The sequence below is a fragment of the Lactuca sativa genome, chromosome 5 (genome assembly GCF_002870075.4).
Source record: "Lactuca sativa cultivar Salinas chromosome 5, Lsat_Salinas_v11, whole genome shotgun sequence".
Taxonomy (NCBI): Eukaryota; Viridiplantae; Streptophyta; class Magnoliopsida; order Asterales; family Asteraceae; genus Lactuca; species Lactuca sativa.
In genome coordinates, this window is record NC_056627.2 from 49,002,601 (window position 1) to 49,073,725 (window position 71,125).

The window sequence follows — 71,125 nt, forward strand, 5'->3', positions numbered from 1 at the left end:
GTACAACTATTGAATTGAGAAAGAAATAATGAATCTTGTCCACATAAATCATATGTAATTAGGTACATATAATCACATGTGATTATATTTATTTAGTCACATATGATTTTTGTGGACAATATTCATTTTTGCATTTTTAATTCAATAGTTGGTCTCGTGTATTTAATCACATACGATTTATGTAAAAAAGATTTGTTTTCACATTCTCGATTCTATAAATCATATGTGATGAAATATATATAATCACATGTAATTATATACATGAGAACAACTATTGAATCAAGAACATTAAAACAAATTTATGTCCACATTAATCATAAGTGATTAAATAGTTATAATCACATGTGATTAAATATATGAGAAAAATTATTGAAATGAAAAATCAAAAATGAATATTGTTCATGTAAATCATATGTGATTGGATACATATAATCACATGTGATTATACGTATCTAATCACATATGATTAAAGTTGATAAAAAAATAATTATTGAATTGAGAACGCAATAATGACATATGTGATTAAATATATCTAATCACATTTGATTAAATATATCTAATCACATGTGATTATATGTATCTAATCACATGATTTATATGGACAAAAAAGAATATTTTCCATATAAATCATATGTGATTAAATACAAATAATCACATGTGATTATATACACAAAATCACAGGTGTTGGTTGTGTGTAGTGATGTTTGGTGGTGGTAGGTGGTAAGTGGTGGTGGTGGTGGCGGTGAAGGGTGGTGGGGGTGACATGTAGGTTTGTGATTATAGTGGGTGGCAGGTGGCGATGGCGAGTGGTGGTGATGGGTCGTGGACACGGGTGAAAGTGATAGGTGGTGGTGGTGGTGGGTGGGTGGGTGGCGGTTGGTAGTGATGGTGGTGATGGTGTATGTTGGTTTTGGTGGGTGATGGGTAAGATGGTGGAGGCGGGTGGTGGTTATATGTGGTGGTGGTCGGTGGTGATGGGTGGTGGTGGGGGGGGTTGGGGGAGGGGTGGTGATGGATGGTGGAGGCAGGTGGTGGGTGGTGGTAGGTGGTAATAGCAGGCGGTGATCATAATGGTCAGTAATGGGTGGGTGGTAGTGATGGTGGGTGGTGGTTTTGGTGGGTGGTGAGTGGGGGTGATGGGACAGGTGGTGGTGACGGGTGGTGGTGATGGGTGGTGGTGGTCGGTGGTGATGGATGGTGGTGGTGGGTGGTAGTGATGGGTGGTGGGTAGTGATGGTGGTGGCGGGTGTTGGTTTTTAATGGGTGGTGGTGGTGGTGATGGGTGGTGATAGGTGGCGATGGTGGTAGGTGGTGGTGGATGGTGGTGAAGGGTGATTAAGGTGGGTGAGGATGGTGGTGATGGGTTGTGGAGGTAGGTGGTAATGGTGGTGGTGGGTAGTTGTTTTTTTGGGTGATGGATGGGGGTGGTGGTGATGGGTGGTGGAGGTAAGTGGTGATGGTTGTGGTCTGTGGTGGTTTTGGTGGGTGATGGGCGGGGGTGGTGGTAGCGGGCGATGGTGGAGGTGGGTGCTAGTGATATGTGGTGGTGGTCGATAGTGACGAGTAGTGGTGTATGGTGGTGGTTGGTGGTGGTGGCAAGTGGTAGTGGAGGTGGTGATGGGTGGTGTTGGTTGGGTGGTGCGTGGTTTGGTTAGTAAGCTTTGAAATTGTTTGTAACAATTTATTGATTTTTATAAATATTATTTTATAGTTTTAATTAAAAAAATTATGTGGTCCAAATTTGTTCTCAAATGTTATCGCAATAAGAAGTGTTCTCGATTTATATATATATATATATATATATATATATATATATATATATATATATATATATATATATATGTATATATATATATATATATATATATATATATATATATATATATATATATATAGGGTTAGGCTCCTGTGATGACTCATTTTAAAGTGAGGACACCTTAAAAAAAATTGAAAAAAATCTAAAAATAAATACAAATCTTAAAATCGAGCATAGATCTATGTCTAGGAGAAAAAAAATAGATAATAAAAATTGCATCATTAAAATTGATCCATGATTCAGTTTTAATTTTTTATTTTGGATCATTATGATCCATGACTCAGTTTTAATGATCTAAATTTTTTTTCCAATTTTTTTCTCCCAGACATAGATCTATGTTCGATTTTATGATTTGTATTATTTTAGATTTTTTTCAATTTTTTAAGGTGTCCTCACGAGTCCTCACTTTAAAATAAGTCTTTTCCCGATCTTGTTTCTATATATATATATATATATATATATATATATATATATATATATATATATATATATATATATATATATATATATATATATATCTATATATATATATATATATATATATAGAGAGAGAGAGAGAGAGAGGAAGGATCATTTGAGAACCTAAAGTTTCCTAAGAACCCCGAGAACTAAAAGTGGAATGTTAGATCAAAACTTTTAATGGCCTAGATCAAATATGGCATATTTGTAATTATTAACAATTTCAATGGTAACATTGACTTTTTACAATAAATTACAAGGGTAGTTAAGGGATAAAAATTAACATACATAATGATTAATCAAAATTAATTTTGAAAATACAACTCTCTCTCATCGTCTTTCTGTCTCCCTCATGTTCATCTTCATCCCAGATTTTGAGATGAAATCACCGAATCTCACCTCTTCATCTCAGATTTTGTGATGAAATCACCGAATCTCGTCGCATTCTTATTGTCGTCTTCAATCGCCGGAGTGTTTCACCTCAACCTTTACTCCTCCATACTCCTATGAATCACCAATTGTCCGGAATCTATGGCTTTCTTCGTGCATCTGCACTCTCTAATCTCCAAATCGCAAACGTTTAATCCACGAATCAACGGATCTAGGTCGTGCTCCCCACACCGTCTCAATCATCTTCCTCATCCATTCGAAAGCGAATCCACAATCTATTGTCGTTCGAAGCCACAATCTCGACTCACCACTCTTCCTTTCTTCTCAAAACATATTTATCTGATTCATTTTCAATTTTCGATTTAGTTCATCACCGATTTTTTCGTCATCAAAACATACTCATCTGTTAATGGCGCAAATATGAGAGTTGAAGATGATGCAAACTGGGGTTGTACTTGGCCCAAATGATAGATCTTCGTCTGCAAAGTCAGGTACGTGTATTATTTGTGTAGAATTAAATCTTATTGCAATTAAATTGATGTAACCAATTCAATTCCTACTCTATGTTAACATTTTCATCTGTAATTTAGATCGATTGCTTCTCTAATATCGACCAGATCACGAATTAGGGTTTTATAAATCTGATGGTTTTTGTGGATGTTATGCTTTAGGAAACATAAATTAAGCTTCAGATGTGTGGAATTGTGTTTTCAGTAACTTTGAGTGACTAGTTTATTGAGCAATTTCTTCCTCTGCGAAAATGATGAATTCTTCAACGCGGTTTGCTCCTTTTGACTTGATTAATTTCCATTTTGGTAAGTAATCAAGAATTATTTATGATTTGTAAGAAATGTTTGTGTTGTAATGTTGGTTTTTAATTTGAAGCAGATTGTGATTGAGGAGTGTTTTGTAGAATAAAGGTAGAGATAAGCGAAGTATTTGAAGGGTACGAGCGACAGTACTGGGAGCTTTCAACAAATTTGTCAAGAAAATGTAACGCAACTGGTTCTATTCTTGATGAAGGTATTTCATTTTAGCTTTCACTACATTTAGTTTCTCCGTTCTATTTTTTGGGTTGTTATTGTGTTCTAATATGATTATATCAACAATTGATCTGATTTTTTTACTTGTTATAACATGATATGAAGAGCAAAAAAGCAAAGAGATCTCTGAACTACTATTTTGATTAGAAGAAGTTGATGTTCTGGTAAACAACTAACCCTTTATCTTTCTTTTTTCCTACAATTCTGGTTTGTAACTTACGAATCTAGGATTGCATTAGTTAGGTTTGTTGGATTTGGTGTCTAAGCCCATAACTATAACTGGTATGTACTTGACCCGATAGTAGCATGGTCCTTTTGGGTTGCCTTTACCAGTGCAATTTGATAGGATGGTTTTATGAGAATAAAGTTATTTATGATTTATTAATATATTATAAGTATAATATATTAATATGGTTATTTAATTAGTATTGTCCAAGAATTAATTTGGAATTAATTATGTGGTCAAAAGAGACTAATTAAATATGGAGAGATCGATTATGTAAATCAATGATACTTATAGTTTGGGTTAAGTGATCCATGATTATCTAAGTGGGCTAAACCAATCATATAACCCATGGATAGTCCATGGAGATTCAACCCATGGATCATAGGAATTTGGAAAGTCATGGATCATTAGGGTTTGCAAAGTGTAACCCTAGCACTTGCCACAACTATAAATAGCCCCCTCCATGCACCAAAATCGGTTGCACCAACCATAGATACAAGTAACTTATTCTCTTAGAACCTCCTCTTGCATATTGGTGTTTGTGAACCATTGGAGGCATCACACTTGAGGTGCTCAAGCTTTCAAAGGTCAAGAACTCCACCCTACTGAAAAGGTATGTATCCAAACCAAAAGTTTTATTATATAGCTTCAATTGTATGCTAGCTAGTGTGAATGCTTTCGAAAAAGTAAATGCATGTATAATTAGAGAAAACATATATCCAAAGCATTTAGGGTTGCATGTGCACTTAGGAAGTGTTATAGTGCTCAAAACCCAACAGTGGTATCAGAGCCTAAGATTGTTTTCTATTATATTTGATGCTTGCTTGTTTTCAAAGTTGAAAAAATCGAGTTTTCTGCATTCCGACTGATGAACTTGCCGAGTCCACTGGGGAACTCGACGAGGCCATGCAGAAATGAAGCTAATCGACGAGTCCAGTTCATGTACTCGTCGAGTTGGTTGTTCATAGTGAAGAAGTTCATCTTTTTGGCCAATATTGGATATGATCATTACCCCAAAATGTTTTGAATCCTAAACATATTTGTTTTAAGATATGCTAATGAACATGCTCATCAAATTGAAAGATTATTATCAAAGTTTAAAAATAGTTGTTGTTTTATATGATAAACCAAACTGTTTTAAAATTGTTGATATAGAATTGCCTTGTATATGAGTTTAGTCAGATCAAGAATTATATGATAATTTAGTTGTATGACCTCCATAACTTGTCCTCAAGTTATGGAATATGAAAGGTCTCATCATTAAAATCAAATTAAACTCATAGGCAATGTTTTAAAAACCGGTTTGAACCGGCCGGTCGAACCGGTTGGACCGGGAACCGGGAGAGGGAGCGGTTCAACCATCATCGGTTTTTACATTGATTTCTGAACCGGATTGAACCGGCCGGTTTTTAGAAAAAAAACAGTTGAACCGGTCAAAATAAACCGGTTAAACCGAATAAAAACACATGAAAAATAACCATTTACATAATAAATTTTGATGCTTTTTTCAAATCTATTTAGTTTTCTCTAAATAAAAACATATGGTAAATGTTATAAATTTTTTTGATGTGTTTGTATTCATCAAAAACTATATTTCGTTTCGGTATTATACTTTATTTTCTTTTTGACGTATATGGATTGATGTAAAAACACTAAAACTTATGGTTATGTGTTATTTTAATGTATTTGGATTCATCTACAACTTATTTTTATGTGTACTTTTAATGTTTGAACTTGTAAACATCAAATTCATAATTTCTATAAATATGTATGTGTAGGAAAATAGAAAAAAAAAAACATAAAAAATATAGAAACTGGTTCACCCGACGGTCGAACCGGTTAAACCGGTTGAACCGGGAACCGGTCATCATACCGGTTCAACTAAAAAACCGGTTTTTAAAACATTGCTCATAGGTTATGAATATGAAGGTTTTGACAAGTTTCAAAACTTTCCCTCAAGTTTTGGATCTCATTAAATGAAACTTTAATTCCAAATCCTAGAGTTTTAAAAATTAAAATTCAACCCTTATACTTTGTAATATTATAGTTTAGTTATATATATATATATATATATATATATATATATATATATATATATATGTGTGTGTGTGTGTGTGTGTGTGTGTGTGTGTATAAGAACAAGTCCTTCTTACCGTTAGTAGGTCTCATTCACGCAGCCGGTCTATAAGGGGGTATAAGGTTACTGCCTATAAAATGGTGGTTTAATGGGTGTCCACTCTCACCGACCGCTTCCTTGACTGGTAGAGGGTCGTTAGCCGAACGGGTAGGATAGGACACTAATTCTCCCTCATTAAATGTAACATCCAAAAATTTACAACCAATTTAAACTTTTCAAAAACAACCCATATTCATTAAGTTATTACAAAAAGGTTTCCAACTCATTTATTATCAGAGTATCCCAGGACATCGACATAAAACTGAGGAGTGGTACGATCACGCCTTCGCCCTGCCACAGTCTCCTGAAGTACCTGAAACAATACACTGAAACTGTAAGCCCGAAAGCTTAGTGAGTTACCCCCAAAATACCAACCACAATACCATACACATATCATATCATATCATAAACATAACAACCATGCATATCGAGTCTACAGTGTGACTGGTCCATCTGCACCAGTCCTTCAGTCCACCTGGTCCACTCTCTCTCCGATTCTACAGTGTGACTGGTCCGCCCGCACCGGGACTTCAGTCTATCTGGTCCACTCTCCGAGCCTCGGCACGTCTGGTCCGCCCGCACCGGGCCTTCAGTCTATCTGGTCCACTCTCTGAGCCTTGGCACGTGTGGTCCGCCCTCTTGGGGCCTTCAGCCTATCCGGACCGCTCGTCGGGCCTTCGGTCTAACCGGTCCGCCCTGGGTATGTTGGCCTACAGCCATGTGCACATAAACATATAATCATATAACAATTCACATCTAATCAAACCGATCTAGCAGACACATAACATAGCAACATCCTAACCAGAATACCGACCATAGATCCATTCCTCTACAGCCTAACCCTCACATAAAGTAGCAAACTTTACGTGAAGGCAATGAGATATAAGCCCAAAACACTTCTAGGGCTATGGTTTAAGATAAAGGGCTTCACCAATGACTCTAAGACAGGAACTGTGTGACCTTTTGGGCCATCACAAGTCTAGATCTGAAGTAGCAACTTCAGATCTAAGCCTCAAACTTGAGATAGCTCCCAAACAAGCTAATGAATCCCAAATCAACCACCATTCATGAATCAATAATGTAATAGCTTAAGGAGGAGGTTCCTTACCCTTGAAATGTGCCCAAACAAAAGTAGATTCAAGATCTACCCAAGCCCCTTGATGATGGTCTCCAAAACCCCAAGCTTCTTACACCAATTTTCTCTTCCAAGCTCTAATTCTTCATCAATGGAGTCACACACACGAGATGAGGGTTTATGGATCTCAAATGGGTAGTAATGAGGTTGAGGGTGGCTATAATGTGCTTTATATAGGGCACAACTCCCGGAATTAGGGTTTTCTCCCTTCAGCACCAACTCGCCGAGTTGGTCACTTAAGACATGACCAGGATCGCGACTCGACTCGCCGAGTCTATCCATCAACTCGCCGAGTCGACCTTCCTTATTTACACTAAGAACCCTGAACTTGCACTTCTGAACTCGGGGTGTTACAATTCTCCCCCACTTAAATTAGGCTTCGTCCTCTAAGCCTGCAGCAACGCATCCCAGATGATACTCCCACAATACAACTCCTGGTCTCAACCGACACTGCTATCAAACCTTATGAAGTCCAACTCTTCCCTCATAGATTCACGACAACTGTTTCAAACCAGTCACCGGTTTCTCTCTTTAATGATGTCCACATCAACTAAGTATCACCCGATGATACTTCCATCATTCCAACTTACCCACTCACTTGCCCCTTACTGAATTGGATATCACCATGAACCACCAGGTCCTGACCCGGTACCGGACTGCTATCCCTTTCCTCAACTGGTGTTACCTTCTCTTGAAATCTCCGCTAGGACTCATCCCGCTTCCTTTCTGAATCCAACTCTTTCCTTCATGTGTTGTCAAGATAATACATCCTACAGCTCTTGAGCAGCTCCCATGAGCACTCATCTACACTTCCATACTCATATTGCACCTGATCCAACACCCGCGGGCTGGAAAAACCCGACTTACTAATGATACCTCCAGACATCCCCAGGATGAATTACCGCTACATACATAACCTCCTGATCACAGCCATACTGAAAATCCAAGGCTCCATCCTTGCATCCCTTCCGGACTCCTCTGGTTCTACACCACCGGAAATTCTTCCACAACCTCAACAGACACTCAATCCGGATGTGCTTCCATACCACTGGCACAATCACAGTGCTCAACAACCATAATTGAAATACTCTCAATCATCCATTCTCACTACTGCATTCACTTCCGTGAACCAACACTCCCTCCCGGAGTTACATGCCTTTCCCTTTCCTTATCCAAGGAAGTCTACTTGAATACCTTGCCATAACAACAAGTTTCATGGTGCTCACACCCTACTCTACACTATCCCTTGTAGAGCAACCACTGTTCCATGCATCGCATATACTCTGAATCAGATCACAAGGACTATCAAAGTCCATACACCACCTTTTACTAACATAATCAATACCCGGGGCCAGACCAACTGGTTGCTATTGCATCACAACATACTCAAGCCACTTCCTCATATAGATCTATCAACACATACAGAGTCTTCAGCATGACTGGACCGCCTTACCAGGCCTTTAGCCAATCTGGACCACTCTTAGAACCTTCAGCATGTCTGGACCGCCCTCCTGGGCCTTCAGCCTGTCTGGACCGTTCTCCGAGCCTTCGGCCTGACTGGTATGCTCACCGGCCTTCAGTCTCCCCAGACCGCTCAACTATCCTACATCATCCCGAACTATCCTTCCTGGGAATCTCTCCCATACATACTGTTCTAGCTCTCTAGGGGTTCCAAACTCTAAATCCATTATGTCTACTAAGATCCCAGCCTAATCCTAGGCCTCACAACAACCAATCACCTCTTACGAAAACCGTGGCCTGTACCCTGCCCCATTTTCTGTCACTTACTCATACCAGCCCACACTCTTGACTGACTGAAAAACTGTTGAATCCCAAACAGCTAATCAACCTCAAATACTTGTCGATCCTCCTGAGAATTTTCCAATTCTCCCCACTTAGAGCACTAATTTCCAACCACTGGTGACCCAGCCGACATCACTTAAATAACCCTACTCAACATGCTCCTCTTATCCATGAACTGATTTCCTCTGAAGCGAGCAATCCTCCACAAAATCACTTCTCGGTATCGCACATCACGAACTCTAAGGGAGTTCGACTCTCCGCTGAACACTTCTCAAGTCGCAATTGCTATACCCGACAACAAGACCATACAACCAAATTCTGACCATCAATCCCTTGGATGCTAACTGCCTACAACTCCTAGTTACTAACACTCCCAACCAAACCATGAACACGCAAAACGGCGAATAAAATACAACACCACATAAATACCAAAATAACCAGGCAACAATGAAATGAAAACATACCCGCAACTGCATCCGCTCTGTCCTGACCTCCTCTGCTGTAAGCTGATAAGCACGTCCCTAAGCCCTCGGAGGCTCCGCTCCACCATGACCCCCGCCAGTGATCCTCAAAGTGGCCGGTGCTGGAGCCTACACCAATCTGGCAACCAACTGTGGACAGTTGACCCTCAAGTGACCAACCTGATGGCAATGATAACAAAGCCTCATATCTTGAGTCGGGGCTGACTGCCGACAATCCCTCGTATAATGCCCCTCTCTCCCACACTTGCGGCACGCACCACCGGACCTACAAACTCCGGTATGACCCTTCCCACACTTCTCACAAGTGTGGCTACCCTGACCTCCCAACCTGGAATCAACGGTCTTGGACCGTTTCGGCGCTGGCTACGACTGCACCGGGGCCTGCCTCTGCTCTCGTAACTGTAACTCAATCTCCAACTCACGCCGTCGAGCAGCCTCCTGCAACTCCAGCAAAGTCTCGCACCTCTGCGTAGACACAAACTGCCTGATATCACTCTTGAGCATACTCAGATATCGGGACATCTGAGCCTGCTCCAAAGCAAACTCAGGGCAAAACATCGCCCTCTCAGTGAACATCCTGGTGATCTCCATTATCGACTCTGAATCCTGCCTCAGTTCCAAGAAATCCTGAGCCAACCTCTCCCTCTCAACCCGTGGAACATAACGGGTACTGAACATCTCCCGGAACTGATCCCATGTAACCGCAGCCCGCTGCGCATCCGAATAACATCCTGTATTCAACCTCCACCAATACTTCGCCCCGAGCCTCAAAAGGTTCAGACCACACCGCACTCTCTGATCTGCAGGGCATGAACACGTGAAGAAATACCCCTCCACGTCCGACAACCATCTCATAGCAACGATCGGATCCTGAACTCCATCAAAAGTAAGGGGATTCGTATTATCGAAGTCCCAATACTTGAAATCTCGACCGGCTCCTCCACCTGTCGTTGCTATAGCTGTTGCAGCTATCGTGGCATCCGTCTTTGCAAGAGCCGCATAACGCTCATCAAAATACTCAACCATGGCGGTCTTGATCGACCCAAACATCTCCGGCATCTCCGCCCTGAACATAGCAGCAATCTCATCATGCAGGATCTCTCGAATCTTGGCATCCAACTCATCCGTACTCATTTGACCGATGACCTCGGGTGGCACTGATCCACCCTAACCGCCCTCTCCTGATCTATATCATGACCCGGATCCACCCCCTAAATGCCTAGTAACCACCATACTGAAAATACACCACAAGGAAATCAGATGCTTTCCCAATAACCCAGGAACCAACTCCCAACCCGACCCTAGGGGTTGTGACTTCCTTGATACGCGTATGGGTCCTGTGCTTTCAGTAGTACGGGCCCATACTACCTTCCACACCTACCCATATTTATATCAAGTATCACCACAACACCCTAGCGAAAAACATATACATGGCAACACTCAATCTTCACCTCTAGAGGAACTGCTAACTACCTCACATAGCAGGGAACCCAAGGCTAGCAGGCATCATATAATCAGGCAATTCTATCATGCAATTCCTGAAGATCCCTAGCCTACTACTAGCATGTTGTTCTAACATATCGCATAATCAAATAACTTGTATGTTATTTTGGGGTCTACTTACTGGCTCTGGTTGATCGTACCTCCGCATCCTCCTCTGCTTATTTGTGAAAACCGTTGAAACATAAAAGTGACCCTCTTGAACTCAGCTACCACAATCATCTACCTACCGCAACGGTTCAGCATCCGCGATCAACTCAGCACCCGGAGTCAGATCTTCTTCAGCATCCGCAGTCCATTTTCTTCACTACAGACTACTTAACTAGATTACTTTTCTTATCTTTATGTAATACACTCTATTGTCCAGCATGCCTTGCACGGCTGCTTATAGAGTTGTTTAGTTCTGAGACTCTATAAATAGAGACTCATTCCTTTGTATTAAATACTTCTCTTTACTTTTAATACTTCTAAGACTTCTTTTACTTCATTTACTCTTGCAATTCTCTCTATTACCTCTGTAATACTCATCTCTGATGACTTATGAATTATTCTGAATATATTTCTAAGTTATCTTCTTCATTTTCTTTATCTTTATACTCTTATTACTCTAAATTATTACTAAAATATATCTATCTGTAAACTCTCTTCGGAGCAAGTCTCTAAGACTTAATCACTAAGTTTGATCTTCCTTATTAACTCGGAGTGAATGCATTCCTTGTTACGAATCAGCTTAAGTGTATTCTTGATATAACAATTGTTGTCATTTATAGTTCTTTACTTTCCGCAACTAACTATCTAACTTACTAACTATATTATTGTTGAGCTTTTAGATCCTTTGAGATTAACTATTCCGCAATATACTTGTTCTAACGTTTGTTCAAGTGTGTCTCCAAGTTTTTCTCTCAACAAAAACCATTTCAATTTCACTTAAAAAAAACTCTCATTGATTTGAGACTGGATTCACATGAATGTTCCTCCAATTCACTTAAACCAAGGCTCTGATACCAACTTGTAAAATCCAACCAATTTAAACTTTTCAAAAACAACCCATATTCATTAAGTTATCACAAAAAGGTTTCCAACTCATTTATTATCAGAGTATCCCAGGACATCAACATAAAACTGAGGAGCGGTACGATCACGCATTCGCCTTGCCACGGTCTCCTGAAGTACCTGAAACAATACACTGAAACTATAATCCCGAAAGCTTAGTGAGTTACCCCCAAAATACCAACCACAATACCATACACATATCATATCATATCATAAACATAAAATCCATGCATATCGAGTCTATAGTGTGACTAGTCCGCCTGCACCAGGCCTTCAGTCCACCCGGTCCACTCTCTCTCCAAGTCTACAGTGTGACTGGTCTGTCCGCACCGGGACTTTAGTCAACCTGGTCCACTCTCCGAGTCTACAATATGACTGGTCCACCCACACCGGGCCTTCAGTCTATCTGGTCCACTCTCCGAGCCTCGGCACGTCTGGTCCGCCCGCACCGGGCCTTCAGTCTATCTGGTCCACTCTCCGAGCCTCGGCACATCTAGTCCGTCCTCTTGGGGCCTTCAGCCTATCCGGACCGCTCGTCGGGCCTTCGGTCTAACCGGTCCACCTGGGTATGTTGGCCTACAGCACAAAGCAGGACCCGCCTCAACCCAACCCCAGTCCAAACAACCATGTGCACATAAACATATAATCAAATAACAATTCACATCTAATCAAACCAATCTAGAAGATCAGATAACATAGCAACATCCTAACCAGGATACCGACCTTAACCAGGTCTCTAACATATACCATCCTAACTACCAAGATGCTGACATAGCAAAGCAATAACATAACAAACAACTACCCAGATTCCCATACGATAAAGGGCCGGCCTTGGTGCCTTAGAACCTGTCGATATAGTGAGGATAACTCACCTGCAACTGCCGACTTGAAGAAATAAGACCACGCTGCTCCGACCACCAGCACGAACTCCACCATTGATCATTACCAAATAACCAAAACTAATAAACACCAATAATTACCAAAATACCCTTGGAGGTCAAACTGTTCAATCCTACTCGCCAAGTCAACCTGTTGACTCGTCGAGTTCCTATGCTCAGAAACTCCCATGCCACGACTCAACTCGCCGAGTCGCCCCAAGACTCGTCGAGCCCAACAAGCTCTGGGTCCCTTCCTGCTCAACTCACTGAGTCATCCCTCGACTCACTGATTCACAGCTTAACCAGAAAAGGTTAGGACTTCACAACCAGACTCGCCGAGTCCAAGAACAAACTCGCCGAGTTGTTCTTCCAACTCGCTGAGTCCATGTACATATTCATACAACTCGTTGAGCACACCCATGTGACTCATCGAGTCTCTTCAGTTCACATTCCATACAGAGGCTTTTTAAGCCAAGCAGGGGCTCCAATCCATAGATCCATTCCTCTACAACCTAACCCTCACATAAAGTTGCAAACTTTACGTGAAGGCAAGGAGATATAAGCCCAAAACACTTCTAAGGCTAGGGTTTAAGACAAAGGTCTTCACCAATGACTCTAAGACAGGAACTTTGTGACCTTTTGGGCCATCACAAGTCTAGATCTGAAGTAGCAACTTCAGATCTAAGCCTCAAACTCGAGATAGCTCCCAAACAAGCTAATGAATCCCAAATCAACCATCATTCATGAATCGATAATGTAATAGCTTAAGGAGGAGGTTCCTTACCCCTGAAATGTACCCAAACAGAAGTAGATTCCAGATCTACCCAAGCCCCTTGATGATGGTCTCCAAAACCCCAAGCTTCTTACACCAATTTTCTCTTCCAAGCTCTAATTGTTCATCAACGGAGTCACACACACGAGATGAGGGTTTCTGGATCTCAAATGGGTAGTAAAGAGGCTGAGGGTGGCTATAATGTGCTTTATATAGGGAACAACTCCCGGAATTAGGGTTTTCTCCCTTCAGCACCAACTCGTCGAGTCCACTTCCGACTCGCCGGGTTGGTCACTTAACACATGACCAGAATCGTGACTCGACTCGCCGAGTCTATCCATCGACTCGCCGAGTCGAACTTCCTTATTTACACTAAGAACCATGAACTTGCACTTCTAAACTCGGGGTGTTACATTAAAAGTATAATGATAAATATAAAGTAACTAAACCTTTTATTTAATTTCCAATCTTATTTACTTTAGGAAAAATTTGAAAATGGTGCTAATCCATGAAATTACACTTTGCACCTTGTTAAGTTGTTAGTGGTGCGTGTGTGGTTAACTGACACAATAATTTGGGACTGATAATGTGTGATAAAGGGTAGCTTGATGTTAATCATAGATCAATGGAGCGCGTTTGGTTAACCGACACATTGATTAGGTGATTTGTAACATTGGGTGTACCATGTTAATTTGCATGGTTATTCACACCTTGTTTGTGATCCTCGGCATCCCAGTCACAAACTTGAAGGGCACAATCGAGATTTAAACATGCCTTTGAAAAGTTCAATGAATCTCAAAGATCTAGGAATTTCAAACCAATTAAAACCTAATAATCTATTTCGTTTTTCATGGTGGAAATTGGTAAATCGTCATTTACCTACCTTCAAATATTCTGCAATTGGATTACGGCATCTGTAACGCCCGTAGATCCAGGCTAGTCAATTTAGAGACGATAGGCGTCAAAAATGACTTTTTGATGGAATATTATTTATAAGGATTAATCTTAACCAAGTTGTAGTATATGTCACAAGGTTTCCGTGCATATAAAGAACGCCAAAATCCGAGTTATAACGAAGAAGTTATGACCTGTCGAAGTTTCGCAACAGAACCGGCACGACACAACGTGACGTAAATAGTGAATTTACGTTAGAGCGATATTTATCCAAAACAATCTAAGTGAGAATTGAATATCTCATCGATAGTAGTCCAACGATAAAAAGACAGGCGAAAATGGAGTTCAGATGAAGGAGTTATGAGTCTATAACGGAGTTTTCCTGTCTCGGCCTACTAAAAATAATATATAAGTAATATAATTATAATATATTAAAAATAAAGTCAAAATTAGCCAATGGAGTATAAACGAGAGTTGTGGAGCATAATCTCACCTTCGCGTCGATATAAAGAACGTTGAAAACGGAGTTCGTATGCGGAAGTTAAGAATTTCTGAAGTTCGGGGCGCGAAACCCCAAAACTGTCAGAGACCACAACGTGGCAAGCAGTGCAACGACGTGGAAAGTCTCCTGACACCTCCGGGAGTCCCCCAGATGCAACTTGGGATGACGCATGCAGTGAAGGCCAGTTTTGCCCTATAAATAGATTTGAAGGGCCAACCGAGTTTTGGTTGCTCATTCTCTCATCTCTCTCCCATATTACATCGATTTACATGCAAAGAAGTACCCCCGAAGCCCCGGTATCAACCCCGAGACCCGAAGCAAGTCCCAAAGCCTGAAGTTCCCGAGAAGAAAAGAGTTTCCGAGCCGAAGCTCTGCCCGCGAGAAACCCGGTGTGTGAAGTGATCCCGGTTTCACCGAAGAATACTACTTCTACAAGCCGTAGTGTTGTCCGATCATCTTCTGATCAAGTGAGTGTATAGTCCCTTTCATAAACACGATAATAATACAAGTATTGTTTGAATGTATTTAGTATATTGTAGTTTATATGTGTGAGTGTGTGTGGTTACTTTCTTCTACCACATAGATATGAAGTATTTGCTAAGAAATACGTGCTATGTGTTTATATGTTGTTGGTTTACTTGAGATGGTTGTTGGATGATTGTTTTATACAGGTTTTTAAATGATCTAACTTGTATATGTATGTTATATCTACAAATATGTTGGGTAGAACATGGGTAGACGAATTAGTTGGTGTGTGATGACGGATGAGCTTGAGGACGAGACGTATACACAAGCTTCGGTAGCTATGGATTTAGTACCGTATAGACAAACCTTGGTAGCTATGGATTTAGTACCGTATAGACAAACCCTGGTAGCTATGGATTTAGTACCCGATGAATGAACCATAGCAGCTATGGAATTAGTGCTTTACGAAGGAACCTTAGCAGCTATTGTCTTATTGCCTAATAAAGAATCTTGGCAGCTATTGTCTTAGTGCCTAATACGGAGTAAACAAATAGATAACTCTTAGGGTAAACCCTTAAGAGTAAGGAAGATAATGGGGATGGGAAATTGGGTTGATCATTTGATAATTAATTATAATAATTATATTATTGTGGGTTGAAAACCCTATATGCTCACCAAGCTCCCAAGCATGACCCACTCAGTTTTCTTTGCATTACAGGTAATGGCACAAGAGTATAAGTTGGTGGACTTAACGAGAGATTTTGGATTATAGGCCAGTAGTTATGAATAACTGTTGTAAGGTCTATTTTGTTCTGTTTATGCTTTTGGTCTGTATTGAACATGACATCCCAATATTTTGTTATAAAATGAAAATACATTTCATTAAAGAAATGCTTTGATAATTTTTATCATATTATGTTTTGGGAACAAATTCCGCAACTGTTTTCTTTAAAAGATTACTCTGATTTTAAAAACAAAGCATAAATAAATCGGTCTTTTCTAGCCGTAAAATTGGGGATGTCACAACGTCCCTCTCTGCAATTGTAGAATATTGTGTTGGATCATAGCCTTAATATTTCATATTGGGTGTAATATTAAGGATTCTCATCTAATCTAAACTTTCTTCTTCTTCTTTTTCAGATGTCTACCCCAAACAATGCTTCCACACCAATTCCTTCAGACTCTTTCTCCCTACCGAAAAGGTATGTATCCAAACCAAAAGTTTTGTTATATAGCTTCAATTGTATGCTAGCTAGGGTGAATGCTTTCGAAAAAGAAAATGCATGTATAATTATAGAAAACATAGATCCAAAGAATTTAGGGTTGCATGTGCACTTAGGAAGTGTTATAGTGCTCAAAACCCAACAAGGTTGTAGAGCATCTTATCGGTAATATAAGGTTTTTGCTTCTCAAAGATGTGAGCATCTGCTTCTTGTCTTGTAACTATTTTTCCTAAAATGTATAAAGAACAAAAAGTGATTCCAGTCTTTCACAATTATGCTTCTGGTAGTTAAATTTGATTAATGTAGGTAAGATGAAGAAAGCTTCAAATTCACTTTTATATGTTTGTGGCTTTTGTTAACATTCACAAAAATTAGCAATTCGTATGCTTAGATAACAATATAGATGAGATGTGTCACTTTCAGTAGGATATATCATATATGCCCATTTTCCTAGTTTAATCTTTAGTATTTGAATCTAGTTGTGGATACAACATAATAGAGTAGACATGAAGAAACTTGCACATGTTTTTGTTTTCTTATTCTCATAGTTGGTGAGTGGGTGTATTTAAACATTGTATTCATTGTTTCTAATAGGCTTACAAGATGATTGGATCTTTTCTTACTAGAGGACTATTGTAAGTTAATCAAAACTTTTTCTGTTTTCAATTGTCACAAAATTTCAATTCACTTTCAGTTTCTCTAATGAAAAAAAGTACTAAATTACATAATGGTGTTTGTTTATCCATATCCAACCTATGAATGCTTCAAATCAGTTGAAAAAAAAATCGATCAACTCCGCTTTTGGTGACAATACAGAGGTGGCTCTCAGGTATTTTTTATTTTCATATTTTTGTCCCCTTTATACAACTTTTTTTTCTTACTTACTACAATATCAAGTATGTAGTGATTCACATGTAAATCACAAGTTAATCACATATGAATTGCATGTGATTTACATGTAATTCACATATGAATTACAGGTAATTTACATGTAAATCACAAATGAATCACGTATGAATTACATGTGATTTACATATGAATTAAATGTGATTCACATGTAATCACAAGTGAATCACATATGAATTAAATGTGATTCATATATGAATCACATGTGAATTACATATGATTCACATGTAAATCACATGTAATTCCCATATGAATCACATGTAATTCACATGTGAATCACATTTTATTCACATGTAAATCACAAATGAATCACGTATCAATTGAATGTGATTAACATGTGAATTAAATGTGATTCGCATGTAAATCATAAGTGAATCAAATATGAATTACATGTGATTCACATGTAAATCACATGTGATTCACATGTAAATCACAAGTGAATCACATATGAATTACATGTGATTCACATGTATTCACATATGAATCACATGTAATTCACATATGAATTACATGTGATTCACATGTAATTCACGTATGAGTCTTAAAAGAAACAATAACATGTGAATATCATATTATATAATTATATGTGAATCTTACATGATTTATACGCATGTATTTTTGTGAAAGTTCTTGCATAAATCAATTTTTTTTTTAATTTTATTCTAGATTTGGAAGAATTTTGGAAAAATATTGAAATGGTGAAAATTGATAAATTGAAAAATGAAGACATGAAAGCGATTTGAAATTTTGTATCATTTTTAGTTTTTTATATTTTATTTTGTACCGAATAAAATAAATGTACTATTGTGTTTATAGATTAGTAAGTAAAAATGTGTTTTTTTATGATTTACTTACGAATATTATAGTATAAGAAATATGTATACATACACTGGAAAAAATATGCATATATGCTCCAACTTTTTTTCTTCTAGATTCGGAAAATTTTTGGGAAAATATTGAAGTAGTGAAAAGTGATAAATTGAAGAAAATATAGAAATGTTGACACGAAGACATGAAAGTGATTTGAAATTTTGTAGCATTTTTAGTTTTTTATATTTTATTTTGTATCGAATAAATTACATGTACTATTGTGTTTATAGATTAGTAAGTTAAAATGTGTTGTTTTTATGATTTACTTATGAATATTATAATATAAGAAATATGTATACATACACTTGAAAAAATATGCATATATGATCCTAAATTGTTTGATTTTTTGGTTAAAAAATTATAGGTTTTTTTTTTAAATATTCCAGATTTTTTTTAAAGATTTACTAAGTTTATAAAAATTATTGTTTTTCTAAAAAAATGTAGTTTTTGAAAAAAAAATGTTTTTTTCAACGTTTTTAAAAATTTATGTTTTCTGGAAAAATTAAACAAAATCTCCAATTTAAAAAAAACGAAAATTATTTTTTTTATAAAAAAAATCCGAAAATTTGATTTATAATGTTAATTTGAGAATTTTTTATTAATATTTCCAATAATACAAAAAAGTTAAATGAGATTGGTAAGATGATGATTATGCCCTTAATGAGTTAATTTTAATCTAACGCTCCACTTTAGTTCTCGGATTTTCAGAAAATTATGAGTTTTCAACCCATCTCACCTTTTATATATATATATATATATATATATATATATATATATATATATATATATATATATATATATATATATATATATATATATATATATATATATATATATATATATATATATATATATATATATAGTTTTTGACCATATAGGTGTTTTTAAAAAACTTATTTACCATATAGGTATACTTTTAAACATATTTACCATAAGGTTATTTAGTATTTTATTTTATTTTTTAAAACATGTGATGCTCTTTTCTTTTTCTTTCTTTCATTAGTGCATAGACCATAGACCACAAAGTAAAGTTTTTTATGCACTCTAAAGTCTAAAGCTTCACTGTAACCAATTCTTTATTCATTTAATATAATAATTTTTTTTTAGTTTTTCTTTGCCTTTACTGTTTATTAATTGTTTTTTTTACAAATATCATTATATTTAACAAATATTCAAAAAACAAAAAACAAATATCTTTTAAAATTTAAACCAACCAACAATTTTTTAAATTTAAACTAACAAACATCATCTTAAACTAAACAAAAATCATAAGTAAAATATTTTAAGTACAAACCCAACAATCGTTTGTTACAAAAGACAAAAGAAAATAAGAAACATTCCAAATAACTTTGATTCGATAAACACTATCTGCAAAAAATAAATAAATAATAATAATAATAATAATAATAATAATAATAATAATAATAATAATAATAATAATAATAATAATAATAATAAGATATAAAGTTATACGAATGAACTAAAAAAATATTGAATGTCTTAATTTACCTTGGTCTAGACGGACATTTTTTTTCGATTGTGACCACTTTGCTTACAAATTCCACAATGGTTTGCTTTTCTTCCTTCTTTAATGTCAATTCCATTTTGAAGTCTTGTCGAACGAGGACGACCTTTTTTATTCCGTAAAAGCTCTAAATTCGGAAGCAATTCTTTAAACAAAGATTGTGGCCAATACGCTTCATGAGGAAGTGGGGAAAATTCAGAAGCCCAAGTATCACGATATTTTACAATTGAATAACATTTATCAATATATTGCCAACTATTCAAAGAAAGTGTGGCACGTGCACTTAAGACATGAGAACAAGGATATTTAAACACTTCCCACTTACCACATGTGCAAGTTTTTTGCTCCAAATTAACTACTTGCACATTTCTTCCTCTTTGAGTTATCAACTCAAATAATATACCTTTCTCTCGATTAAAAGATCTCAAGGAATGTGCACTTGCTTTTGACATCAAAGCTACTTGTTTGAGAAGAACATGAGGGGTATATGCATCTCCATTAGCTCGTGAACTATTTCCTAAAGGGCGTCTCACCTCAAAGTAATGCACCAATCTATAAAAAGTAAGTTGGACACAAGTCGTGATTGGTAAAAAACGGGCACCTTTAAGGACACTCTTAAAAATCTCCGACAAATTTGTTGTGAGCAACCCATATCTCCTCCCACCATCATGTGCAAGTGTTCATCTATCAAGTGGATGAATCTCTAGCCATTGTCTAGCTTGTGGATTTAGCTTCCCAATTTCTTCCATGGTTGAGTTGAATTTTCGAATTTGATTTTGACTCCCGGCACGATAAGCTAGAGCTTTCAATTCTAAATTACGAAACTTCTCATAAAAGTTGTTGATAAAATGACGTAAACAATACCTATAAAATAAAAAACAATAATGTGAGTTATAAAGATAAAAAAAAAAATAAACATAATGTGTGTTATAAACAATACCTATGAAAACCACGTGGCTCTAACCATGACGATCCATGTTGATTGACTGCCTTTAGGATTCCAAGATGAGGATCAGAAATTAAACAAATACATTCACGTTCTTTTACCACATGAATCTTGATATAAGAAAGAAACCAATTCCAACTATCATATGATTCGTTTTCTACAATTGCAAATGCTAGTGGCAAAATTTGATTATTACCATCAACTCCCATTGCAATCATCATCATTCCCTTGTATTTACCATACAAATGTGTTCCATCAATGCTAATAACCGGTCGGCAATGTACAAACCCCCTAATAGAAGGGGAAAAATCCCAAAAAACACGTCTAAATTCCATGGGTTCTTCATCAGTTGAGCTCAAAACTAACCACTCGACTATAGTCCCCGGATTGAACTTTTGAACTGCGCTTAGAAATTTGGGTAAAGCAGAATAAGATTATTCCCAATTGCCAAACACTTGTTCAATTGCCTTCTGTTTTCCGGTCCAAACCTTTTTGTATGAAGGAATATAACCTAATTTATCGACTATTTCGGCTCTCAAAGTAGGAATACTAATTGAAGGTTGCTCTTTAATAAGATGTTTGGTTTCCTGGGCTATCAAGTTTCCATCTAGATTTGGATGGTCTTGAGAAATATTATCATGTAAACAAGTATGTGGACCGGTATACTTTGTAATTTCAAAATATTCACTTTGTTTTCGTTTGATTGCACGAACTTGCCATTTGCAACTGGATTGTAAATGTAACTTGCATCTTATGGTCCATAGAGTTGGACGTGTCTCAACAACCTCAAACTGTTTATGTGTCCTAATACTATAAAGCTTGATAGCTCTAATAAGTTCTTCTTTATCCTTGAAAGAATCTTTTCCCAACTCTTGTGTAAAATCATTCTTGCTCGCTGATTGTGACACAATCCAATTGCCATCCGTAGTCATATTTGTTTCCTCCATAGTAGTAAAAGTTGAAGGAGCTTCAAAAGATTCTTCATCATCTTTTTCTCCAATTTCATCTTCTTCTAACACATCATTTGCACCAACTTCATTATCAATTGCTATTGCATTGTTTGCAACAGCAACTTGAGAGATTAAGTGGAAATCCTCATTCTGAACAATGTCTAATATGACATCCATCTACAATCAAATACATAAAATCAGGAAAAAAAACAAAATTTGAGAAGTTTAATTGAACATATTGAAATCAGAAATCAAACAGCATCCTATCAAAGAAAAAAAAACTATGATTAAACATACTTAATCAATTACAGCCTAAAAAATCGAATTTCACATAATCAAATCAAACCAATCAAACCGATTTCACAAATATAGAAATCAAAAATCAAATTTCAAACGAATCTAAATTAAAAATCGAAACAATTACAGTCTAACAAACACATGATTGAAGCAATTACAGCCTAAAAATTGAATTTCACAAAATCGAATCAAACAAAAATCGATTTCACAAATATATAAATCAAAAATCGAATTTCAAATGAATCTAAACTAACAACCGAAGCAATTACAGCCTAACAAACACGTGACTGAAGCAATCACAGCCTAAAAATCGAAGTTATAATTCGAAACCTACCTGGAATGATATTGACGGCGAATTCGTTGATTGTTGGTCGTCATTGGGGTCGCCACCGGAGTCGCCGACAGTGGTGTGTCGGGGATGATGTTCTTGCCGCCGAAGTCGCTGAAATCGATTGTGATATTTCGAGTTGTACAGTCGACGCTAGAAGAAGACGAAGGGTAAGAATCGGTTCAGTAACAAAGTAAATTAGGGCACAGTTGTTTTTTTTAATTAAATTGCTAAATAACCTTATATGGTAAATAAGTTTAAAAGTATACCCATTGGGTAAATAAGTTTTTTAAAAACACCTATATGGTCAAAAACTATATATATATATATATATATATATATATATATATATATATATATATATATATATATATATATATATATATATATATATATATATATATATATATATATATTTAGGTTCATGTGAGACGGCCTAATTTTGTGAGACCGTGAGACGCATTTTTTTATTTTTTTTATTTTCTTTTAGTTAATTCAAGTTTCGAAAATAATATTTAAAAAAAGAATTTTTGGATTTTTCCATTTATTTTGCATTTTAAAATTATTTTTTAGAATATGTACAATGTAATATTCTATTAGAATATTTCACGTATTTTTCAAAAAAAACGAGATTTTTTTTTTATATTTTTTTAGTTAATTCAAATTCCGCAAATAATATTTTAAAAAAGAATTTTTAGATTTTTCCATTTATTTTGCATTTTAAAATTATTTTCTAGAATATGTACAGTGTAATATTCTATTAGAATATTTCACGTATTTTTAAAAAAAAACAAGATTTTTTTTTATATTTTTTTAGTTAATTCAAATTCCGAAAATAATATTTAAAAAAAGAATTTTTAGATTTTTCCATTTATTTTGCATTTTAAAATTATTTTCTAGAATATGTACAGTGTAATATTCTATTAGAATATTTCAAGTATTTAAATAAAAACAGGATTTTTTAATTATTTTTTTAGTTAATTCAAGTTCCGAAAATAATATTTAAAAAAAGAATTTTTAGATTTTTCCATTTATTTTGCATTTTAAAATTATTTTCTAGAATATGTACAGTGTAATATTCTATTAGAATATTTCAAGTATTTAAATAAAAACATGATTTTTTTATTATTTTTTTAGTTAATTCAAGTTCCGAAAATAATATTTAAAAAAGAATATTTGGATTTTTCCATTTATTTTATATTTTAAAATTATTTTTAGATTTTGTCTCACAAAATTTGAATGATATCAAATGTGCCTCAAGCTATATATATATATATATATATATATATATATATATATATATATATATATATATATATATATATATATATATATATATATATATATATATATATATATATATATATATATATATATATATATATATATATATATTATTTTTGTGCACATAACTTTCAAAAGAAAAAATAAATAAATAATCCAAACATCTTAAAAGAAAACAGAATCTTCTTTCTTCACTGCAACAATCCAACTCCTTGCTCAGCCTCCAATGGCGACGACTTCGGAGAATCCAAAAGCGACGATCCCGGAGATTCCAAAGGCGAAATCGGGATCTTTGCCGTCGATTGTTAAGGCATATTGGCTGCCGGCGATCCTGTTCTCCGCCTCCATGTTCTTCCAGCTTGTAGCTCTCCCTCGTTCTTTCCCGCCTTCTCATTACGACGGTTTGTGGCTCCTTACTTTCCAAACAATGTTAATCTACTTAGCTTCTACCCATTACAAATTCACAGCTTAACTATTCGTTTTCTATTTGATTTTACAGTTCTTGGGATCAAAACTTACAGTTCAATTGAACAAGTGAATGAAGCCTACCAACACCTCTCTTCTAATTGGTAACTTCTAAATTATCCTTGCGTTAATTGTTCCTTGCAGTTGTATAGTTTCACCTCCCCAGTTATTTACCAAGGCAAAGAAAGACGTCGAGTTCTATTTGTCTAAACCCTAATAATGATGAATAACTTACAAAGCATTACTAATTGAAAATTTCGACATTCCAGGAAAACCGATAGCGAACCTTCTTCAACTCCTGATATGATTAAGGTTGGTGTGATTCTTTACTGTACTCTTCGTTTTCTTGTTCTTAATGCTCAATACTTGAACAATTGATGGTGACATTGTTGCATTGCAGATTCAGTATGCTTTTGAACTTCTTAGCAATCCCATATGGAAAAGAGATTATGACATATTTAGCGTTGATGAATATCTTGTGAGTAGCTTCTGACATGGTCACAATATCCAATTTTCATTTTCAGTTTTCTACATAATTATTCAATATTAAAAATGCTTGCTTTGTTGACTACAGCATGTAATGGAAAAGGTCAAGGAGAAATATTCCAGTGCATCATTTTCTGATATTAATCTTCCATTATTGAAGCCCACTTCATTTGGTTCGTTAAATTATCCGCTTCTTTAAATTTACCTTTGTAAAACTATAATCTTTATTCATGCAGTTTATTCATTATATTTTGTAACAGAATCAGATCATGTTTTTGATGCCATTTCATCGGATAATTTTATTTCTAAGCTACAAAACAGCAGTGCACTGCTTGTTCAAGTTTATTCAATTGGTAGCAGCCGATGTGCCCAATTTTCTAGTCTTTGGAAAAGAATCGGTAGATATATATTTTTTATTTTATTTTTATTTGTGTTTATTTTTAATAAATACTCTATAACTTATTTAGCATTTGGTTTCTTGTATATATTTCAGCTAGTTTATTGGATGGTATAGCAAATACTGGGATGATTGATATTAGTGATCTTAAGCTTGCAACATATTTATCTGAGAAGAAATATACAGGAGCTCCTTTCTATCGAAATGGTTGGTTATAATTAAACAATAATAATTAACCATATTATTTTTTTATTAAAATATTGGACAATTTTATAATTCTCCAAGCTATTTATATGATACAGGTGTTCCTTCACTTTTGGCTTTTCCCCCTGGCTGTAAAACCTCAGATTGCATTGTGAGGTGAGTTTATGCGGATAATAAATAAGTTAATAACCATATTATTATTGTTATTAAAACATAAAAAATAAATAATTAATCTTCCAAATAATTGTTTATAAATTATACTTTTACAATTTGTTAGGTACACCGGTGAGTTGTCTGTTGATGCTGTTACTGATTGGTTTGCAACAACCATACTAAGCTTACCTCGTATTTCATACTACTCCAGGGACACTTTGGTAATTTCCATAATCTCTCTCCTCAAGTAGACATACATAATGTTTTTTTTTAATTACATTGTTATAAAATGTAACATCTGTTTAATTACAGGCACAAAGTTTTCTAGGAAAAGGGAGTCGGCATAAGGTACAAATACATTTTAACTTTCAACACTTTCTTCACATTCAAATGTTCAATATTTTCTTAACTTTTTTTTTTTTAAATATTTTTTTACTAGGTCAAAGTCATTTATGTTTCAAAAACAGGACAACGCGCCACACCATTCGTGCGCCAAGTGGCAAAAGCTTATTGGTCGTATGCCTCCTTCGCATTCACGGTTTACAGAGAAGAAGAATCTATCTTTTGGTCAAACACGTAATTTTCCACTTTGACTTTTTTTATAAACACCGGTTTAAATTAGCGATTAATTTTGTTAAACATATATTATAATAATAATAATAATAATAATAATAATAATAATAATAATAATAATTCCAGATTTGGTGTGGAAGAAGCTCCTGCCATTGTTATTCTAAGAGACCCTGGAGTCAAACCTGTAGTCTACCATGGGTCAATCAACAACTCAAGACTTATTGATATCATGGAACAAAATAAACATCAAGGTGCATAAATCATTTTTGTCACAATCTTTTTTTAATAAAATTATATTTAATTATTTATTTTTTCAGTGCTTCCCCAATTAAGAAGTGTTACATCCATGGAGCTTGGTTGTGATCCAAAAGGCTACTCACGTGCTGGAAATGACACCACTGTTTGGTATTGTGCTGTTCTTATTGGAAGACAAAGCACAGAACTCCATAAAATGCGTGAAGTAAGATTCTTATCTTAATTCATAAAACAATACTCTTTTTTTTATTTGAAAGAATAATATTATATATTATATTGTTAAAGACCATGCGTAGGGTCCAAGATATACTATCAGATGGTGAAAATGTAAATCAGGTTGACCAATACCAAGCCGCCATGTCAGCATTGAAGGAAAAAAGACTCACATTTGCTTGGGTGGATGGTGAAGCACAAAAGGTATACATACATGAATTATGAATACATACAACAATTTTTTATTCTGGGATAATATTTGAATTAATTATTTTTTTTGTTGTTACAGAGGTTTTGTTTGTTTTATGTAAATGTGGAGGAGAGTTTTGACACGTGTGGACCAAGGAGGGATGTAACAGATGTCCCAAGGTTATTTCTTGTACGTTACAAAAGAAATGATACAGAAGCTAATAAAATTAATGAAAAAAACTCAATGAACATGTTTGCTACAATTGCTTCTAAGGATGTGGACCCCACATCCCAATTAGTGGCACTTTACAAAGGTTTAGATGAAGCCCCACAGGTTTGAATTCGAACATCTCTCCATGAAAAATATTTTTTAGATAAGTTTTTCTTCGAGTCTTGATATTTTTATATGTATGAATTTGTGGCAGATAATACAATGGATCTCTGAAACAGTCAAAGATGGTGATTCCAGAGATCTTCCCTTTCATGTGAGTTTTTTTTTTTTTTTTTTTTTTTAATTTTATAATCAAAAGGTATATATACTTATTTTGTGACACATGTGTTTGTATAAAATTTGATTAAATGCAGAGAACATCAACTCCTGAGCTAGTGGCTGAGGATGTGGATCCTATTTGGTCAAAGGGTAGAGAACAAATTATTTCTTCAAGCAGGGGGATGAAACAGAGGCTTGAAAACATCCCTGAAAGAATTCATGATGTTATGGAAGATCCAAGGTTTGGTCCCATGTTGCTTTTGGGGGCATTGATGTCATTTGGTTTCATTTATTTGAGGAGAAATCAGTCCATTAAGTCAAGTCAAACAAATACCGAGGTAAACATTGGGTAACCTCTCTTTCTTCTTGTATTAATTCCAATGTATTTTTTTTTTCTATAATAAACAAACAAATAAAAGTATGTTGCTATTTCTTGCATTTTTATCTGACGATTGTATGTGTTTGACAGGGTGATGAGCGACCAAAAATGAGAAGGAGAAGGCCAAATAGCCATAAAAAGCAGGATGCAGCGCCTTCTGTTACTGACATGCAACCACCTAATGCTTTCCAGATGCCGTTTACAGATTCTGATTCTGATTAAAGAAACTATGCATAAAAAAAATTGAAAGCTGCTTTTACATAAACTACATGAAACAAGAGGTCTTAAATTAATATATGGTAGGTACTTCGGATGTGACTTTATAGTTATATGTTCATAATGTATGAGCATCCAAATCTTGAATCATTTTTACCTAATTTGTAATTTAGTCCCAGTTTTCATAACTTTGTTAACAACTTAATGTCTTAATCAATCAATGTAATGATGATCAGGAATTGTTTTTGTTTTGTTGGGATGATGGTGTTTAATCACTAAAGAAGTTTTCGTAAATTTCGGTTTAAATCAATTTATCTTTTTAAGACTTGTAATTTTATTTCATGCTTTTTTTTTTCAGAATGTATGATCATCCAAATCTTGAATTAATTTTACTTAATTTCTAATTCATGTGTTTTTTTTTCTAAGTTTTCCTTTATATCAAGAAAAGGTTTTCTCCATGTCTTCTTGTATGAATCTTTAACTTCAAATTTAAATTAAAAATAAATCAAAAGATGTATGTTTTTAGTTGTTTTTTTTTCAATGACTTTTGACAGGGTTGACATACATGAACTGCTTTTGAAAACCGGTGACAATCTTTGATATTTATATAATTGAGTTGTTTGTTTGAAAGCTTTCACAAACTTTGATAACCCTCTCATATATTATCCCCAAACAAATTTACTTCACCTAGAAAGAAAATACAATACATGTACGAGTTTAACATGACTAGAGATGTCGAGGACCAAAATGAACACAATAAATAAAATTTTGTAAACAAAGAAAAAAAACATGACTACAAACCATTAAATCTTTTACGAGTATTTTTGGCCCTTGGAAAGCCCTGAAATCTGTTACGAGCTTTAGTATCCTTGTATATCTATTATCTCCCCTACAAAAAGCTGTGTATTTAGGACCAAAATGAACATGACAACAAACCCCGAGGAGCTGAGTGTAAACTGAAACCATAAAAAAAATATCCAGTTTTGGTCCATCCTTTTAAAAACTTCAAAAAACTATCTTGCTTTCATTGAGAGTCGAACTCAAGACCTCCCGCTTACTAAACGGGTGCTCTAACCAACTGAGCTATGAAAGCTTTTGTTCATTGCCCGAAGTAATTTACTTAAATCAATTATGTGTGAATTTATGATCTTTTTATCATACGAATTTATCAACATTGATGGATTTTAGAAGATTAAATATAAAATAATAATATCAGGTGTTCATATAAATTGTAATTTTTCTATTTTTTTGTGCTAGCATGAAAAGAAATTAAATTGTTTTTATCTTTCATTACACATGGTTATTAATGACATGTATTCTAATAATCGGGCTTTATTTAATTACAGAAATGGAGTATATCTCTAAAGTTTAAAAGTTAAATTTTAAAATATAGTTTTTAATTAAAATTTAAAAGTGTTTTTAAGTGCAACTGCACATACGGTTTAAAACAACGTGATGCATGAATATGTTGATAATTGCATCATATTGTGACTATGTTACGTCTTTTTTTTACTTGAAAATTTAAAGCAAATTAATAAGAAAATATTATGGGTAAATAATATGTTATGTCTTTTTATTCTTTTTATCGAAATTTCAAGAATAATATTAGTGGCTTTGTGGTTTTCCAATTTTGGGTTTTCATTCAATTCTTGAGTTTCTGCTTTGTGTTTTCTTGTGACACAAGTATATTTCAATAAACCTCAAACAAATTATAAATTTTTACAGGTTAGTGCTACCTAACCAAAATAAATGTACATAATAACATCCAAAAAGAAAAGCATGTCTGAAACGAGTAGAGATTCCTCCATCTTTAATTTACCATTTGTAGCTTCCCTTTTTACAAAACAAATGCAAGAATGTTGGCTTCCTTTCCTCAGATTCACAATCATTAATAAATACCAGAAGCTGACTGACATATACATATATTCCAATCAAGAATAGTTGCTGAAACAGTCATCACCACAAATTTCCAGTGGTGATCTTCGTTTTGTTACCAGAGTCATTGAGGAGAATCATCATCATCATCATCATCATCATCATCATCATGATTCATGAAAATGAGTAGTGGATGTGGGATGCCCATTCAGATCCACATCTATCCCATTAGCCTTCCTCACAAACTGTCCCCTGACACGAGGCCTTCTCTCAGCTAATTTTTTCCTATTTACATACCTTATTTTCTTATCATAGAAACGTTCTTTCCTCTTCTGCCTGAACTTCACCAAAGCTGCTTCTCTTCTATCCATTTTCCCCTCATTCTGCCCCTGCCCGGGTGCTGCTGCTTGTACACAAAGATTAACCGGGTAGTACGGATATGATGTCATCCCAGGCATCTGATGATGATGATGATGATGATACATTGCTGCTTCTGCTGATGATGATGGTGGCATCATAACCTGATTCATCGCATTTGCACCATGAAGGTAATACGGATAACCAGAATGACGATTATACCCTTCTTCTATTTGAGGTTTGGGATACTCTAGAGGAGGTGTAGATGACTCGTCCAGTGACACAAAATCAGGGAAGCTGCTACTGCCATGAAAATCTTCTATCTGAGAAACGTTTCCTCCATCACATGGCCTAACATTTTGATCCACTTCTCCACTAGATACTTTCTCAATTCTTGATACCACTGGAGCAGTTTTTGTAAATATGCTTGATTTGACATATGTAAGGAATGCTGAAGGCTGACCTGTCTTTAGTTCACTCTTCTTTGGACCACACATAAGTTTCCCTGAAAACAATCCAGATATTTGATATTACACTTGGTTTACTATGCTTTCAATGTATTTATACAACTAGTTAGAAGAAAAGAGAATTTAGATTGGATGATCTATTCACCTTGTTGATAGCCTTTGGTTTCTGGTAGAATAGACTGATTATTTAATAAGCTAACAAATTGTTTATCTACATGGCCAGGAGCTAATATCACATTAATCTGAAAAGAAACAAGTCAAATCTTATCAAAACTGAATCCATGTAACTTGGCAATCTTTACTTATAGATGATTTTCACCTCGTTTGCACTCTTTCGTGGCTTTTCATCTGTATCATCAGAAAATACAGTACTGTTTGTGTTAACATCACTATGGTCTGAAGGTACGACATCAAATTCACAGTTCATGAGCTTCTTCTCAGACAAACCAAGCTGCCGATTGCAAAAAGTAAAGGTTAGAATTTAGAAATGCAATGATCACTCACTCTATAAGATGATAATAACAGGCATACATACCATTCGCCTTCTTCTCCACATGTGTGTCCACAAATTCAAGAGCTCATTTGTCCTTAAAGGCTTCACAAGATAATCAGCTGCTCCAAGTCTCAAACATTTGACAACAAGGGTAACTTCGTCCAGTGCAGACATCACTGCGAGAAGGAAAAAGGATGAACTACTGGAAAATGAAAACAAGAAATGAATCCATGAGCAACAAAGCTTACTGATCACAGGAATGCGTTGCAACTCTTTGCTCATGATGTATTTTAACATCTTCAAGCCTTTGGCCATAGGAAGATCGACTTCAGAAAGAATGAGATCGATGTTGGGTCCTTCAGCATTCAGAGCATCAATCACTTGCCTCGGTGATTTCACTGAAATCACTGTAAACCACAAAACATGCTCACATAACAGCACAGGAAAATATCAATGATAAACTAATTAGATCCGGTCTAACGCCTCAAATGAGCTCCCATATTTACAAGTTAGAGTACGATACCTTGATAGGAACATTTACGAAGAAGAGTAAAAACCTCTCCTGAACCCATCGAATCATTGTCACAAAGTAAAATTGTCACTTTACTGCGATCAATAAACCCATCCCCAGTCTTCCCAAAGTTACCTCCTCCAACTCCACCTCTGCCCAACGAGATTCCCTTTGGTTCCATCTCCCACATCAGTCAAATCAGACTCGCTCTATCCTTATACTTTCAACCACAGAAGCCTCGACAATCCCCCAAATTAAACAAGTATCAGAACGGAGTCAACACTAGAGAACTTCCATTACAGCACAAAATTTCGTGGACTTCAAATATAAAGGATTTGCCATCTAGGGTTATCGCTTCTAATTCTATTAACTCTATCAACATGAGATTACCACAGTTCTCACAAAACTAAAATGGAAAAAGGAAAATGAATCAGAAGTTCAGAAATGGAGCGATTAAACAATCAAATCCTCCTGATGTTCGGAAAACTCAACCGAACCAAAAACGAAAAGTCTGTCACAATCTAAAATACCTAAATCAACTACTCAAATCTATCCCGAATCCCGCCGATCAAACGTCAGAAATTAGCATCGCCGAATTCGACAGGGAAGTTTCGGTTTTTAGCGTAAGTGTGTGAGAGAGAGAACGAGATCTTTGATTGGTGTTGGATCTTGTAGTGGATACTTCGCAAATTCACTTTCCACAGTGGTGGATGCTACCATGCGCCATGGTTAGGCGAATATCCTGAGACGTTAGATCTGATAGGATCGGAGTTGGGATGGGCGTATCGTAGGGTATCCGCGTACGTTAGACATAAGGCGGACGTGGAGAAAAGTGCACAAAAAAATGATTTGTGGAGCGCGTGAGGATAGTTTATTTAGGGAAAGAAAAGAGGCCACGTCAAGAAAAAAGAGATCTTTCCACGTCAGAAAAGAGCAGATATGATCATATTGATAGAGGGGACAGGGGGTCTAGGCCTAATTGGACACCAAAGTCCAGAGGATAGGGGACCCATAATTTGTCATTTATTATGTAGGAAGGTATGAGTTATTTTCATAATTTCTTTTTCTCTAACATTATTTTTTACATCGGCGCTACATCAAAACGAATTAAACGATCAAGTATTCTTTTTATCCAACTACTAAAGAAAGATTGTATTACACATTTATGCATAGAGATATAACTCGATTTGTATAGGTATCTTGTGTTTGAAGGAATCTTGAGTTATCTAAAAGGCAAGGGTGGACCTAAAACAAAATATAAAGGTAGCATACATTTTTTCAGGGGTATCGCTTCAAAAAAAAAAAAAAAAAAAAAAAAAAAAAAAAAAAAAAAAAGAAAAGCGTGCCTATAAATTTCTCTAAATATTTTACATTACCGTTGAAAAATTAAAGAGTAGCACGTCTAGGGTGTCAAAAAAACCCGAACCCGATTAACCCGACCCGACCCTAACCCGAATAAGGTAATTAGGGTCGGGTTTAATAGGGTTAGAATTCCAAATCGGGTTATTCGGGTTAACCCGACAAACCAGATTTGTAGTTAGGGTCGGGTTTATTGTTGATTTTTATAAAAAAAATCGGGTTGCGGGTCAACCCGAATAACTCGGTTAGAAATTCACAACCTTTACATATTCCACTGCTCTCTACTTGAACAGTACAAAAAGACTACAAACCCTTTGAAAATGTAAAATTTTGTGACTCTAGAAGCATATGAGGGTCAAGTAATTCCCATTTGTGAAGTTGAAGTCCAAAAAGATATAAAACCTCCACATCTCAAAAGTACTAGAGCAGTTGAGAAAGCAAATATTTTATTTTGATAGTTATTTCTACTTTAAACTAACTATAAACATGAATAAACTACATGGTGTTGATCGTTAACTAGAGATTGAAAGTTCATTTATTTAATATTTATAATGGAATAACTCTTTTAGCTATTGTGGTATGCATGATTTCTCGTATGCTGTAATAACCATGAGCTCCATGATCTTTTATTTTTAATTTATTTCAATTTGTATGCATTCTTGATGTTAAGAAAAGAGTAAAAAATGATTTCACTCTTGAAAGAACTATATATATTATGTTTAAATTAAGTGTTTAGTGAATTAACCCGACTAACCCGGCTAACCCGGCCTTATTAACCCGAACCCGACCAACCCATACCTTAATAGGGTCGGGTGTCGGGTTAAATTATTTTTTGTGAAAACCCGATTAACCCGACGTGTTTAACCCGAAACCCGATCGGGTTGACCCGATTAACAACCCTAAGCACGTCCCTTGGTTCCATTGCAAGACTGTCTCCACATGGTTTCCATCCCGCTAAATTCTTTTGGGCATACCGATCTCCCTTAAAGGTGAATATTCAGACCAATTTGAATCAAGTGTATATAGTAGATCGATCAAAACCTATTTAGAACCAAACGGTCTCAGATTGGTTGCTATTTCAGACCGATCGTAGGTCAATTTTGTTAGTCCTACATTGGTCTTTAGAAAATAAATGTTGAATTGGTCTCGTTTCGGTCTTAATTGGTATAGACTAGGCTTTGACATGCCCCGTCAGCCATTAAAAAAAATCCAAGATTTTGTTTCCACCGAAGACATTATTTCTTTTTTATATTTTCATTCTAAAATTTCTATTTTTCAATTCGAATTAGTATTCTTTTTTATATTCATGATAATGGAATATCGTAAAAATTAAAAGTTCAATATTTTTGGTGATCTAACAACTACAAATGGCTTGTTCGGCAAAAATAGCCGATAACAGTTAACATTTTGTTAAATGCTACGTGAAGTAACATTTAGATTTAGATAGTTTTGTTTAAACTAAATACTAGAAGCTTATAGTGTCAAATGAGGTTTTCTGTTCAAAACTGAACATTTTGTCAAACACTAGAAGGTCAAAAATAGCCGGTAGCAGTTAACATTTTGTTAAATGCTACGTGAAGTAACATTTAGATTTAGATAGTTTTGTTTAAACTAAACACTAGAAGCTTATAGTGTCAAACGAGGTTTTCTGTTCAAAACGAAGCATTTTGTCAAACACTAAAAGCTAAAAGCTTTCAAACGCTATTTGCCGAAACGCTCCGTTGTAAAGTCAGAAAAGGATTGGCTAGGTGTATTTGTGCCTTGTTACAAGAGCTTTTCAAGTAACATTTTTTTTTCCTATTACACATTAGACCATTGAGTTTTTGTTAACTTTTTATAACATTAGACCATTGAGTTTTTGTTAATTTTTTATATTAGGTGTGGATATAAAACTTTTAAAAACTTGATATATTTAATATAAATCTAGAGTTATATGTTTTCTTTTTATGTATAAACATCCCATGCCTTTTTGAAACCTTTCACATAATCAATCCCTTGGGACCCAAAAATGTTATAAACTTATAACTGATTGTACATTCGTACCCTGTTTGGCTTTCCATAACTGGTATGGGCTTTCTTTATAACTGGGTCGAACCCGGTGGCAAAAGCACTTACCAATCTTTTGCTCACTATGCCCACTTATTTCAAGACATTTTGGTCATCTCTACAGCTCTACTTATCAAATAGAAAAAAGAACAAAGAATAACAACATTTTGCATTGATGAATTCGAAACCCTAGGATCAGTCCTTCACCTTCTACATCAACAATAAAACAAATTACATCCCAAATCTTTACAAACATTAAACCAAGATTCTTTTCTAGAAGTCAGCCATTAGTGTGTGATCTATACACCAAAACCCTTCAATTAGAATCAACAATCAGTTTTTTAGCCACTAATCGAATTCCAGCACTCTGTCTATAGTCATACGGATCCAAAAGAAAACAAGCATCCACCAAGGAACCCTGACGAATCAAAGCCTCAAGTTCTGCCACGTCATACCTACTAAACATAACCCTTTCCACAGACAACGAAGATGATTCTTTCTGGTATATCTCTGTAATCCATCTTGCACTATCTCCTTCAGCTACAGTAGGTAACCTGTAAAATTCCAATAACAATATTTAACATTTATTTAAAAAAAAAAAAAAAACAAACCACATATAAAAATGGGGGAAAAGACCTACTGTAATCTAACAGTAGGTGAGTTGTAAAACCCGGGCTTTCTGCTAACAACAGGTCTCCATTCCGAGTTACTATCGGAATCCACAAACCTCTTGGCAATATTATCACATGCATCAAGAACACCACAAAGATTTGGGGGCGCATCAACCACAAAACTTAGTCTAGGCCTTCCTGCTTGATCAACAAACTTTGTGCTTATTCCAAAACGTATCTTCAAGGCATTACATCGGATTTGCAATTGGGTGTTTCTGTGAAGGATTTGTATCTTTTGGGGTCCACGAAAAAAGGGGACAAGAGATATAGTAACAGAGGGTATGGAAACTTGATCAGGGTCGAGAAATTCAATGGTGTCAGTGTCACTGATGGCGGCAGTTTCAACAGCGGCTGTCGGTGGTTCTTCCTCCATGGCTTCGTTTTCAATTTTGTCTATAAGTGGGCCCAAGTCAAACGGGTCGTGTTGAGCTTGTTGACCAACACCAGAAGCTGATTGATTTGGAGGGGAATTGGAAGATGATGGGCTAATGCTTGGGCCAGTTGCATTTGCATTACTACGGGTTCTTGTGGTGGAATTTGGGGAAACCCAACTGTTTTCTGTAAATATATCTGGAAGACTTGATTCCTACATGAAGAGCATATCATAGTTTTGTTATAAAGAAACGCTCATCTTCTTCATAAATGATAACGAATGAACATTGCTTAAAGCTTACCAAGAAAAGAACAGTTGCACAATACTTGAGAACCTCAAGATTCATTCGCACATCATCTAAACTTCTGAAAATGTTATTAAAAATGTTAAAATTTGCATTTATGGTATGTGATACACGTTTGTGTTGTTAAAATGCCAGACTTACCGGTGTGATTGCTTTCCAAGCCCAAAATAATCTGCGAGGGTAGCCATCTGAACAAAAGAGAAGGAGGAGGATGAGCATATCAATAGTTGAGAATCGATTTAAAGGACGAACGATTATATTTATACCTTCATGTTTCCAGCTCTCCTACCAAATCTCTGTGTCAACAAAGCCAATGAATCAATGGTTCCTTTGGGCTCCGGTGGTGGTCTATTAATCTGCGCAAACGCCTCCCTTAACCTCACGCAATCAAACCTAATTATATTGTGACCTGCCCATATCCTCCCTACCAAACGATACAACAAACGCCCAATTCAATTAGTTAAACGTTTACAGAGAAACTTACTAGCGTAGGAAGATACTGAAGCTCAAATTACCATGTAAGATGTCGTAAACCTTATCCGCGATGTCAGAGAAGGTCGGGGCGGAAACGACAGCATCGGCGGTGATGCCGTTGGCGCGAACGGACAAGGTGGAAATGAGTGAGAGGTCATGTGGTCTTACCAGCGTCTCGTAGCTTTCGAGCTCAACGAGCTTCCTAGGGCAAACCAGTATCGAACCGAATTCCAAGATGGCAAACCCCTGACCATGTCGGGTCGGGACAGTTGTTTCCAGGTCAAAGAAAGCTATCTCCGATCGATCTATGCTCGACACCATATCGCCAATCTGTGTGAAGAAGTTGGAAATTCGCAGAAAAGATTGAAGATTTAGGGCGCGAACTTGGAGTTGGTGTTGTGCAGGATTTTGGGTTTTGTTTTTATAGGGGAATGGGCATCAAGCAAAGCACATGGGGTTTGGCTTTGAAGAGAAGTTTAGAAGAAACGTCTGGTATTACCTTTCTACCCTTTCACAAGAAAACGGTGTTCCCAGAAGGCAAGAACCTTCTCATTAAACTTGATCATAATAATAATTATTTATCTTTTTCATGAAAATGACATTCTATTTCTACTCATATGAGAAACAACTATCAGAAATCAGAATAATTTATTTAAGTATTATATTGTGTATTTCTTAAATAGAATAACATTTAGAAAAAGTCTTTATACGAATTTTGTAGCTTAAGAGAACATTGTTAAAACTACAATAGCTAATAAGTAATATCATTGTATAATTGTGTGTTTTATCCGACCTTATGCCTCATCCACATGAAAAAGAACTCAACATCTTTCATGGCATAAATAAGTCAAATTTCTTCAACATGTTTATATTGTCAGCATACATGTGTTGAATGTGTATTATATGTGTTATTTGTGTATATTATGATAAATGTGAGACATAATAGAGAAATGGTGAGATGCAATAGGAAAAATGTTAGATGTTATATGGAGAGAGAAGCTAGATAAAAGAGACATCAATTCAGGAGTGATAAGTTGTTATATTTTAGGCAGAATAACATTGTTTTGCTTTTAAAAGCTGCTAAACCACTTGATAGTTTGGAGAAAGTAAGGTTTTTTAACCATTTAGAGGCTTTTAATTCATCTTGTATCAAACAAGTTAAGTGCTAACCAGATTCAGTGACCTCTGAATGGTTACATTCGATTGTTGTCAAACAACTCCTGAAAGTCCGAAACGTCAATGTTATGCTACTAAAAGTTGCTAAAATACTTTCTAATTTAGGAAGGCCATGTCACATTATAAAAAATAAAAATAAAATCATTTCATTGTTTTATAAACAGATTTATATATTAAACAACACTAAATATCATTAAAGCTAATAAAAATTATACATTTTGATTACTTAATATCATCAATAGTCTAACAATTATATTTTATTATATATTTTGATTACCAATAAGTTAACAATGAAATAACTTTATATTGTAAATTTTTGCTATTACTAAAAATGCAGTTATACATAAATTATTTTTATAATTACTATTTTATTAATTAATTGAATAATATACTTAAGTTGATGCGACACAAATGAAAAAATTGGTGTGGATAGTCTATCACATGTAACAGCGCCAATGATTATCCAAGAAATCCTGAGAAAAAAAATAATAAGTACAAAAATAAATAAATAAAAAGATCCCAAGAAGATATCCAATTGAAAGAGAAACTTCTCAAAGTTACCTAAGCACGAAGTAAAATGCAACATGTTGAACAAAAAGCAATATGCAAAGATACTTTATCAAAACAATCAAGTTTTCACATAAACCATTACCACAAGCAAACACCATCTTCCATGTCTTCCTATATACCACCTTCTAAACAATTTCTTTCCCAATTTACCCCATTAACAAGTCATAACTCATAACACTAGTTTCCATTGTGCATATCTTAAACTATTAAACATATAACCCCCATTTAAGGCGTTTCAATTTTCAACAAACAATGGTATATAAATGTGACCATAAATTGTAAAATTTCAAGAACATAATAATATAATGTAACTTAACTATTGAGTGATATAAGATTGAGCTGACTCATAAACATCAGGCTTGTATCCAGTTAACCCTGCTTCCATGGTGACTAAAAGAAGCATCTCATAAATCAAAGACACATCATGCTTATGCTTATGACTCCTATCACCTGCCAAAAACTCATGAACTGATCCACCAATTTGTATCCAACTTCTTCCAGGAGGCTTCTTAAGTGCCATTTTAACCATATACTCTCTCACATTTGCAACATCTTTCCACCTCTTAGCACCAGCATATACATTTGACAATAGTACTAAATAAGCAACAGCTTTATCATCTTCAAGATTCAAATCACCAATCTTTTCACCAATTTTGGAAGCAAGATCCACATTCTTGTGAATTCTACAACCACCAAGTAAAGCACCCCAGATTGCATCATTTGGCTCCATGGGCATGGATTCCACAAGCTTATGTGCTTCATCCAAAAATCCAGCACGACTTAACAGATCAACCATGCAACCATAATGCTCGATTTTTGGCTCAATTCCCCAAATGGGTTTCATGTTTTTGAAGATATAACGACCTTCTTCAACAAAACCTGAATGGCTGCAAGCGTGTAAGACAGCTAGCATTGTTATGGCATCAGGTTGTGAACTATGATCATGATCATGATCATCTTTTGTGTCTTGAGAGTCTTGCATCCATTGGAAGACACTTAAAGCGTCTTTGCCACGACCTTGTTTTGCAAAACCTGAGATCATTGTTGTCCATGAGACAATAGTTCTTGTTGGCATTTGAGCGAATAGTTTGTATGCATCATCAATAACACCACAACCAGCATACATATGTAAGAGTGCATTATTCAAACGAACTGTGCGTTGTTTGTTCTTGATGTGCCAACTTCTGTCAATGTAAGAATGGATCCATCTCCCCATTTTCAAATCACCGATTTCTGCACAAGCAGATAAAGCAGAGACTAAAGTCACCTGATCTAATTCCATATGAGCTTGTAGCATTTCACGTAACAAAGATAGTGCTTCCTTACACCTCCCGTTATGTGCACATCCTGAAATTAATGTTGTCCATGAAACGATATTCTTCTCGGGCATTTTATCGAATACTGTACATGCACCATCAATGTCATGACACTTAACATATCCAGCAAGCAGTGTATTCCAGGTTACCACGTTTCTCTCACCCATTTCATCAAACACCTTACGTGCATTCTTCACTCCACTAGAGTCTCCCTCTCCAGCTACCGCATAAAGATTCACTAAATTAGTTTGCACGAACAGATTTGAACAAAACCCACCTGCTAAAATCTTCCCGTGAAGCTTCGCTCCCAATCGTAGCAGTTTACCCCGGGCACACGCACTGATCACATACGAGTAAGTGTACTCGTCTGGCATTGCTCCTGATGCCAGCATTTCATCAAAAATATAGACTGATTTACGAGGGGCATCAGTTCCGGCATACCCTCTAATGATTTGATTCCAGGAGGTAGTGCTAGGGTTGTTGATTTGTTTAAAAGTTTCGTGGGCATGATGAAGATAACCTGAAGATAGATACGATTGGAGCAACTTAACAATGATGAAATTTCTTTGGGCATAGGCGTTGATGATTATCTGGGCGTGGATTTGGGTGGTTTTTCTAATGGTGTTGGTGTTTTGGAGATTACTGAAGAGGAATTGTTGCAAAGATCTAGCAGTTCTAGGGTGTTTTAGAGCGAGGGCGGGAAAACCTTCTTGAACCAGCATATAGAATAAACAAAATTGAAGACTGTAAAGTGTGTCTCAGGGGAGGATAACACATATTACTCAAGTTTGTTAAATTAGGATTTTATTTAAAAAAAAAAACTAAATATAAAATTTTAAATATTAAGAAGTTTAAATTTAAAAGAAAATGAATCTTTAATTTAGTAATTTTGAAATTAAAAAGAAAGTTCATTAATAAAATTGATATGCATTTATTATAAGAAATTAAATATCCTTCTATTTTCTTCCTACACATCCTCCTATCATATCAAATGTTGACAAGTGTCATATTTAATGACATATTTAATAAAACTAATAGTAATTTAATCCACTTGTCACCGTTTTAGAAGGATAGTAAGAAGAAAAAGTAAAAAATAATATTTAATTTCTCAAATATATTCCTATTTTTATGACACATTTAATGAAATTAATAATAATTTAATTCACTTGTCACCATTTCATATGGGTAGAAGGATAGTAGGAAGAAAAAAGTAGAAGGATATTTAATTTGTCTATGAAAATTTTGAAAATTTTATTTTAAAATCGAAGTCTATTTACATTCATTATATCACTTATTACAATATCTAAGTATAACTTTGTGACTAAATCTTATTGGCTTTTTATGGTTAATTCGTATCATTTTATTTTCATTTTTTATACAATGATACATAAATTTTGATCTAGATTTGTTAATTATCTATAATAAACTCATAAAAGTATTGAAAAACTCTTTTAAGTTTAAGAAAAATGAGTTTATTTACATTTTAGTTTATTTTAGCAGTCTTCAGACATTAAAAAACAAACTGTCTTCTTCTTTCAAACTGCAGACATTTGGTCCACCTCTTCTACTGCACTGCAGAGGTCTGTAGATGTGGTCCGCAGACTACATACATTTTACTTCAGAAAAAACAAACAGCGCCTTAGTATCAAAAATTTTCAATATAAAAACAAAAAAATTAACATAGATAAGATCAAAAAACATTAATATTGATTCATTGACAAGTCACATACGAATCATAAAAATAACACTAATATTAATGTTAGATTTTTATTTCGTTCTCTTTGTTTGAGAGATGTAATGATATGGTGAGGTTTGAATGACTCGAACATTAGTTACGGTGTTGTTTAGTAGGGGTGTTGATCGGGTAATTTTTTCGGGTTTCTGGTAATTCGGGTCGGGTAATTCGGGTTTTTCATGTTAAAAAAAATACTCGTTACCCTACCCAAACTAATTTCGGGTAATTCGGGTATCGGGTCGGGTTTGGGTAATTCATCGGAAAATAAATTTAATAAAATAAATACGTTGTGCTTTATTAGTCTTGTTTATATAAACAAACGAAACATAAACGAAGTTACTCAAGCTTTGAACATTGAGATTTTCTAGTCAATAATACATGAGATATCAAGTAATTTTTTAACAACTTAATCTAATCTAATAAGATGTTAAAAAAACAAATACTTAAAGATCTTAATTTAAAAGATTAAAATGTTTAAGATAATTGTAGCCATAAGTTTTGTCATATTCTTAAGTTTCGTCAAGATAATGAGTTTGTTAGTTGCAATAAAAACTATAATCTAGAACACAGTTGAGTTTTAAAGAACATGATGATATATAAACAATTACTTTTAATATTGTTAGTGTCATATTGTTATAATAAAGAGATTCATGTTTTACAATAATGATATTTAGTTTAAGCGTGATCAAATACCTGTTATACAGTACAAGCTCTACAAAAAAAAAAAGAATTTTTAAAATAATTTGGGTAATTCGGGTATACTCGAAACCCAAAAAATGTACCATTTACCCGACCCGAAAAAAAATCGGGTTACCCGATTACCCGAAAAAATTTACCCGATACCCAAAAAAATCGGGCGGGTAATTCGGGTATTGGGTATTTTCGACAGGGCTATTGTTTAGTATGACATATGATAGTGAGCTGCATGAGATTTTATAATAACTCACAACACAAAATGGAAGAAATACAACCAGTGGGTGTCAAGAAAGATGCGGCCAGAAATCAAGAGCAATGGTGATTAGACATCAAGGTGTAAGGCTGAAGGGTATACTCCCCACACTCATTGGCGTGGTGAGCTTCCAAATCAACCAACAACACCACCAATGTAGGTGTCTAATGTACTCCCAATGAAGAAAAAATGAGAAGAGAAAGAGAAGCAAGGAAGCAAGAGAGGGGTAGGGAAAGACAAAGAATGTTACCCCTCAATTGTTCGTGCCCTCTCGTGCCACTCTGCATGAAACGTTATTGTCGTGGCATCGGAGGTGGTATGCACGATTGTGGTCTAGCTGCCACCTAAGTTACAGATTGTCTTCGTTGCAGGCAAACCTAACAATGGGGTAGGTTTAGAGTGAAATGACTTTGATCCAAACCCTTTTAACTAATTTCAAAATCCAATCCAAACCCGCTCTGTAACCCATAGGATTTTGAATAATCTAACTCATACTCATATCCACCGAATCAATATATATATATATATATATATCCAAACCCGCCCCGTAACCTGTATGTTTTTTGAATTATCAAACACATTTTACTTAAATATTAATGTAAGACCCTGTTTATTTATTAAATAAATAAATAAATTAATGAATGGTTGGTAGCCCTGAAATAGATAATTATATGTCAAAGGATGGTCTCGAAGGGCTAATTGTCATAGTTCTTGAAGTTGGGGGTTAAAAGTGTAAGTTCCAGACTCAGTTTATAATTATTTATGAAGTCAGGGGCTCCGTGGTAATTATTTGGATTTAATTTAAAAGGGAATGAGGTGGAAGGGCTGATTATGTCATAATTAAGATATTGGGGTTTGTTTGGTAAATTTTGTGCCTAAGGTGTAAAGGATTTTAATGTTGAGGGTTTAAATGGTAATTTCTGGATTTAATTTGAAGTGATTTTGGAAAGCAGGGTGCAAATGGTAAATTTTGGACTTAAGTTGATGGGAATTTAGATGACAGGGGTTAAAAAGGTAAATTAGGTATCAGTTTTGCAAGAAATATGGCAAGGAAGGACCATTCGTGTAATTATGGGAAAATTTGTGATAACCGGGTATAAAGCTTCGCTATTGTTTAAACCCTAAACCTAACACTTCTTTCACCAGCCGCAACCATCCTTATGCCCCCTCCATTCGACCGTCACCGTCTCAATGACCACCTCCGGTCGCGGTTGCCTTGCCAGACCCGACCACCACCATAACTTGTTGTCGCGCGTCATGAACGGAATAGGAGAACCACCGAAGACCGTTGGAACCGTGCCCGCCGACGTCAGCTTAGGCCGTCGGGACCATTGCGGTGGCAATGACGCTGTGAATGGGTCCGCTCGATTGCGCCGATGCCACCCTCCGTGTTCTTCTCTCTCTTCTCTGTTCCTTTGCTGTTGTGGCTGTCGATTTGAAGCAACCATCGACGCTGGGGAAGGTTTTGTCACCAATGGTCGTCGCAGCTGCCATCGTTGCACGCCACCATCGCCGTTTGCGTCACCAAATGGGGCCGTTGGGCTCGTCTTTAGTCAAGAAGAGCGTGTGTGTGTGCGTTTGGGTGGCTGGTGTGGGTAGTTATGAGCTAGGAAACCAAAAGAGACCACTGCCACCACCTTACGGTGGTGGCTACCACCGTTAATGAAGCTGTTGCCGCCTCATGCCACCGTGAACCACTGCGGGTGGGTGTACTTTTGGTGTGTATATGTTTTGTAAATAGATTAGGGTGTGCGTGTGTTCTTTGGGGTTTCGTATTGTACATTGTAACACAAAAAAGGAATAATGAGAAAAGAATTCGAAACCACCACCGTGAGGTGGTGGCTGCCGCCACCGGCCGCCATGTCGGGTGGCGGTGTGCTTTGATGGTGTTTGGATTCGCTTAGAGGGTTTGAAACCCTAATGGGCCCAAGGAAACCCTAATGGGCCTAATAAGACTTAATGGGCTTAATAAAACCCTAATGGGCTTAATGACGTTCTAGTGGGCCTAGTAGGCCCAATAAAGCCCTAATTGATCTAGAAGCCCAACAAGTTAATAAATGGGTTAGTCTTTGGGTTGGAAAACACTAATGCCAATTAAACTCTAATTTTTGAGAATTAATCGGGAAGCACACGAGGATTATTTAATAACTTGAGATATTAAATAATAAACTTTGGCAAAGATTAATCTAAGCGATAATGGACTTAATGGATTAAGTCCTTAATGGGTTAAGTCCTTAATGGGTTAAGTAGGAAACTTAACCCTAATCATCATTTTATGTGAAACCCTAATTTCACTTGGGTTTATTGTTGGGCCTTTCTATTGGGCCTTGATGATTTGGGTTATTAAATGGACTATCCAAGATCAAGCAAATGGTCTGGAGTAATTTAATGGGCCTAGGGTAAAGCCCATGTAAGGGGATTGGGCCCAATTTGGAAAATTGGGCCATAGATGGGCCATAGTTTGGGCCTGAATGATTATATGATTTTGGGCCTCAGAATGAGACCATGTATAGGCCTAGGCCCAATTTGGAAAATTAGGCCATGTGTTGGGCTTTGATTCCTAATTGACTTTGGGCCTACGGATTGGGCCTTGGGCTTAGATAAGCCAAGCCTAGGGTAATGTAGTAATCATCTAAGTATGTATTATGGTTATGTGTTGGGACCCAATTATTAATTGGGTGTTATTTTGGTGTTGACAGTTCGGGAATCTGTCAACCAATAGCTGGGGTTCAGCCTGCGGGACTTCAGCAGTGTGGGATTGTGTCTACGGGACTTCAGCAATGTGAGGTGAGTTACCTTCCAGTAGCGGTGGGTCTACGGCCACAATGCCGGCCCACCAGTAGGATTGTATGATAGATGTTTGTCTCTGTGATATTCATCTAGGTTTGCTACTACATGTGATATGTTATTGTGCTAGTATGATATGATGTTATGTGCTAGTGACAGTAGGGGGAGATAGTCCCCCAGAACACCGGTCGATAGGGCCGAAGGGGCAGATATGCCCAGCCATGCTAGATAGTTTGAGATATATGTGTTATGTGGTAGTGGTAGGGGTGAAATAGTCCCCAGTATCCGGTCGAGAGGACCGAATGGGAGACTAGCACCCAGATATGCTAGTCAGTATCCGGTCGAGAGGACCGAAGGGGAGGTAAGCTCCCAGATATACTGGTCAGTACCCGGTCGAGAGGACCGAAGGGGTAGGTCGGGCACCCAGATATGCCTGACAATATATGTATGTTATGTGATTGTATGGTATGCAGTATGATGGGGGAACTCACTAAGCTTCGTGCTTACGGTTTTCAGTTTTGGTTTCAGGTACTCGTGTTTAAAGGAAAGGAGCCGACTTGATCGCAGCGCATCACACTATGGTTTTCCGCACATGAGATCTTTGGGATTACACTCTGATATTATTCTATGATAACACGTTTGATTATTTCTACTTTGGTTTTGACATGACATGATATTACGGATGTTTTATTACACTGTTGGTTTTATAATGACGTATTTAAAAATGAAATTTTTGGTCTGTATTTTTGGGATGTTACAATTAAAATAATACTTCTTAAATAAAAACAAATGTTGATTTAGAAAACACATTACGTACTCGAGGACTTTTGATTGGAATTAAAAATCACTATTGTAGTAACTTTTGATTGATTCTTGACTGTCAATTGTAGTGATAGAGAATAGCAATTACAAACATTTTTCTGGTTGAGAAATGACATCATAATTCTTAGTAGAAGATTAGAAGTCTATAAGTAGACTCCTTGAGTCTTATGTAAAAATAGTTTGAACTTTAGCTTTTGCCTTTTGGACTTTCAATTGGAATTAAAAATAAACTTTACGCAATATAAAATATAAAATAATAATTCTAAAATTTATAGGGGGGGGGGGGGGGGTTATAAACGGATCGGATCGGTAATGATCCATACACTACCCTTTTAATAAAAAGGTTAGCGGGTAAACGAATCAAAAACTATGCTCCAAACTCATATAATTCTTAAGGGTTTGGATCAGATTATGGTCAAAACTCGTTTTATTGTCAAACCTATTTGCACATATAATTCGACGAATCGGCTACGATTTTCCCCGATGAGCCTGGACATGGGTAACTCGGTGAGTTGAAGAGACATGTAATGTCCATGAAATTTATGCCAAATTTTAAACTTGTAACATTAACAAAAGAAACAACTAGTAATTGCTTTTACAAAACATTTCTAAATCGTTTATCATCAGAGTGTCCCAAAAACAGATCGTAAGGATGGGGAGCAGAACAGTCACGCCTTCGCCTTCCCTCGATCTCCTGAAGTACCTGAAACAATAAACTGAAACTGTAAGCCCGAGGGCTTAGTGAGCTACCCCCAAAATACCAATACCGTATAGACATAAATCATATCAATAACAATCATTCAATCGACATGCATACTGGGCCATCGGCCTGACTGGTCCGCCCTTCTGGGCCTACAGCCTATCTGAATCTATCCCGAGCCTTCGGCATGACTGGTCCGCCACGTGGGCCTACAGTCTCCCCGGACCGCTTAAGAGTGTTTAGATAGCAGCGAGGTGCTTATGAGAGATTTGCTAGCGAGTAGCACATGATAGTAAGAGTAGAGCACTTGGGACTTGGGGCTCAAGGAGGAGGACTTGGGATGAATTCCGATGCGGTATGGATGGTAGTATTGGGCCCGTACTACAGAAGATATTGGGTTGGTGCGCAGTCCAAGTAAGAATCCTTAGGGCACTAAGGAACCAGTGGGGTGGAGTTATCAAGTGAGATTATACTCGAGTGGGTCCCTAATATTCTTATGTTGTATTTCAGAGGGAGATCATGGTTGGGACACGCCACACACCAGAGGTCAACGGGACGAGTGATGAGGAGATCTGCAGGATCATCCACGAGGAGGTGGCTGCGGCCAACAGGGCTAAGATTCCAGAGATGTTCGGGTCTATTAAGACCACTTTGCTTGAGACTTTTGATGAGCGGTATGCTGCTCTTTCTGATGTTGTTGTTGTTGTAGCCACTGCGGCCGTTGCTGCTACCAGGCCGTAAGGGGGTGACTTGTTGTTGTATCGGGAGTTCAGCAACACGAAGCCACCAGAATTCGACGGAACTCATGACCCGATAGCCGCGATGAGGTGGGTTTCTGACATAGAGAGGTGCTTCTACACATGCTCCTGTCCGGAGCATTTGAGGGTTCGGTTCGCGCTGAACCAGCTTCGCTTGGGAGCGAAGGACTGGTGGAAGTTTGTGACGGCGCACTACACCCCTGCTGAGCTTGTTGCAATGAACTGGGAGAGGTTCACTGCTATGTTTCGAGATGAGTACGTTCCCCAGGTGGAGAGGGAGCGATTGGCGCAGGAGTTCCTAACCCTTAAGCAGGGTACTGAGTCGGTTATAGAGATTACACGAAGGTTTCACAAGAGGGCGATGTTCTGCCCTGAGCACGTGTCGACCGACCAGGCACGTATGAGTCGATATTTGAGCATTTTGAGGAGAGACATTCGTGAGTTTGTGGCAAACTCATCATACCGGACATTTGTTGAGCTTTAGGCAAATGCCCGGAAGAAGGAGATCGAATTGGAGACGCAGGCCAAGGAGGAGGCCGAGTCTCAGAAGATGGATCGGTGGCCGGTACAGTCTCAACCGGCAGCCAAGTGGACCAAGCCCGCCGATTCGAGGACTGGGGGTCAGAAGGGCCGCACTTGCGGAAAGTGCGACAAGAGTCATGACGGAGTCTGTAGGGTTTGTGCTTGCTACAAGTGTGGCAAGGAGAGGCATATCGCCAAGGATTTCCCCAAGGGGTTCATGGTCTGTTTTCATTGCAACCAAACCAGGCACCGGAAGGCGGAGTGTCCACAGTTGCGAGGGACGACATAGGGAGCACCTCAGGGATCTGCCCCTACTGTTGCAAGAGCTGGTGAGAGTCGGCCGGTGAAGGCCGAGGTGCCAAAGGCGCGAGGGAGGGCGTTTCAGCTGACAGCGGAGGAGGTCCGTGCAGCACATGACGTCGTGGCTGGTATGTATTTTATCATGTATTCATTTTATGTTGAGATATTATGCTTATGTTATGTTATGCGTAGGTACTTTTCTTGTGAATTTTGTACCTGCTCTAGTGTTATTTGACTCGAGTGCGAGTCGATCTTTCGTATCGTTGGCATTTAGCCGACACATCATTGTTAGTAGGGAGGCACTGAGTCGACCTCTGAGAGTTTCCATAGCAGATAAGAGAGCAGTCTATGCCACCGAGGTGATTCGAGGTTGTGTGCTTGAGATTTTCGGGGTTGAGTTTCCGATCGATTTGGTCCCCATTGCAATGGGGGATGTCTGTGTCATCGTGGGCATGGACTGGTTGAGCAGATTTGGAGCGATCATCGACTGCAAGCCACAACTGATGACCATGCGAGACCCTAGTGGGGGAGTTCTTACAGTGTACGGCGAGGGTACACGTTCTGGGTTGGCGTTTTGTTCAGCCGCCCGGGCGAGGCAGAGTCTTCAGCAGGGATGTAAGGGATTTATAGCATATGTGATGGACGCGAGGGTTGATTCTGAGAGACCGAGATCAGTGGAAGAGGTTCCGATAGTACGTGAGTTCCCAGATGTATTTCCGGAGGAGTTGTCGGGTGTGCCTCCTGCGAGGCTGGTAGAGTTTAGTATCGATCTGATCCCGGGGACTGCGCCTATCGCCAAGGCACCCTATCACCTTGCGCCTCCCGAGATTCAGGAGTTGTCCTCGCAGCTTCAGGAGCTGCTGGGGAATGGATTTATTCGGCCGAGCAGTTCGCCGTGGGGAGCACCTATCCTTTTCGTCAAGAAAAAGGATGGTTCGCACCGGATGTGCATAGATTATCGAGAGTTGAACAAGTTGACGGTCAGGAACCGTTACCCGTTGCCGAGGATTGATGACTTATTCGATCAGTTGCAGGGAGCATCTTGGTTCTCCAAGATCGATTTGAGGTCTGAATATCATCAGGTGAGGGTGCGAGATGAGGATATCCAGAAGACAGCGTATAGGACTCGTTACGGGCATTACGAGTTCGTGGTGATGCCTTTCGGGCTCACCAACACACCAGCAGTGTTCATGGATCTCATGAACAGGGTGTGTAGACCGATGTTGGATCGCTCGGTGATCGTATTCGAGATCTAGGGAGCAACATGAGGAGCATCTGAGAGAGATCCTAGGGGTCTTGAGGTCGGAGAAGCTTTATGCCAAATTCTCCAAGTGTGATTTCTGGTTACGAGAGGTCCAGTTCCTGGGACATCTCATCAACCAGAAAGGGATATTGGTCGACCCGGCCAAGATTGAGGCGGTAATGAGTTGGGAAGTGTCGAGGTCACCAACGGAGATCAGGAGTTTCCTAGGGCTGGCAGGCTATTATCGGAGGTTTATCAGGGATTTCTCCAAGATCGTCGTGCCACTCACTAAATTGACCCGGAAGGTTGTAACTTTTGCTTGGGGTCCTGAGCAGCAGGCCTCCTTCGAGACACTTCGCCAGAGACTATGCGAAGCCCCGGTGTTAGCCCTTCCGGAGGGAATGGAAGACTTTGTGGTATATTGCGATGCGTCGATATCAGGGTTGGGAGCAGTGCTTATGCAGAGAGGGCATGTGATAGCGTATGCATCGAGGCAGCTGAAGCCTCATGAGGCGAGGTATCCTACCCACGATTTGGAGTTGGGGGCAGTAGTGTTCGCCCTCAAGATCTGGTGTCACTATTTGTATGGAGTCCGGTGTACTATTTACACGGATCATAAGAGCCTGGAGTACTTGATGGATCAGCCCAACCTGAATATGCGACAGAGGAGATGGCTGGATGTGGTAAAGGATTATGATTGCGAAATCCTGTATCACCCGAGTAAGGCTAACGTAGTAGCCGATGCCCTGAGTCGTAGGGTGGAGAGCGTTCCGATGCAAAACGTTTGTATGAGATTAACAGTGATGACTCCGGTGTTGGACACCATCCGAGGAGCCCAGGCCGAGGCCGTGAGACCAGAAAACCAGAAGAGGGAGCGATTTATCGGTCAAGTATCGGAGTTCGTTACCGATAACCGAGGACTTATGAATTTTCAGGGTCAGATTTGGGTACCGTTATTGGGCGGAACGCGTACCGTTTTGATGGAGGAGGCGCATAGGTTGAAGTTCTCAATCCATCTCGGTGCCACTAAGATGTACCTGGATCTGAAGAGGGAATATTGGTGGCCCTGTATGAAGAGGGACGTAGCGTGGTTCGTTGAGAGGTGCCTAACCTGTCGCAAGGTTAAGGCTGAGCACCAGCGTCCGCATGGCAAGTTGCAGCCATTGGAGATTCCCGAGTGGAAGTGGGAACAGATCACCATGGACTTTATCACCAAGTTGCCGAGGACTGCTAGGGGTGTCGATGCAATTTGGGTGATTGTGGACAGGTTGACGAAGAGCGCTCACTTCCTTGCCATCAGTGAGAGCTCTTCTGCTGAGAGGATGGCAGAATTGTACGTGAGAGAGGTGGTATCACGACATGGAGTGCCAATCTCGATTGTCTCAGATCGAGATGTGCGTTTCACTTCCAGATTTTGGAAGAAATTCCATGAGGAGTTAGGTACGAGGTTGCATTTTAGTACCGCATACCACCCGCAAACTGACGGACAGAGCGAGCGGACGATTCAGACGCTCGAGGACATGCTTCGAGCCTGTGTGCTGGATTTCGGCGGGAGCTGGGACACGTATTTGCCCTTAGCGGAATTTTCCTACAACAACAACCATCATTCGAGCATTGGTATGCCACCCTTTGAACTGTTGTATGGGAGGAGGTGTCGGACCCCCATTTGCTGGGGAGAAGTAGGGCAGCGGGTGATGGGAAGTACAGAGATCGTGCTTCAGACGACTGAGCAGATTCAGCTGGTCCGGCAGAGATTGCTGACCGCTCAGAGTCACCAGAAGAGTTATGCGGATAGGCGACGATCCGAGCTCGAGTTTCAGGTTGGTGACTTCGTGCTCCTGAAGGTATCTCCTTGGAAAGGAGTGATCCAATTCAGGAAAAGGGGCAAGCTGGGGCCCCGGTATATTGGGCCATTCAAAGTGATCGCGAGGGTGGGCAGGGTAGCGTATCGTTTGGAGTTACCCGCGGAGTTGGACCAGATTCATGATACCTTCCATGTGTCGCAGCTGAGAAGGTGTATAGCCGACAAGTCAGCGGTGGTGCCATTAGAGGAAATTCAGGTGGATGTGGGCCTGAACTACATTGAGAAGTCGGTGGCGATTCGGGATCGAAAGATGAAGGTTCTGAGGAACAAGGAAGTGCCTCTGGTGCAGGTCCAGTGGCAACATCGGAAAGGGTCAGAGTTGACTTGGGAGCCGGAGCGTGAGATGCGTGAGCAGCATCCGGAGTTGTTTTCAAAGTGAGACTTCGAGGGCGAAGTCTGATTCTAGTGGGGGAGGATTGTAACATCTGAATTCCCAGGTATATTATTTATTCATTTAATTTTTGGAGTTTGTGGAGGAACTCGGCGAGTTGGCGCCAAGACTCGCCGAGTAGGGACGCGGATATTCATTCTAGTTCATGTCTGGACTCGGCGAGTCCATCCGTGGACTCGGCGAGTCCACGCTGTTTAGTGAAGCCCTAATTTCCAGGGCTTGGGACCTATTTAAAGGCCCTTATGGCCATCTATTGCGGCTACCACACCCCAGAGAGAGTCCTAGATCGCTTGTGAGGAGAAGAGAGCCCCTTTGTTGATCATTGTTGGTGAAAATTTGAAGGAGAAGGTGTCCAAGGCAAAAGAAGGCTGAAGGAAGTGGAAATCTAGTGTCTTCAGAGATCAAAGGCTTCATATTAAGGTATTCCTTCGAATCTTCTCCAGTGTTGGGTGTTGATTCATAGAGATAGGGTTTTTAACCCTTTAGAAGAAGAGTATGTAGAGTATTTAGTCCCCTTTTTCAAGTATGTGCTTTGGATCTGGACTCAAAGAGGTCCAGAGACCTTAACCTTGGGGCTTTATGAGCCATTTTGGAAGTCATGAGCTTAGAATGTCATTTTTGGGGCTAAATCACCATTTTGGACCATTTCTATGTTATATGTGTGTCAAGGTCCAAACTTTACGTGATTATCATGCTTGGGGAGGCCATATCTATGATTGTATGGGACGGATCTGACCTCAGAAGTTGTTTTGAGAGTGTGCATGGCATGAACTCGCCGAGTCCCAAGAACAGACTCGGCAAGTAGTATGAAGGTTGCCCATTAATCATTCAGTGAGTGGACTGCCGAGTTGGGGGATGACTCAGTGAGTCAGAAGGGGATTAGAGGACTGGAGTTCAAGGCTGTACTCGCCGAGTTGTTCTTGAAACTCGGCGAGTTGAGTCGGGGTGGCCCCGCGATTCATGCCTGATGTGACTCATCGAGCTTAGGGAGGGACTCGACGTGCCAAGCGGGACAAAGAGTTAGGAGTCATATGTGTACTCGCCGAGTCACCGGAGTGCACTCGGCGAGTTGGGTCAAAGTTTGACCGTTGACTTTTGTTGACTTTTAGGGTTTGGTCAACAATGGAATCCTTGATTCAAGAGGGGGTAAAATAGTATTTTACCCTTCTGAGGGTGGCAATAGAGGGTCGAGTCTAGCCTTGAGTGTTATATTTATGAGGATATTTACTTTGTGTGAATAGGCGGAGGCTAGGCAGTACTTCTACCAAGTCAGGGATTACGAGACGTCTGAGGTGAGTCTTCTCACTATGCCTTACCCGATGGGGTAATTATATGTGACCGAAGGGTCTTATGTGTATGATGTATATGTGATGTAAGTTATATGTGATATGTTATGTGATATGAGCATGATGTGGGCCGGAAGGTCAAGATGATATAGACCGGAAGGTCAAACAGAGTCTGGGATGGAAATCCCCTGAGACACTTGGATCGGAAGATCCTCTGGCCTGGAAGGGCGTATGTGCTATATGTGGTATTTTGGGGAACTCACTAAGCATTTATGCTTACAGTGTTATGTGTTATGTGTTTCAGGTACAAGTGATGATCGCGGGAAGGCGCCGGCATAACTCGTACACACGCACATTGGAGTTTAAACATTTTGATCTTGGGGTCTTTGTACTGATATAATGTTGATACAATGTTTTTAATTATGAATGCAAATTATATTTCATGGTTTTTCAAAAGTGAAAAATTGTTCAAATTTTTACGGTGTTACACGCAATTGGGAAACATGAAATGTGTTGTGGATCCTGCTGAGCTCTTCCGGGAGCTCCAACCTATAAGCCACCTTGCCCACCCTGGCAACAATCCTGAACGGCCCAATATAGCGGGGACCCAGCTTTCCCCTCTTCCTGAAACGGATCACACCCTTCCAGGGTGAGACCTTCAGGAGAACCATGTCACCCACCTGAAATTCCACCTCAGATCGGCGCCGGTCCGCATAACTTTTTTGCCGGCTTTGAGCGGTCTGCAGTCGCTGTCTAATCTGCTGTATCATCTCGGTAGTTTGCAGAACTACCTTCGTCCGACCCAACACCCTGTGCCCAACCTCGCCCCAACTGACTGGGGTCCTATACTTCCGCCCACACAACAGCTCGAAAGGCGGAGCGCCAATATTAGAATGGTAGTTGTTGTAGGCGAACTCCACAAGCGGTAGGTGGGAGTCCCAACTCCCACCAAAATCAATAACACATGCCCTCATCATATCCTCGAGGGTCTGGATGGTCCACTCACTCTGCCCATCAGTCTGCGGATGGAACGCCGTACTGAAATGTAGTCTCGTATCCAGTTCCTCGTGGAACTTCTGCCAGAATCGTGAAGTAAACCTGACATCTCGATCCGAAACAATTGAAACCGGGACTCCATGGCGAGAGACAATCTCGCGGACGTACAGGTCGGCCAACCTTTCTGCTGACGAACTCTCCCGAATGGCTAGGAAGTGAACACTCTTGGTTAATCGATCCATGATGACCCATATAGCGTCGAATCCCTTTGCCGTCCTTGGCAACTTCGTGATGAAATCCATCGCGATCCGTTCCCATTTCCACATGGGAATCTCCAGAGGCTGCAGCTTGCCATGCGGCCTCTGGTGCTCAACCTTGACCATCCTACAGGTCAAGCACCTCTCGACGTACCAAGCGACATCTCGCTTCATACCAGGCCACCAATAACTCAAAATCAAATCACGGTACATCTTGGTGGCCCCCGGGTGAATAGAAAAACGAGACTTATGAGCCTCCTCCATCACTGTCTGCCTGACCCCTCCGGTCATCGGAACCCAAATCTGACCATATCGGGTCAATAGTCCGCGGCTATCCTGAACAAATCGGGCACTTTCGCCCTTAATCCTTTCCAACTTCTGATTCTCCAGTTTCATACCCTCGATCTGAGCATCTCTGACCAAACCCACCAGCGGGGAATCCACCGCTATCCTCATACATCGGGCTGGGGTAGACGACCCAGCCGACTTGCGGCTCAAAGCATCCGCAACCACGTTCGCTTTACCAGGATGGTAAAGGATCTCGCAATCATAGTCCTTGACCACATCCAGCTACCTGTGCTGCCTCATGTTTAGGTTTGGCTGGTCCATGATGTGCCTCAAACTCTTGTGGTTCGTGTATATCGTGCAACGCACCCCGTACAGATAGTGTCTCCAAATCTTGAGGGCGAAAACCACCGCTCCCAACTCCAGATCGTGCGTCGGGTATCTAGTCTCATGCGGCTTCAGTTGTCGCGACGCATAGGCTACCACTCGTCCCCTCTGCATGAGGACTGCCCCCAAGACTGTGATGGATGCATCACAAAATACCACAAAATCCTCCACTCCCTCGGGGAGTGTCAACACTGGCACCTCGCATAAACACCGCTGTAGGGTCTCGAACGCCCTCTGCTGCTCCGGGCCCCACCGGAAATCCACCCCCTTCCTCGTAAGACGAGTGAGGGGCACCGCAATTTTGCAGAAATCACGAATGAATCTCCGATAATACACTGCTAAACCTAAGAAACTACTGATATCTGAGGGGGATTTCGGAATCTCCCACTGCACAACCACCTCAACCTTGGCCGGATCGACCAGAATCCCCTCCTGGTTAACGAGATGTCCAAGGAGCTGGACCTCTCACAACCAAAACTCGCATTTCGAGAACTTGGCGTACAACCGTTCTCGCCTCAAAACCTCCAGCAGCTCCCTAAGGTGCTCCTCATGTTTCTCCCGGGTCTTGGAATACACCAATATATCATCTATAAATACAATGACCGAGCGATCGAGCATCGGCCTGCAAACCCGGTTCATCAAATCCATGAACACTGCCGGTGCGTTGGTGAGTCCGAACGGCATCACCACGAACTCATAATGACCATAACGAGTTCGGAACGCAGTCTTCTCTACGTCCTCCTCCCTCACCCTGACCTGGTGATACCCAGATCTCAAATCGATCTTGGAAAACCAAGATGCACCCTGCAGCTGATCGAAAAGATCATCTATCCTCGGGAGGGGATAACGGTTCTTCACCGTTAGCTTGTTCAACTCCTTATAGTCAATGCACATCCTGTGCGAACCGTCCTTCTTTCTGACGAAGAGAATCGGCGCTCCCCAAGGGGAACTACTAGGAAAAATAATCTGCTTCCCCAGTAGCTCCTGCAACTGAGATGACAGCTCTTGCATCTCAGGCGGTGCCAAACGGTACGACGCCTTGGCGATAGGAGCCGCACTGGCACTAGATCAATCCTGAACTCAACCTGCCTCTCCTGAGGCACTCCGGGTAACTCCTCCGGAAACACGTCAGCAAACTCACTAACCACCGGGACCTCTGATACCGAGATCTGCTCCTTATCCCGCGTATCTATCACATATGCCAAATAAACGGCACACCCGTGCTGAATATACTGTCGAGCCCTGGCTGCCGAACAGAACCATGATCCCAACCTGGTGCCCTTTCCATACACTACGAGTTCTCCCCCACTTGGGGTTCGAACCACCACCCGTTGCCCCTCACAGTCAATCATGGCGCCAAAGCGGTTGTGCCAATCCATCCCTATAATCACTGATGTGAACGAAAGTACCCAGTGGAAGTGATTTTAACCACTCTTTAGCAGCTCCCTTGAAAGTAATGGGAAGCATCCTAAGCAAAACGGTGTTTCTGTTGACATTTGGGACATTGAAGTAATCCGCAATGTCGTTGACTTCATCTAGATGCTTAAAAGCATCCTCATGATCTTTCCCATAAAATGGGATATCTTTCAGTGCAGTCAAGATGTGCCCCTTCAGCTCGAATGTGGCAGTGGCAGGTATTGCGGGTTGGACTAAACCGGGACCCACATCTTCTCGGATCCGCTTCTTGTAAGCTCCCATGGACATTTCTTCAATTGCTGCCATCTCGTTCCTTGGCTCGTTCTCGGGTTCGCTCGTATGTTCTTCAAATTCCGGCTCGGTATCGTATTCGGATTCGGTTTGGACGGGTATTTGATCCAAATACTCAAAATTGCTCTTGTGCCTTGAGGATGAACTTGACTCTCCTGTCTTCTTTCTCGACTTTCTTGAAAAAGCTAACTTGAATTCTTGTAAGGGCGTCTTTTTCTTGTGAATTGCAGACTCAGGATCTTCAAGTGGTGGCACCAAGGGTGTGTTTGAGCCTCTGGTCATGAACTCCTTAAATAAACAAAACGTAAAACTGAACTAAAATAGAAAAATTAACTAACAACTAAAAATCTAAAGTTCTAGGTGTCCACGTCGTGGAACTTATCTGGCCACGTCGTGGACTCTATGACTAAAATAAAATAAAAATTAAACTTTGCTGAAAAATTAACTTTTTGTGGGTTTTACCTCACAAGAGGGATCGATTAATTTAATGCAAATAAATAAGCTAATAAGCTAATAAACTAAGCCGTTCCCCGACAACGGCGCCAAAAACTTGATGTGCACGGAAGTACCCACTAATTTTAATATTTATAACCTAACAAACTTAAAGTAACTATGCACTTATAGGCAGTGTACCTAGTCAGATTACAGTATAGCTTGGGTAAGTCGGGTGTCGATCACAGGGAACGGTGTTACTAATTAATCTACTTACTATTAAATTAACCTAATTATTAACAAGTTTAAAAGGGGTTTTATCTGATTTTACAAGATCATATGAACTTTACTCAAATTCAATCAATAAGTAAAAACACACTCTTGTCTAGTTCGAATCCACTTCGTCCTTATGGCTAGCTAAGTATTATGGATTATCAAGTTGGTTGTAATTGTACTAGTAATTTAAGTCTAACTTTACCAATAATTAATTAATTCATGTCAAATTATGTATGGTCACACACAACTAAACACAGAGCTAATTATGAATATGAATATGCTATGTAAGATTTATTATCAAACGCAATTATAGTCACAATCCACATTTTCTAACACAGCTAAGTTTATTTACTTTAAGTACTAACTAAGATTGGTCAATCTTAGCTCTAACGATTTAATGTTCACTAAATCATTAGGTTAACAAGTTCATGCAGCTAATGGTCACTAAACTACACTGAACATGAAATTAAGCAACTAAAGAAACAAACACAAGCATGCTAGGTAATTACAAATCAAACACAAGCAATTTTACCAACTAATAAATCCATATAAAATCAAGTTATTCATAAGTTGGAGGCTTCATCTAGCTAAACAAGAGTAGCTAGATTCAGCTGCTCATAATAGCAACTAACACACTAACACAATTCAAAATATAATGAAACATGTTCCTAGGTAATAAATAAACTAAATTATGGACCTTCACTCTTTTGGTGTTGAAACCCTTTTTCCAGAACCTTTCTTCTGCTCAAAATCGCCTTCTGGAACTCTTTTCTTCAGCCAAAAAGTCTCCCCTTCATAATGATCAAGAATGCTTAAATATCCTTCAAAATCTCGCGCCACGTCGTGGCTATCTATGCCACGTCGTGGTCCCCAAGTTATCCTTATCGGGCAAGGATTCCTCCTTCACGTGATCTTTATCTTCTAGAATACTCATGCCACGTCGTGGCTATCCAGGCCACGTCGTGGGTTTAGTAATTTTCGTGGATTTATTCATCTCTTGTTTTCCAAGTCTCCCATGTTCTATATATTGTTGCTTTTGGTCCCTCTCTTCGAAAATACCTTTAATTGACTAAAATAACAATTTAAAGTCATAAGTACCATTATTCTAAACATATTATCAACTTATTAATAAAAATGTACTTAAATATTGCCTAAAAATAGGTATAAATATGTCAATATCAATCACACATACATCCCTCATGGGAATAAGAATCAAATCTATCGGAAAGGGCACCCTGAAAATCTCCAACTCGCATCCCCGGTAGACCGAAGAAGCGGAAACTCCGTGCTCGCTGGCGATCAAGACTCGCAACGGGCACTCGAGATCATCCATCGGCACACTGAACCCCTTATTAAAAGTCTGAGATACGAACGACCGACTCGCCCCCGAGTCAAATAGAACTAAAGTAGGCAAAGAATTTACTAACAACGTACCTAATCACAGGCACAACCAATACGCATAACACAATATAATAATCGAGACAGAGAAATAAAAACGTACCAGCAACCACATCCGGTGCTGCCTTGGCCTCCTCGGCCGTAAGCTGGAAGGCGCGTCCCTGAGCCTTCGGAGGCTCCACCTTGACCGGCCTCCCATCCCCACTCTTCCCAGCAACTGGGTTAGAACCCTGCGCAGGCCTAGCGGCAAGCTGCGGACAATTGGTCTTCACGTGACCAACCTGATGACAATGATAGAAGATCCTCATATCTAGTGGAGGGGCGGACTGACGGTAGTCCCTGGCATAGTGCCCCTCCTTGCCACATTTGTGGCACCCACCTCTTGCTCGACAAACCCCTGAATGAAACCTGCCGCACTTCCCACAGGTGCGGCTCTGCTGACCCCTGGATCGTGCATCAGCGGGTTTAAACCGCTTGGGCGCCGGCTGAGACTGGGCCGGTGCCTGACGCTGCTCCTTCAGCTGCAGCTTTATCTCTAACTCACGCCGCCTCGCGGCTTCCTAAAGATCCAGGAGGGTATCACAACGTTGGGTGGCCACATACTGTCGTATGTCCGTCTTGAGCATACTCAGATAACGGCTCATCTGAGATTGCTCTAACGCAAACTCCAGGCAAAACATAGCCCACTCCGTGAACATCCGGGTAATCTCCATCACTGACTCTCCATCCTATCTCAAAGTCAAGAACTCCTGAGCAAGTCACTCCCGCTCAACACGAGGAACGTAGCGGGTGCGAAACATTTCCCGGAACTGCTCCCAGGTAACATCAGTCATGGTGTATACACTAAGGTCGAATCAGACATTCTCAGGCTATAAGATCTTGACTACACACAGTCGTGGTGTATACACTAAACATCTACAGTCATGATGTCAATTCCATATACAAGAACCCTAGGCTAATGGGTATCATATAATCAGGCAAATCTATCATGTGATTCCTGAAGATCCCTAGCCTAGCACTAGCATGCCGTTCTAATCATATCATAATATCAATTAGCTGTATGGTATTTTGGGGCTTACTTACAGGCTCTGGCTGATCGTACTCTCTGCATTCCCCCATCCTTATTTTAAAAATCATTTTAAAATTTTACTTTCCGAAAATCTCATTGATTTGAGACTGGATTCACACAAGTGTTCCTTCAATTCACGCAAACCAAGGCTCTGATACCAACTTGTAATGTCCATGAAATTTACGCCAAATTTTAAACTTGTAACATTAACAAAAGAAACAAATAGTATTTGTTTTTACAAAACATTTCTAAATCGTTTATCATCAGAGTGTCCCAAAAACAGATCGTAAGGATGGGGAGCAATATGGTCACGCCTTCGCCTTCCCTCGATCTCCTGAAGTACCTGAAACAATAAACTGAAATTGTAGGCCCGAGGGCTTAGTGAGCTACCCCCAAAATACCAATACCGTACAGACAAAAATCATATCAATAACAATCAGTCAACCAACATGCATACTGGGCCATCGGCTTGACTGGTCCGCCCTTCTGGGCCTACAGTCTATCTGAATCTATCCTGAGCTTTCGGCATGACTGGTCCACCACGTGGGCCTACAGTCTCCCCGGACCGCTCATAGGGTATGTTGGCCTTCAGCACAAAGCAGGACCGCCTCAACCCAACCAACAAGCAAGTAACCATGTGCGCATACTATTTATACTAGCATATACAAACATCAAGCATATCTATCTCACTGATCATCAACCATAGAATTCTCTCGTAACTAGAGCGCTGACCTAGCAGGTCACTAACATACCAATCCCTACGGATCATAAAGCATAACATACTGCCTACCCTGATTCCGATCAAACCGATCATATCACATGTAGCATTCCATAACAATAACAACTAAAGGGTCAGCCTTGGTGCCGTAGAACCTATCGATATAGTGAGGATAACTCACCTCACAGATGTCGACTCGAAAGGTAGCTCCAACTATCAGATCACTCGTCACCGGCTCCACCACCTATATCCATAGCACAATATACTCATAAGTCTTTAGCCTTATAAGGCACTCCATAACCCACTAATCAAACCCTGATCAAGGCCGAAGTCCTTGGTCAAGGTCAACAGTCCATGTTGACCTCAACTCGCCGAGTACTCTAGGATGCTCGCCGAGTTCTTGAAGTACATTCCAACTCGCCGAGTCATCGGGATGACTCGTCGAGTTCCTTCGAATCCCGATCAAATCTTAAGGCCATCCTTCGAGTTTCCTTCCTGCAACTCGACGGGTATACGTGCAAACACATCCTTGGCTAAAACTCATATGACTCGACGAGTTGTTCTTCAACTCGTCGAGTTTCATGACCATCTTCATCCAACTCGCCGAGTTGTTCAACCAACTCGTCGAGTCCACGACTTCCTTTATCTGACTCGCCGAGTTGTTCATCCAACTCGCCGAGTTCAATGCATATCTTCAAACGACTCGCCGAGTCGGATTTGCGACTCGCCGAGTTCCTTCAGTCATTTTATCATGCAGACGTCCATAAGCCATGGCAAGGCCCCAAATTGCAGATCCAACTCCCTTAGGCCTACTTATCACGTAAAGTTGCAAACTTTACGTGCATACATGGCTTTACAAGCTCCAAATGCCAACATCAAGCTCTTAATGGGTGCTCAAGGACAAAGGGGACCTTAAACTCAACTAAAGCTGGGACTTTATGTCTGAATAATCCAAGGAGGGTCCAGATCTGAAGTTACAACTTCAGATCTAACCCATATATTGCCATACTAACTTGATCCCTTCCTCTAAAACCCTAGAACTCATACAAGGATGAGGTCTAACCAAAATCACTGAGGGAAAAGATCAATTACCTTCCCCAAGAGATGACCACAGAAGAAGAACACGAATCTCCTCTCAAATCCTTGCCTAAGCCACTTGGTTCACCACACCTTTCACCAAAAATCTTATCTCAAGCTTCACACACAAGGGCACACACACACACGAGTTAGTGGAGCAAGGGAGGCTATAAAGGAACTGAAAGAGGCTTGAGCTTCTTTAAATAGGGGTGCAAACCCCGGGGATTAGGGTTTCATTTTCCAGCTCCTACTCGCCGAGTCCAATAACGGACTCACCGAGTAGGCCACTAAACTCACGATCCATCCCGCTGCTACTCGACGAGTAGAGCAACCAAGTCGTCGAGTAGGGCCAAAACTCCAAAAACATTTATTTAAATTATTACCTGAGATTCCGGGGTTACAAGACAACTCGACGAGTTAAATTGAATATTCGCGATATTTTTGAAGAAACAAGGGGACTCGACCAATCACATAGATGCACTCGGCGATTCAGGTTAACATAGAGTGTTGACTTGAGTGTTGACTTCTGTTAACTTTAGGGTTTAGTCAAGACAGGGATTATGGGGACAATGGAGGGGTAAAATGGTCTTTTACCCATTCCAAGAGTTAGAGAGAGAGAGAGAGAATAACCCTTGGTTTATTTAGAGTTGTGAATAGAGTGTTAATTAGAGTCAATTATCCTATGTGTTATGCGGAGGCTAGTTTAATATTCGTGTACGAGGTTATTACGTGCTTGCTTACGAGGTGAGTCTTCTCACTATACTTTACCTAGAATGGTAATCTTTGTGTGACCGGAGGGTCTTATGTGCTTACTTGAGACATGTAATATTATGCATTTTGTCTGTGCGGTATATATGTTATATTCTGTGTTTACTAAGATAGGACCGGAGGGTCCAAACTGAGTTGTGGGACCGAAGGGTTTCCACCGAGACAGGACCGAAGGGTCCAAACCGAGCTGTGAGACCGGAGGATCATCACTGAGACACATGACCAGAGGGTCCACACCAAGACGCATAAGACCAGAGGGTCCATACCGAGTTATAGCCATGAGAGGCTTATTATTTGTGTATGTAGTATTCTGAGGAACTCACTAAGCTTCGTGCTTACCGTGTTGTGTGATATGTGTTTCAGGTACTTCTCAGGACCGTGGGAAGGTGTCGGCGTGAATGTACACTGTGCGTACTGGGTCAACTACCCATTTTGGTCAAGGACAGCGTACGCTCGGCGTACGTGCCAGGTATGCCGCGCGTACGCATGCAGAGTGGCTATATTGGGCTTTTAGGCATTAAGGGACTAGGCCTTGACTATTGGGCCCTATGACCCACTGTGGAGTATAGTTTTGGGCATGGGAATTTGGAATTTGAAGCATTGGACCTTTTGGGCCATATTGGGCAACTCAAGATTATTTCATTTTTGGCTAAGGACTTATGAGAATTATGAAAGGCCCATTTGAAGGCTTGGGCCCAATTTAGTAAATTGGGCCATTAACGGGCCTTTAGGGAGCCATGATGGGCCATGGGTGCATTGGATTTAATAAGTTAGAATTGGACCTTAAGAATATTTTCTGTTATGCCAAGGGGTAAAATGGTCATTTTACCCTAAGTAATGTTATAAATTTTGATTGAGTGTTATAATGATTACGGTAGCCGGGAGTCATCGGAGTAGCTATTAGAGATTACTTTCCGTGAGATTCGACACTTAGCTTTACGTGGTGAGTTACCTTCCAGTAGAAGTGGGTTAAAGGCACCAATGCAGGCTTACTAGTAGTTGATTGTAGTTGAGATAATTGTCTTCGTGATAATTGTCTGGTTTGCCACTATCTGTTATGTTTTATGTTAGTATGATATAATGTATGTGATAGTGGTAGTAGGGGGAATAGTCCCCGTATCCGGTCGATAGGGCCAGGGGGTAGGTTAGGCACCCCGGTATGCCTGGCAGTATGAGTATGTTATGCTTTTATGAGGTAGTAATAGGGGTGAAATAGTCCTCGTAACCGGTTGAGATAGACAAGAGGGGTAGGTCGGACACCTTGGTATGTCTGACAGGGGTATGTTAGGCGCCCCAGTATGCCTAGTAGGGGTAGATTGAGCACCTCGGTACACTCAGTAGGGTAGGTCGGGCACCCAAATATGTCTGGCAGTATGTGTTATGTATTGTATGTGATATGATGGGGGAACTCACTAAGTTTCGTGCTTATAGTTTTCAGTTTTGTTTCAGGTACCTCTTCAGCAAAGAAGGAGTCGCGCGGTAGCTACGCATCACACGCACCAGATTTTCGCATTCTGAGATTCTTGGGATTTTACTATAACATTATTATTATTCCACGACATGGTTTATGACATGTGACTTATGATATTATGGATTGATATGATATTAATGATGGTTTTCAGTAAACTGTTTTACAAGTAACATAATTAAAACAAAATTTTTGGCCTTGAAAATTGGGATGTTACATTCCAACTTTATTCACCCATATAAGAGTTATTGTGCTTAAACACCCTTGTTAGAGTTGTATTGGAATTTTGGAGCAAACTATGCCATGCATGAACATAAAGATCGAAACTTTACGTGACAATCGAGCCTTGGGAGCCTAGATCTAGGGTTTGGGGTAGTAGATCTACCTTAAAATGTCTGAATGAGAAACTGACTTAAGCGACTCGCCGGGTCAATGAGCTAACTCGACGAGTCGGCTAGGCTTTTCCCCGATGAGTCTGGACATGGGTAACTCGGCGAGTTGACAAGACAACTCGACGAGTTAAATTGGATATCCGTGATATTTCAGAAGAAACAAGGGGACTCGACGAGTCACATAGATGCACTCGGTGAGTCAGGTCAACATGGACTGTTCACTTGAGTGTTGACTTCTGTTGACTTTAGGGTTTGGTTAAGACAGGGATTATAGGGACAATGGAGGGGTAAAATGGTCTTTTACCCATTCCAAGAGTTAGAGAGAGAGAGAGAGAAAGAGAGAATAACCCTTGGTTTATTTAGAGTTGTGAATAGAGTGTTAATTAGAGTTAATTATCCTATGTGTTAGGTGGAGGCTAGTTCTAGATTCGTGTATAAGGTTATTACGTGTTTGCTTACGAGGTGAGTCTTCTCACTATACTTTACCTAGAGTGGTAATCTTTGTGTGACCTAAGGGTCTTATGTGCTTACTTGAGATATGTGATATTATGCATTTTGTCTATGTGATATATATATATGCTATATTCTATGTTTACTGAGATAGGACCGGAGGGTCCAAACTGAGTTGTGGGACTGGAGGGTTTCCACCAAGACAAGGTCGGAGGATCCGAACCGAGCTGTGATATTGGAGGGTCCTCACTGAGACACATAACCAAAAGGTCCACACCGAGACGCATGAGGCCGAAGGGTCCATGCCGAGTTATAGCCATGAGAGGCTTATTATTTGTGTATGTGGTATTTTAGGAAACTCACTAAGCTTCGTGCTTACCGTGTTGTGTGATATGTGTTTTAGGTACTTCTCGGGACCGTGGGAAGGTGCCGTTGTGATTGTACACACTTGTTTGGGATTATGTTGAGAATTCCGGGATTTGACTTTTGTTTGTAGATTTATGTTAACATTGAGACACTTATGGTTTTTTTGAAATATAATATACGAGTTTTATGTGTTTTAAAAATGAAAATTTTGGTTTGGAATTTACGGTGTTACACCCTAAAATCTCGATCCAACTCGTCGAGTTTCTCCTATTAACGGAATCGGGACTTTCCCAGCCAACTCGTCGAGTCACACTTGAACTCGTTGAGTTATTCCTTTTACAAAATCTGGACACTTCGACCCAACTCGTCGAGTTCCTCTATGAACTCGTCGAGTTCTTCAGTCTGTTAAGCTATCTTAATAGATTAAGCTCCTATCCTTCAGATCTAATCTCCATACTTCATATGCATACTGAAAATGTGCTTTTAAGGGTAAAGTTTCCACCTTTACCCATTAATACTCTTCCTTAATGGGTTTAGCACTAACCCTAACTCTTTAAGACCTAGATCTTTATCTAAAAACCATTAATACTTCAAGCTAAGGCATACAAACTGAGATCTAGACCCTAGACACTACTTGAACAAGTAAAGTCTCTGCCTTTATCTCCATGCATGGCCTTTTGGGGCTTAAAAGGCTAAAATGACATCTTAAAGGTTACATGGGGCTTCAATGGCCATAAAGTTTGCACCTTTATTCCATGAAAGCCCTTCAAGGTCCTGGATCTGGAAGTATACACACTTGGGACGTCCATTTCCCAAGGACCATGGTACGTGGACCAAAACCCAATAAAAGTGACAATGAAGAGATCTAAGTAATCATTAAGCAAGTTTGAGGCTTGCTTACCAGAAAATGTTGCAAATGGAGTGAAGTTTCTGGATCTAAAAGGTTTCTCTTGGGCCCTCAAGCTTCTCCTTCTTCCATAAGCTTCAAATACACAAGTTTTCTCTAAAAAATGACTCATAAGCTCACACAAGGCATTAGTGTTTTGATATTTAGGGTTTGGGACTTGGAGGCTGTAAATGAGGCCATCCTATGAAGGTTAAGGTGTTTAAATAAGGTGCAAAACCCTAGAAATTAGGGTTTCATTCTGCACATCCTACTCGTCGAGTTGAGGCTTCTCAACTCGTCGAGTAGACTTCACAACCTGCGTCCAAGTCCATCTCTACTCGACGAGTTTGGGGCCTCCAACTCGTCGAGTTTCTATACAAAAGTGAATAAATTGAGAATTAAATACATACCAGGAACCGAGCGTTACAAATCTCCCCCACTTATTTCAGACTTTGTCCTCGAAGTCTGTTGCGTCTGGGAATAGCTCCGGGTAGTGCTCCCTCATCTCCTCCTTCGGCTCCCATGTCCATTCCAAGCCCTGCGGTGCTGCCACTCCACCTTAACCAACTCCACCCTTTTGTTCCTCGGGTCCTTCGTCTTCCTATCGAGAATGGCTACTGGTCTCTCGATGTAATTCAAGCTGTCATCCACGTGAATATCCTCTAAAGGTACGATTGCATAGTCGTCTACTAAGCACTTCCGCAACTGGGAGACATGAAAGGTGTTGTGGATCTGACTAACTTCAGCTGGCAGATCCAGTCGATACGCAACCCGGCCTACCCGGGCCAATACCCTGAACGGATCAATGTATTTGGGGCCTAACTTGCCTCGCTTCCTGAACCGGATGATTGTGACTTAGCAGCCACCTAAGTTGCAGATTGTCTTCGTTGCAGGTAGACCTAGCAATGGGGCGAGTTTGGAGCGAATTGACCTTGATCCAAACCCTTTTAACTAATTTCAAAATCCGATCCAAACCCGCTTTGTAACCCATAGGGTTTGGAATAATCAACAACTATCCGATCCAAAATCCGATCCAAACTCATATCATTATCCATCAAATCAACAATTGTCCAAACCCCGCCCCATAAACCGTATGTTTTTTGAATTATCAAATGCATTTTACTTAAATCTTAAAATAATACTTCTTAAATAAAACAAATGTTGATTTAGAAAACACATTACATACTTGAGGATTTTCGATTGGAATTAAAAATCACTATTGTAACAATTACAAACTTTCTTCTAGTTGATAAATGATTTTATTGATTTATAATTGAAATTAGCGATTGCTTGATGAATTATAAATGAAATGACATTATAATTTTTAGTAGAAGACTGGAAGCCTAGAAGTCGGTTCCTTGAGTCTTATGTAAAAACAGTTTGTACTTTAGCTTTTGCCCTTTGGACTTTCTATTGGAATTAAAATTAAACTTTAGGTGATATAAAATATAAACTTATAATTCTAAAATTTATACGAAGCGGGTTATAAATGGAACGGATCGATAATGATCTATATCCGACCCGTTTAATAAAATGGTTAGCGGGTATGGATTGTTAACGGGTAAATGAATCAATAACTATACTCCAAACCCATAATTTTTAAGGATTTGGATCGGATAAAGGCCAAAATCCGTTCTATTTTCTATCGTAGGTATACCCGGAGGCCTAAGGCAAGGCAGATAAGAGGGAAGCATGGGTGGCTGAGGGCTAATGAGTAAGGAAAGTTATGAAAAACTTGACCTAAGGCAAGGCAGATAAGAGGGAAGCATCGATCATTTTCTTAGTTTACAACTTCATTAATTATTTTCAAATAGGAGGGTATTTTAGTAAAATGTATTCTTTTTCTCATATATGATTAAAAGTGTAGTGATTTCATGGTCGGAGCAAGAGCAACTTTGGGCTGAGACTTGGATCAAAGAATTAACGGCAGATGAATCTGATTCATGGAAGAAATCACCTTGCCTGCGCGACGATGAAGATTTCCGCCATTAAAGCCAATTTCTCATGCTCCAGAAATCCTCCTCTCTTCTCTTCAGCTGCCTCATTTTCATCCTTTCAGTCGAACCTCGCAGATAAAATCATAAACTCCAAATCCGCAAGTGAAACGCTTCAGTTGTATTATTCAGCTTCCAAGAACATCGATGCCACTAAGAATTTAAAACTGCATTCAGCGACTATTCATTTCTTGACCAATGCAAGGTTATACTTGAAGGCCAGGTGTTTGATGAAAGACCTCATCGAAACTCTACACAGATCTTGCCCTCCTAACAGAGTATGTTCTTTGCTCTACCATGCCCTTGATCAACCCGAACTCAGCAAGCCCAAAACCAAAGTGTTTGGAGTGTTAATCATAGCTTTAACCGAACTGGGATTTGTGGATGAGGCGTATTGGGTGCTCAAGAAAACAGATGAGTTGCCTGCTGTTCATGTTTGCAACAGGATTTTAGATGGGTTTCTGAAAACTGGGAGGTATAATTCAATGTGGGAGGCTTACAAAAACATTACTTCTCATGACATGCCACCAAATGTTGTCACGTATGGGATTTTAATCGATGCATGTTGTCACCAAGGAGATATCAAAAAAGCCCGGAAGCTGTTTGATGAAATGCTTGAAAGAGGTATGAACCCGACTGTTGTCATTTACACAACTTTTATACGTGGGCTATGTTGTGAAGGTAGAATATCAGAAGCCGAAAGCATGTTTGCAGAAATGAACAAAGCTGGAGTGGCTCCAGATTTATACACTTACAATGCTCTAATAGATGGCCATTGTAAGATGGCAAATGTTAGTAAAGCTCTTGACTTTTACAAAGAGATCTTGATCACTGGTTTGATCCCAAATTTTGTCACATTTGGTATCCTAATCGACATGTTTCGCAAAGTGGGTAGCATGTTATCTGCCCAAAGTTGTTTCAGTCAAATGATTAAGTTTGGTGAGATACCTAATTCACACATTTATAATTGTTTAATTGATGGATATTGTAAAGAAGGAAATCTTTCTGCAGCCCTTAATTTGTTATCCGAAATGGAAACCTTGGGTATAACAAATGATGTTTACACTTACTGTATACTTATAAATGGCCATTGCAATATGGGTAGATTACAAGAAGCAAATCTTTTGCTAAAAGAAATGACTAAAAAGGGAGTCGTTGCTAATTCAGCAGTTTACAATGCATTAATCAATGGGTACTCAAAGAAAGGAAACATGGAGAAAGCTCTTGAGTTGTGTGGTGAAATGATGAGTAATGGTGTTGAGATTAATATCATTACTTACTCTACATTAATAAACGGTTATTGTAAGGTAAAGAACATGGAATGTGCAATGGGTTTATACACAGAAATGATGATCAAAGGTCTTGTGCCTGATGTTGTGATTTACACTGCTTTAATTGATGGACATTTTAAAGATTGCAATACAAAATCGGCTTTAAAGATCTACAAGGAGATGATGGAGTCAGGATTAACCCCTAATGTTTTCACTCTTACTTGTTTGATTGATGGATTATGCAAAGATGGTTTAACTAATGATGCAATCAAGATTTTCTTGGAAAATGAGAATTGTCACCCGAATAATGTTCTTTACACATCATTGATTATAGGACTTTGCAATGATGGGAAAGTGTTCAAAGCTGGTAAGTTTTTCAGAGACATGAAACAGATTGGTTTGAAGGCAGATGTGGATGTTTATGCAGTGATTACAGAGTGGCATTTTAAGATGAAACATATGTATGGTGTGATGATGTTACATGGAGACATGGTTAAGATTGGTGTGATCCCAAATGATGTGATTTATGGTGTGTTTGCTAGGGGTTATAGAGAAAATGGGGATTATAAATCAGCATTCAAGTGTTCTGATGATCTTCTGGAATTGGGTGTTCAATGTGAGAGTTTGTAGTTGTAGTTGGGAAATTTATAAGAGATATAATTTATGCTTTAGGGTTCTTTGCATTCAATAACAATCAAGTTTTCAAAAAAACAAAAATCGTAAAATTGCCACTTGTTCTTCATTCCCTATCATGTTTCAGTTACATCAAGATTTCATAACAACTCGAATGTTAGCTAAACAAGGTGTAGAAGTGAAGGGCAAAAATGGAACTTTTTATACACATTTGCATGCCATTTTTCAATATCCATCTTCTTTATACGAGTAATCTCACAACATCATGAAGCAATGTGGTATTTGGTATAGAATCCTCTTTCCCTGTTGTCTTCAAATCCAACATTTTGTCTTCAAATACTTGAGATAATGGATAAGAAACATGTTTAGGGTCTTGTGCTGGTTTTAATACCTTTTATTGCTGTAAAAATGAATAAAAATAAACATGTTTTTAAGGATTTCTACTCAAGTTTTTGGTTACAGATGAAGAGTAGAAAAGACTAAAGAGTCCTTACCTTGAGCATAATCTTTAGCTCCAAAAACAGCAGAACCAGCAACCAACGCATTAGCCCCAGCCTCGATGACCTGTCATCAAACATGGAATGTTTTAAAATTGTTCAAACAATCGTCATCAAACATGGAATGTTTTAAAATTGTTCAAACTGATTGTTGGTGTTGTAAACAGAAGGGTAAAATGGTCATTTACTCACACCCATACAGAACTTTATAAAAGAAACATGGACATAGATTGAAATACCTTGTATGCATTGTTGGGGCCCACTCCACCATCTACCTCAATCCATGGGTTCACACCCTGCAAAGTGGATATAAATTAAATTGTCATTATTAAAAACTATTTCCCTATTAGGATTTTCATGTTTTAAAATTTTTTTAAAAAGCGAGAATGCAAGAATACCTTCTCCACACACATTCTTCTCAAATCTGATATCTTCTTCACTTGGCTTTCAATAAAGCTTTGGCCACCAAATCCAGGATTTACAGACATAATCAACACCAAATCCAC

At 38.8% G+C, this 71,125-nt stretch overlaps 7 protein-coding genes and 1 non-coding gene across 8 annotated transcripts in view; 2 read left to right on the top strand and 6 right to left on the bottom strand.

Moving 5' to 3' along the window:
- Positions 1–20,798: 20,798 nt before the first annotated feature.
- LOC111912174 (uncharacterized) lies at positions 20,799–22,689 on the bottom strand. Its single transcript, XM_023907902.1, has 8 exons — positions 22,646–22,689; positions 22,470–22,472; positions 22,410–22,413; positions 22,324–22,326; positions 22,272–22,277; positions 21,513–22,191; positions 21,083–21,464; positions 20,799–20,982 (listed from the first exon to the last, which is right to left on the bottom strand). The coding sequence occupies exons 1-8, from the start codon at positions 22,687–22,689 to the stop codon at positions 20,799–20,801; spliced, it is 1,305 nt and encodes a 434-aa protein (XP_023763670.1).
- A 1,402-nt stretch (positions 22,690–24,091) lies between these two features.
- LOC111912184 (uncharacterized) lies at positions 24,092–28,194 on the top strand. Its single transcript, XM_023907911.3, has 18 exons — positions 24,092–24,324; positions 24,423–24,492; positions 24,658–24,700; positions 24,789–24,866; positions 24,963–25,047; positions 25,135–25,272; positions 25,368–25,478; positions 25,574–25,631; positions 25,753–25,849; positions 25,941–25,976; positions 26,068–26,204; positions 26,328–26,452; positions 26,519–26,661; positions 26,742–26,873; positions 26,959–27,192; positions 27,284–27,343; positions 27,444–27,686; positions 27,818–28,194. The coding sequence occupies exons 1-18, from the start codon at positions 24,150–24,152 to the stop codon at positions 27,947–27,949; spliced, it is 2,097 nt and encodes a 698-aa protein (XP_023763679.1). The 5' UTR covers positions 24,092–24,149; the 3' UTR covers positions 27,950–28,194.
- Positions 28,195–28,962: 768 nt separating this feature from the next.
- On the bottom strand, positions 28,963–29,036 carry TRNAT-AGU (transfer RNA threonine (anticodon AGU)). The gene has a single exon. It is a non-coding gene; the product is annotated as a tRNA-Thr (tRNA).
- A 595-nt stretch (positions 29,037–29,631) lies between these two features.
- LOC111912182 (two-component response regulator-like APRR1) lies at positions 29,632–32,447 on the bottom strand. The gene is made up of 6 exons (XM_023907910.3): positions 31,659–32,447; positions 31,384–31,542; positions 31,178–31,311; positions 30,962–31,093; positions 30,788–30,884; positions 29,632–30,680 (listed from the first exon to the last, which is right to left on the bottom strand). Exons 1-6 carry the CDS (start codon positions 31,834–31,836, stop codon positions 29,986–29,988), a joined length of 1,395 nt encoding a protein of 464 aa, XP_023763678.1. The 5' UTR covers positions 31,837–32,447; the 3' UTR covers positions 29,632–29,985.
- Positions 32,448–35,198: 2,751 nt separating this feature from the next.
- LOC111912181 (protein NEN1) lies at positions 35,199–37,417 on the bottom strand. The gene is made up of 6 exons (XM_023907909.3): positions 36,915–37,417; positions 36,666–36,823; positions 36,541–36,587; positions 36,397–36,460; positions 35,692–36,308; positions 35,199–35,605 (listed from the first exon to the last, which is right to left on the bottom strand). The coding sequence occupies exons 1-6, from the start codon at positions 37,192–37,194 to the stop codon at positions 35,368–35,370; spliced, it is 1,404 nt and encodes a 467-aa protein (XP_023763677.1). The 5' UTR covers positions 37,195–37,417; the 3' UTR covers positions 35,199–35,367.
- Positions 37,418–38,927: 1,510 nt separating this feature from the next.
- LOC111912180 (pentatricopeptide repeat-containing protein At5g66520) lies at positions 38,928–40,753 on the bottom strand. The gene has a single exon (XM_023907908.3). The coding sequence runs from the start codon at positions 40,655–40,657 to the stop codon at positions 38,936–38,938; it is 1,722 nt and encodes a 573-aa protein (XP_023763676.1). The 5' UTR covers positions 40,658–40,753; the 3' UTR covers positions 38,928–38,935.
- A 27,218-nt stretch (positions 40,754–67,971) lies between these two features.
- On the top strand, positions 67,972–70,160 carry LOC111912178 (pentatricopeptide repeat-containing protein At5g61400). Its single transcript, XM_023907906.3, has one exon. It carries the CDS (start codon positions 68,155–68,157, stop codon positions 70,117–70,119), a length of 1,965 nt encoding a protein of 654 aa, XP_023763674.1. The 5' UTR covers positions 67,972–68,154; the 3' UTR covers positions 70,120–70,160.
- Positions 70,161–70,206: 46 nt separating this feature from the next.
- The window catches only part of LOC111912179 (ribulose-phosphate 3-epimerase, chloroplastic), a 2,276-nt gene continuing 1,357 nt past the window's right edge, over positions 70,207–71,125 (bottom strand). Inside the window, exons 5-8 of the mRNA XM_023907907.3 lie at positions 71,018–71,125; positions 70,859–70,915; positions 70,617–70,686; positions 70,207–70,522 (exon numbers count right to left, since the gene is read on the bottom strand). The exon at positions 71,018–71,125 is cut by the window's right edge and continues 2 nt beyond it. Coding sequence (XP_023763675.1) covers positions 70,488–70,522; positions 70,617–70,686; positions 70,859–70,915; positions 71,018–71,125 — 270 coding nt within the window. The 3' untranslated portion in view covers positions 70,207–70,487. The remainder of the gene's footprint in view (positions 70,523–70,616; positions 70,687–70,858; positions 70,916–71,017) is intronic.

Excerpts from the sequence above, each read along its gene's own strand:
- LOC111912180 (XM_023907908.3), bottom strand. The coding sequence starts at position 40,657 with ATGCTGGTTCAAGAAGGTTTTCCCGCCCTCGCTCTAAAACACCCTAGA.
- LOC111912181 (XM_023907909.3), bottom strand. The coding sequence starts at position 37,194 with ATGGTGTCGAGCATAGATCGATCGGAGATAGCTTTCTTTGACCTGGAA. Across the intron at positions 36,824-36,914 it reads GGTTTACGACATCTTACATG|GGAGGATATGGGCAGGTCAC; the intron begins GTAATTTGAGCT and ends ATCGTTTGGTAG. Across the intron at positions 35,606-35,691 it reads TCACCTACTGTTAGATTACA|GTTACCTACTGTAGCTGAAG; the intron begins GTAGGTCTTTTC and ends GGAATTTTACAG.
- LOC111912174 (XM_023907902.1), bottom strand. The coding sequence starts at position 22,689 with ATGACGACCAACAATCAACGAATTCGCCGTCAATATCATTCCAG. Across the intron at positions 21,465-21,512 it reads GGCAATTGAACAAGTGTTTG|TTCAAAAGTTCAATCCGGGG; the intron begins GCAATTGGGAAT and ends TTCTAAGCGCAG. Across the intron at positions 20,983-21,082 it reads AATCAACATGGATCGTCATG|GTATTGTTTACGTCATTTTA; the intron begins GTTAGAGCCACG and ends TTTATTTTATAG.
- LOC111912184 (XM_023907911.3), top strand. The coding sequence starts at position 24,150 with ATGGCGACGACTTCGGAGAATCCAAAAGCGACGATCCCGGAGATTCCA. Across the intron at positions 24,867-24,962 it reads TTAGCGTTGATGAATATCTT|CATGTAATGGAAAAGGTCAA; the intron begins GTGAGTAGCTTC and ends TGTTGACTACAG. Across the intron at positions 25,273-25,367 it reads TAGTCTTTGGAAAAGAATCG|CTAGTTTATTGGATGGTATA; the intron begins GTAGATATATAT and ends TATATATTTCAG.
- LOC111912178 (XM_023907906.3), top strand. The coding sequence starts at position 68,155 with ATGAATCTGATTCATGGAAGAAATCACCTTGCCTGCGCGACGATGAAG.
- LOC111912182 (XM_023907910.3), bottom strand. The coding sequence starts at position 31,836 with ATGTGGGAGATGGAACCAAAGGGAATCTCGTTGGGCAGAGGTGGAGTT. Across the intron at positions 31,312-31,383 it reads GCAACGCATTCCTGTGATCA|TGATGTCTGCACTGGACGAA; the intron begins GTAAGCTTTGTT and ends TCCTTCTCGCAG. Across the intron at positions 31,094-31,177 it reads TGTGGAGAAGAAGGCGAATG|CTTGGTTTGTCTGAGAAGAA; the intron begins GTATGTATGCCT and ends TGCAATCGGCAG.